The following is a 72,089-nucleotide window of genomic DNA, read 5'->3' as shown; positions in this document are numbered from 1 at the left end:
AATCCTATTTGGATATTCTTGGATCTTGTCAAAACTTAGCAGATCCGTTGATAAAGGGACATCGAGAGAAATATAGTTAAAGTCTATAAAAGCAATCACCATTAATGAAAACTAAACCACATAATAAGGGTCAAACCATGTTGAGTGGTTCAATGGAAAGAACAAGTCATTGATTAATTGAATTGAGCACTTAATATTGTCTCATTCCTAATGTCAAGTACTTGAAACCTGTGTACAGAGGATGAGTTCAAATTAAACTATTAATAAGATCCATAGGCCTTATGGTTGGGGTATTTTAAACAGGTTTATACTCTTGATAGAATTACTTATGTGAGTGTGAAGGTGGGAGTTGCCTTTTATGGGACTTAGACTTTGTCTCTAGAACACTCATGAAACTGGGATACAACACAAGACCCTTAATGTGTAACTTCTATATATTGATAGACACACTATGACTACCTGAAGTGAAAGTATGTGATACATTGTCTGGAAGGTCAATCAAAATTTTTAATTCAAAGCTAACACATCTCTTTATTCTTAGACCTTGGACATTAGACTTTGGGTTTGAGTTTGATCTTAGATCTATCTTTTTAGTACTTGTGATAATTTTAATCCTCAAGTCTAAAACCAATTTTGATCAGCTCATTTATGGACCTTGACTTTGCATTGAATTTTATTTTGATATTTTTGGATCTTGTCAAAACTTAGCGGATCCGTTGACAAAGAGACTTTCTTGAGATATCGCCTTTAAGACATCAAGGAGAATGGGGTTAAAGTCTATAAAAGAAATCACCATTGATGGAAATTCAATTGCCAAGTGGTTCAATGAAAAGAACAAGTCTCTGAGTGATTGGATTAAGCACTTAATAGTTTTTTCATTCCTGATGTCAAGTGCTTGAAACCTGTGTACGATGGTTGAGTTTAAATTGAACTACTAATAAGATCCATAGGCCTTATGGTTAAGGTATTTCAAATAGGTTTACACCCTTAATGGACTTACCTATGTGAGTGTGAAGGTGAGAGTCGCTTTCTATGCAACTTGGTCTTTATCTCTAAATCATTCATGAAACCGGGATACATCACAAGACCCTTAATGTGTGGCTTATATATATTGGTAGACACACTATGACTATCTTAAGTGAAAGTGTGTGTTAAATTGTCTAAAAAATCAATTAAGATTCTCAATTCAAATCTAACGTTATTGAGGTCTCAGCCTGATTAAGACTAAGTAACACTGACATGGAGGTCCAAACTCAAAAGGTACCTTCACTTATGCAGTAAATCTTTGCGAACAACCTTTGTAGTCTTTTTCTATAGTTTTGATCAATGTGGGGGTTGGTTGGATTTTAACTCAAAACTACCTAAGTTTTTCCTCTATTTTTCCTATTTCTTTAAGATTATGGGTTTATTATCTTTCCTAAAAGTTTAGTCTCATATTAAAGGATTTTGATAAACCTCTTGTACTTATATAGAAGATGGTGTCTTAAAAGGCAAGGCCCTCAAGGGCATTAGATCTTGGGCTTGTGCATCTCTTTATTCTTGAATCATAGATCTTGGACCTTGGACCTTGGACCTTGGACCTTGGACCTTGGACCTTGGACCTTGAACCTTAGATCTGGGATCTTGACTCTTGACCCTTGGACCTTGGATTTAGATCTTAGACTATGGACTTGGGTTTGGTCTTGGATAACCAACTTTGACCAGCCCATTTATAAACCTTGACTTTGCATTGAATCCTATTTGGATATTCCTAGATCTTATCCGGATCCATTTGGATCTTGCCACAACATTTTGGCATGGGCATTTATGATCCAAAATGGTCAATAACTGCCCAAACTTATTGACCGTTAACATTTTACTCAATCAAGGTTGATCTTGACCTTGCTAGGGTTATTTTGGACGTATTTGGCATATTTTTTGGGCTAGCCGTTTGGCCAGCCATGGCCTATAATGGCTAGCCATTTTGGGCTTCTTAAAGGCCCTTTATGGTTTTTATTGTGGCTGGGGTGCTGGAGCCTATATAAACCCCAATTCTCTCCCATTTCTCTCATCTCATTATCTCTTCTCTTCTCTCTCTCTCACGAGTGCTCTCTCTCCCTTCTCTTACGAGCTTTTTCTCTCTCCTAGGTTGAACCTAGTCCTTGTCAAGGCTAAGTCTAGGGTCCTACACAAGTTAAGACCCATACCTACTGTGACCTAGATCCTTATTCGGTTTGAACTAAGATCTAGTTAATATCCAGATCTGATTGCGGTTCAGGTCCTTATCTAGTTGTTATTAGTATCAATATTGAGTTGCAGTTTGGATTCATTATTGAGATCCATATCCAATAGCCATTTAGATTCATTCCTTCAGATCTAGATCTGGTTACTATTCTAATCCATACCCACTTACAGTTTGGATCCATACCCATATCTAAACTTAGGATTCATACCTAATTTGAGCATAGATCTTTCTATCCTAGTCAAGAGGTTGTTCAAGGTGGTTCGTGTCGAGGTTATCGGTCTCACCCAGTGCAGAGCGTATACAAATTTTTTGCGAGTAGGCGAAAGCTCAATTGTATTCTGGGAGCATAGTTACACGAGTACCCATTGCACCAAGGACTTTATCCTAAGTGGGGCAACTATAATTTAAAAGATAGTGTGTGTATACGCGTGCCTCTGAGCATACCCGGTTCAAGCTTAGTTGTCTGACCCACTAAGTTAAGCAAAATTTCCAATAATTTTCAAGTGATAGTTCTGTATATGGCGACTGTGAAGGTTGGAAACCAAGAGTTGTCCAAGTTGTCCCAGTTCGATGACTTCAATTTTAAATGATGGCAACACAATGTGTTCATCTTCCTTATGATTGCAAATGTGGTATATGTACTCACGGAGGACTATCCAAAAGAACGAGAGGACGAAGCCATTATTGAAAACCGAAAGAGACAAAAGTAGAAGCAGGATAACTTCGTATGTCACTGACATATATTGAATGCACTATTTGATACCCTACTCAACCTCTACTCAAAAGTCAGCATTGCAAAGAAGTTGTGGGAAAACCTTAAAAGCAAATACAAAATAAAGAATGCAGAAAATCATAAGTTTTTGGTTAATAAGTATATGAATTTAAATTTTTTTTATAATGTCAGTGCTACCTCAATTCCACAAGATGTAGATTTTAGCTAATCAAATCAAGTCTGAGGGCATGAACCTTAATGAGTCATTCTAGGTGGCTGCAATCATTGGTAGATTGCTTCCATCTTGAAAATAATATAGAAATAAATTAAAACATAAAAATGAAGAGTTTACCTTAGAATAACTTCTTCAATATCTTATAATCGATGAGGAAGCTCAATATTGAGATAAGAAAGAAGTAAAAGAATTTTGTATTAAAGTAAACATTGTTGAATGCAAACCAAGGTTCAAACCCAGACTTAGGAACAAGAAAAAGAAATCTAAGTTTATTGTTAAAAAAAAAATTTGTTTTCTTCTAAACTTATGGTAAACTAGGTCACTATGCGAGAGAATGCTAATACAAGAAGAAATTCTAAGGCAATAAAGCTAGTAAACTCGATGACAACCTGGTAGTTGTAGTTAGTAAGATATTCATGATTAATTCAGATAAAGAGTGTTACATGGATTCATGGATTTTGGATCAACGATTCATTCATGCAATGATATAAGTATCTTCAAAACATATAAAATCGTGGGGGAAGACCATAAGATAGATATGAGAGACAAAGATGAAGCTAATGTTCATGAAAAGTGGAATATAAAACTTCATTTCACCTCCGAAAAATGCTTAACCCTGCAAAATGTGTATCACGTACCTACCATCATGAAAAATCTTATATTTGTCTATATGGTTACAACTCATGGTTAAAGTTGTAATTGAATCTGGCAGTATTATACTCTCGAAGAACCATGAGTTTGTAGGCAAAATTTATGGCACCAATGGGTTTTTCGTGCTCATTTTAATGAATAAAGTTGATTCTGTTTCTGTTTATATGTTTGACTCGTATGATTTGTAGCATGCTAGATTAAGACATATAAATTATATGTCTTTGAGAAGCATGGGTAACTTAGGACTTATTTCTAAAATTGAACAGGTTAGAAAATGTGATATTTGTATTCAAGCAAAGTTTACAAAAAAGTCATTTCAAAGTGTTGAAAGAACTTCCAAACTATTAGATTTAATACACATTGTTCTATGTGATTTGAAAAATAATTCAACTCGTGGGAGTAATAATTATTTTATAACATTTATTAATGATTTCTCAAAATATGCTTATGTTTATCTCATGAAAATACAAGATGAATCGTTTAAAAAATTTAAGATTTTCAAACTGAGGTTGAAAACTTTTATAATTATAAAATAAAGTATTTTAGATCTGATAGAGGTGGTAAATATTTGTCAGATGAGTTTATTGAATTTTATGAAAATCATGGAATATATCGACAAAATATTAATTCATATATTCCTCAACATAATGGTGTAGCTAAATGTAAGAATAATACTCTTATAGATATGGTTAATTCAATGCTTATTAGTTCTGGTATAGATTATAATCTATGGGGTGATACATTGCTTAGTTCATGTCATATCTTAAATACAATTTCATATTCTAAGTCAAACACTATATTGTATAAACTTTAGAAAAGTAAAAAACTAAATTTAAATTATTTAAAAGTTTAGGTTGTATTGCTTATGTAAAGTTTATTGAACTAAATTTAACCAAGCTTTGTCCAAAAATCAGAACATGTGTCTTCATTGGATATTCTTCAAAAACTAGACATAGAGATTTATGGATATTGAAACCAAAGTGATTTTAGAATCTATCCAAGCCAAATTTAGAGAATATTTAACTTTAAAATCACTTGAACCTCCAAAAGTCATTGAAAACAATCCAAGAAAAAGAATTTGTGAGCCTGAAAATCTTGAAATTCAAAAAAGTAAAAGATCAAGAAAACCAAAAGATTTTGGTCCAAATTTTCATCTCTATATGATAGATAGAGACCGTGTTTCTTTTTCAGAAGCTATGACCTCTCTTAGCGCCCCTTCTTGAAAATAGGCTATAGAGAGTGAATTTGATTCTATTATCGAAAATAAAACTTGAATTTTAGTTTATTTAACCCCTAGTTTTAAACCCTTGAGATGCAAATAATTTTTTACGAGAAAACTTCAAACTGATGGCTCTATTGAAAAGTTTGAAGTTAGACTTATAGCTAAAGACTTCAAACAAAAATCTGAACTTGATTACTTTGACACCTATGCTCCTGTAAGTACGATTGCATCTGTTAAAACTATGGGCATCTTCAAACAAAAGCCAAAAACCATATTTGTTCACTGAAATCACATTTATCAATGGGTAGCTTCGTCTGGCATGGCTCTCATCTTTTGTATTTTGAAATTAGTTTTATAATTTGCTATTTTGTTAAAAAATATTTAAGTTAATCACTTTATAGAATACTCAAATAAGTCATTTTAAAAATATATATGAAGGCAGGTGGGAGATGGTAATTGATGAGTGGTTGGAACAATTTAATTATTTCAATTCTATTACAAATTACTATCTTGTCAAAAAAAGATAGGATAAGATATCTTAATAAGTTAGCCAAAATTAAAAGAATTTTGCTGGTTAACTTTCAAACAGAAAGGCAGTCGTTAAATTATCATTTAGAATGAATAGCGATGGTGTGATTTGTTGGTAGACTAAATAAAAAATAACCAACAAAGTTTTTGTCACATACCAAGCTCATATGCATCATTTGGCATGCAGGTGAAAGAGGGCACCCAATGTTTGGGGATCGTGGTTTATGCATAGTCTTGAGGGGAACAAACCTTGTCGTGTGCAATGGGTATTGCAAGGTAGCATTGATAGCACAACCTGTTGTGCAGGTGATAGAAAGGCACTCAGCGTTCAGATAGATGACGAAAGTTGGGCAAGAGTTGTGTATGCATGGTCTTGTGTTGTGCGAGTGTTGGACTATGGCATGCATAGTATTGATCACCATTGAGTGGGTAGTGCTCGATGGCACCGTTAGGCTATTGATGGCACGCGGTGGAATCATGCCATATGAAAGACAACGGTCCCATGGTGCAACAATGTGTTAATGGCAAAGGACGCGATAGTGAGCAGTATGTATTGGGCTATCGATGGCATGCAACGGTAGCATGTTATATGATGGGCAACAATATTGGCATCATTGCAACGGTATGTGATAGCTTGGATGTGGTGCGTTGTTTTGCGTTGAGTTGGGCCAAGAAACTAGAGGATGCCTTTGGAGATTTGGTTAAGTATCTCTCGACTCAGATAAGTATCTCATGCATAGTGTTTGGTTCACACAGAGGTGCATGTGGGTTAGGGATAATTCTCTCAGTGATCACATTAGGTGGTCCCAACCGCTTATGATGATTCAAGACTAGGCTAGTGAATTCCTATGCATCAGTGACTAATTTGAGTAGCATTACTATGACGTATAGCTCTCAACTAGCCGCAAGCCTGGGTTCAGAAATGACCTTTCTCCATCTGTTAAGATACTTGCAGGTCTCCTAAGTGACACCTTCAAGAGACTGCATCACGGCCTTAGTGGCATGACATTGTTGTTGGATTTGGGTTGATGGTTTAGAGGAGTGTGAGCATTGCCCCCTCCTCAGAACTCGAATAATGATTATTTTTGTACATTTGTTGAGGAGTAATGTGGTGATGCATATAGGAAAGATGCGTAGAGCCGTGGCTCGAGCTAGGTCATTGCGCATGAGGTGGTGCGTGAGGCCAAACATCCGTTAGACAGTTTTGCATGGGGAGGTGAACAATGCCAATGATCGAATTAACAAACATAAAAATGGTTTGTGCGAGGCCTAGGGTTGTTAGGCTGGCCAGATTGGGTTATCTGGCATTGCACGGGCTCATGAAAAAATTTATCCCATGACAACTAGCATCATAATAGAACGATTCATGGTGATGTTGCTGATGGTTGAGTGGCATACAGTGCACTCTCATGCAAGGAAGACATGTGAAGGCAAATAGTGCTTACGAAGTCTACAACGATGAAGTGAAGGTTGTTTTTGGTTCATATTCGATTTTGGAACTATTGGCTTGATGGGTTGAAACTGATGGATAAGTGAATACATTGGAGGCATGTGCAATGACAAAGAGGTGCTTGCAAAGTTTGTTGTGTGGGAATGTTATGAGTGGTTTCGGATCAGAAGGGAAAGACTCATATCTTCGATCGTGTTGCGAAGGAACATTGATCGACACTTGCTTGATGGAATTGACATTGCACGTTGGACCATGGACATGCCATTGTTGCGGATGTTGTGGTGTCAACATAGAGAGTTGTGAAGTAGTCATCTCTTGTGTAGGGACTCACACGTGTTGGGATGTAGTGGAGTGCCTAGGGCTAAGGGATGCCTTTATTGGAGTTTAGTTGTGGGCGGAGCAAACTTAACACTGCATTGATGTTTGAGCGATCTCAGATTGAAGTGGTCAGTCATGCTTCCTTTAAAGCATTGGTTGAAGTAGTCCTAGAGTTTCCAAGGCAATGGAAGGCCAAGTATCAGAGCTCAGTTAAAAGACAAGTCCTAGATTGGCTTCTTGCCCTCAGTATAGTATGCATAGCAGCGAGAATTTGGAAGGTTAAGTCTTGGGCGAGCAGGGCACCTAAGTAAAAGAAAAGTCAAAGTTGAGTCTAAGGAAAATTCGCAAAAGATCCCTCCTCCACGTGGTTAAGAGTTTAATATGACATGAAAGAGTTAGGTGGGGGAGACCGTTGTGGATCAGCTTTGTAGCATGATCGAGCGTGTGTGCGGTATGGGACATTACAACATTCAGGCAGATGCAGGCACAATATGGGACATGTTTATGCATTTATGTGTTGCAGAGTTAGGGAAGTGACAGTTGGTTAAAGATCTTTAGTTGTTGCCTGTGTGATGGCTCTCGAGGTAAACTAGAGACACACTGATGAGTGACTTGTAGGCATACCCTCCACGGATCACTGCCAAGAAGGGCATATCACGTGCAACATGGTCACTGCTAAGTGAAATTGACAGAACCTGAAGTGTGCTTGCAGGGAAAGTCAAGAATGAAAAGATCCTCTAGATGGTTGCATTTTGTGGCAAGTGTGGGTCGCATGTATTGAGTGCATATAAAGCCAGGGGATGGGGGCTCCCAAGTTGAGAAGTTGTTGGCTATGTGCAAGGGGAGCATACGTACGAAGAGGGCTCTGATGTAAAGTTGGATTTTTTGGAGTGAGAGTTATGAGTTGAAGAGGGATAAGATAAAGGAAACCAAGGATAAGTGCAAAGGAAATTTGGCAATTTAAAGGGAAGACCATGTTCTTACCTACTCCAACTTTGACGAGGACATCAAAGGGTTGGTTGAAGGAGAATGTCACAGACCAAGCTCGCATGCACTGTTTGGCACATGGGTGAAAGAGGGAACCTGATATTTGGGGACCGAGTTGTATGCATAGTCTCGAGGTGAACAGAGCTTGTCGTGTGCAGTGGGCATTGCGAGGTAGTAGTGATAGCATAATCTATCTTGTAGGTGATAGAAAGGCACTCGGTGTTCAGGTAGACGATGAACATTGGGCAAGAGCTGTGTGTGCACTATCTTGTGTTGTGCAAGAGTTGGAATGTGGCAAGTGCGGTGTTGAGTACCATTGTGTGGGGAATACATAGGATGTAGTATCAGGCGATGCTCGTTAGGCTATCAGTGGCACATGGTGGAATCGTGTCATGCGATGGATAACAATCTGAATGTTGGTGCGATAGTGTGTTGATGAAAAAGGATGTGGCAGCGGGTAGTATGCATTGGGCTGTTGGTGACGTGCAATGGTAGCATGTCATATGATGGGCAATGGTATTGGCAACGTTGCAATGGTATGTGATAGCTTTGATGTGATGTGTTCTTCTACGTTGAGTTGGGCCAGCGGACTAGTGGATGCCTTTGGAGATTTTTTTAAGTACCTCTTGACTTGGATAAGTATCCCATGCATAGCGTTTGGTTTGCACGAGGGTGCATGTAAGTTAGGGATAATTCTCTCAGGGATCACATTTGGTGGTGTCAATCGCGTACGGTGATATGGGGCTATGTTATTCAATGCCTAGGCATCAGTGAGTCATTTGGGTAGTGTTGCTTACTATGACATATAGCTATCAATTAGCCGCAAGTTTGGGGTCGAAAACGTCGTTCTCCCATCCAATGAGATACTTGTAGGTCTCCTGACCTTCAGAAGACTGCGTTGCAACCTTAGTAGTGCGACGTTGTTGGATTTGGGTTATTGGTTCGAAGGGACATGAGCGTCGCCCCCTCCTCAATTAAAATTTGAACAATGACTGTTTTCGTATATTCGTTAAGGAGTATTGTAGTACTGCGCATAGCGAAAATGCACAGAGTTGTGGCTTGGGTTAGGTCATTGCACATGAGGTGGTGTGTGAGGCCGAATATCGGTTAGGCAGTTGTGCATGGGGTGGTGCACAGTGCCAATGATCGAATTTGGTTGTCTAACACTGCACAGGCTCGCAAAAAAGTTTAGCCTGTGATAGTTTCATTGCTATATGTATAATACCATAGTATTGAGGAGTAGATCCAGTGATTTGGTTAGAGTATTCTACAAAGTAAGTAATCAGGACACACAAAAACATAGAAAACCATTATATGTGCAACAATTTTTTATGAATCAATTTTTACCATCACAAGCAATGATTTTATATGTTTGTATTTACACATTGAAGATGGTTGCATGTGTAACAATATTTTGTATTTTGTGTAGCTCGAGTACTTTGTAAACATATTAGGATTTGATCACTTAGCCTCGCCTCATAGTATTGTCATATAAAAAGATAGAAGATTTTAGGGTGGCTGATAAAGTCACTAAGCTTAATGAGCTTGTTTCAAACCATATAGAGCCTTATTTAAATGAAGAACCTTTTATGTTGGGATTTCATATCCTGGTGGAGGATTCATGTATACATCTTTCTTCAATTCTCTATTTAAGAAGGTATTTTTGACATTCATCTGATAGATGTGTAAGTTCCTAGTAATAGCTATAGCTATGAGTGTTCTAACTAAAGTCATTTTGGCCACTAGCGTAAAGATTTTGTCGTAGTCTGTCATATATTCCTGTGAATAACCCTTGGCTTTTAACCTAGCCTTATATCATTCTAGGGAGACATCATATTTTGCTTTTACCTTGTACACACATTTTACAACTTATGGTCTTTTTTCCTCTTGTAAGATCTTTTATTTTTCATGTATTGGATTTTTTTAAAGTTTCAAGCCCAATGTTTATGGCATCTATTCATTCATGGTGATATTTAGCTTATTTATATGTAGTGGGTTCAAAATATGAGAATATTTTTGCTAGGCATGCTTTATATTGAAGGAAAATGATTCAAAGGACACAAATCTATCTGGGGTCTAGATTTTCTAGTGAATCTTCTAAGGGTACTAGAATTTTGTGACAAGTCTAGAATATCTTTCTAAGGTACAAGCCTGACTATCATTTCCTCTTCCTACATATTGAATAATTGATGGTTCACTTTCATCTACAACATGGTTCTCATCACTAGGAGTATTAAGTTGAGGTTCTTCATCCATAATATCAATACCCAATGAGTCTTCCTTATTTTTAGGAAGCAACTCGAACAAAAAAGAATATTTACTAGCTTTCTTGGGCATATTTTAATCAAATGATTTTTTTTTCAAAAATATCATATTTTTAGAAATATAGAGTTTATTATTTTTGATATCATAACATCTAAAACCTTTTTGTGTTTTGCCATATCCAAGGAAGACACAAAGTATAACTCTAGAAGACAATTTGTCATTTTTGTTAGAAAAAACAAAATATTTACAACCAAAGGTTCTTAATCTAGAGTAACCAGGAGGAATTTTATAAAGTTTTTCAAGAGGTATAATGTTTTGAAACTTGACAGAAGATATTTTATTTATTAGGTAGACAACGCTAAGTGCAGCTTCAACCCAAAATTCTTTTGGAATATTTTTTGAAATGAGTAGAGTTCTAATAGTTTCTATGATATGCCTATGTTTTCTTTTTGCCAGTCTATTTTGTTGAGGGGTTTGATAAAAAGATCTTTGTTATAAAATTCTATTTAGTTTCAAATATTTTTTGAAATCATTTGATATAAATTCTTCCCTTGAATCAAGGAAAAAATATCTATATTAGTCTCAAATAAAATTTTGACTAAATTATGAAAATATTTAAAAATTTAAAACACTTTATTTTTATGCCTAAGAAAATAAATCCATATGTACCAAGAATAATCATCAATAAAGATCACATAATAAGCATAACCACCCTTAGATACAATTGGTTTTGGTCTTCATATGTCTGAATGTATTAATTTAAGTGGTTTAGTAGAAAAAAAGTTTATCTCTTTAAAGGAAATGACCTTCATTTTACCAAGAATACAATAACTGTAATCAAAATCTTTATTATAAAATTTTCTCAAATTAGGTACATTGAATCATTTAGATATGCCAGGATGACCTAGCCCTTGATGCCACAAAAAGATATTAAAATCTTGTACATTGTAACAAAATATATTTTTAAGAATAATTAATTGATCCATGTATTAAAGGTCTCATTCTCTATGAACTTCCCCAATTTACATCTTGAACTTGAGATCCTGCACCAAACATTGATCTGATGAAAAAACATATTTTATAACCATGATCGGTTAATTAAGAAACAAAAAGAAAATTTAAATTGAGTTTTGTAACAAATCTAATTTTAGGTATAAAAAATGTGAAACATTTTTAAAATCACCAATCCCTTTTATGTAGAAAGAGGAACCATCGACAATAAAAACATTAGATCTATTAGAATTACTTCTATATTCAGAAAGTAAAGAATTATTGGGGGTCATATGAAAAGATGCACCAAAGTCTAAGAGCCAAGAAATCTTTCTTGGAGGATAAGAAGAGGGGGCTATGACACCCAAGATGAAAGAAGATGGTCTCTTGAGAAGCGGTTATAGGGCTTCCTCTAGTTGGAACAATGACATGGTTTCAATAGATTTGGAATCTCCATTGGTTTTACTCTTATCTCCATATGATACATCTATGCTCGTCGATTATCTTTTCTTTTAAATTGAGGGCAATAAGGCTTAATGTGCCCCATTTCTCCACAATTATGACAGAATTTTTTTCCTCCTTTCATCACTATGTTGCCTCTTAAAATTGGATTTCGTGAAATAAGGAAGCTTATAAGTGTTAGTGTTAGTTCCAGGTCTTGAGACGGCCAACACATTGTCTTTGAATTTATTAAGCTCTTACATGGTCTTCAATCTTGTCTCTTTCATACATACTTCGGCCAAAACTTCATGTATGGGTGGAAGCTCATATTTTTTACGATGAGTGATAGTGAGTTGTACCAATGAGGGGCTGCTCTTGTCTACATGGCATAAGGCTACTTAGAAGAATTTTTTCATTACTCCTCCCTAGGATGAGACCATCTATTTATAAGAGTATGGAAACTCTAGTTTTTCATTAAAAAAATGAGTCTCAGTTGATGTCAATCTACAACCACACTTTTTTAATTGACAAGGATATCTCTCATTAGGTAATATTTTTAATTAAAATAACTCTAAAAGTTATAGAGATTTTAGGGATGCCAAAAATAAAATTTGATAAATATAGTAATTACAAACATATCTTCAAAACAAGATTTACAAAAAACTTATGGCAAATCACAACTTTGACTCAATATAGGTATACCTATTAGTATACTGCCACATTAAAAGACATACTAGATATATGGCCTTATTATAATGCGCTCACATTAGTCACCATTATGAGCATAAAAAAATTGTGCTAATCCAGTACATAGGCATACAGTACCAATATATGACACGATGATTGTTTAAAACCAAAGTTCACGTACCCAATCATATCTCAAAGACTTTTAACGAGTATGGTTATTAATCATTGCCTCTCAATATGACTACATGCCCCGTGTATATCAAATTGTCTAACTAGCATAGAGACAATGTCGAGTTTGCTAGGAGCATGTGTGTCGCATGTTCTACGATCTCTATTGGGTCCTTGAGTGATTTCTTCGTACTGGCGTTGCATGTAGGTCTATCTCTTAAATACCTCATCTTCAAAAGACCTCATTTCAAAGAAAGAATAAGATACACTGCATCATCCCAATTCACTTAGGCTTATACCCTTAACTTGAATTGTGAGACATCAAAAGCAGTGTATCCAAAGTTCTGAGGTTGAGGGTTTTCTTGTTTCTAAATTGATGCAACTTATATAAGTTTCTAGATGAGCTCATTTGGAAACCAAAGCTAGTAAAATCATGATAAGATCGTGCATAAGTCATAGTTGCATGCAATACCAAAACAACAGTTTATGAACATAATCATAGTCATATTTGAATATCCATAAATTTTAATTAAAGTTATGCAAGGACATATAAAATATCCAATATAAAACTCACTGAGGTTGAATAACTGCTTAGTTGTATAGCCACCAATAAGGCTTGTCTACTGGAAATGAGGGGGGCATTAATCCCTCAGCTTGATAATAAAAAAAAAAGTGTCAAACCTGGCTGTGCTCCTTAGTCTCCCGTGAAAAAAGATGACACCAAGGACTTTACCAACTAGAGGCCTGTCAACGTGGGGTTGGTGATTCAAACATTTTTCCTTGAACTAGTAAAAAAAATAGCCATAGAAGGCCATTATATCAACGTTTGAATTTTTCAAGGCGTTATTGTCATTTTAAATTATCAGGTCATAGTATCAACCTAGATATAAACTATTCTTTCCAGTCATATTAAACAAAACAATGAAGGAGTTGTACATCATGGAAATTCAAATTTAACAAACTGCTACTTCGAATTTATTGAATTAGAAGCAATGTCTAAGAGAGTTGACTTCATTTTCACTTATCGTTGAGTGTCAGTAACGATTTTTTACCAACTAGGGCATCAAGTAATTTGAATTCATAGGTCTCGGTGAATAGGATGAGACATTATACGCCAGTGAGTAAAAAGGTTAACTTTATGAACAATATAAACTTGTCCCTCTATTAATTCCTTTAATTACATTTATAGATGTACCGAAAATGGTCAAAGTTATAAAAAGTTACGATAATAACATTGAGTCTTAATGATTATAAAAATGAATTATGGATCATCAAACGCTGTATTCATGAACCATGAATAAGTCCTTGCAAGGGACCACCCAATCTTAAACCATAGGGCATATTTGATGGTCTGTCCAGGATTAGACAAAATGAACAAAAAAGATAGAACAGAACATGGTTCCATTCATTCTATAACTGTACCAAGTCCAACATTTATTTGGACCCTACTCAAATGTTGTGTTCCAAATATCGATTGTTTGATGACTGATGTGCAAACAACTTGGACAGTCATGGATAATGCTTCGGATTACTTTGTTTGGGATTGTATGACCTGATTCATCCATCATTTTACATGTTTTAACAAGTTTATTATGAATTTTTTGCCCTGATATGGATTCAATTACTAAAATATGGTCATTATAACTTTTTCTATATAAAATTTTCTTCTTCTTCTTTATTATTTTCTTCATCATATTCAGCTTCTTCCTCTTCATATTGTTCAATCATCTTCATGTTTTTCCAGAGCTCTATCACTCAGTCGCATTATTACATATCAAATTTGTGAAAAAGAAAAGGGAATCAATATCAGCCACAACAACAACAATAAAATTTTCTAAAAAAAAGGGAAAGATAGAGGCAGTCTAAAACATAATCATATTCTAAAAATTTTGAAAAGAGAAAAATGCACAGATCGATCTTCCATCATCATCATCTTCTATCAAACCATTTGTTTCATACACCCTTCTTGAACCCCTTGACCGCCTCGATGGTGATCTTGAACCGAGTGTCCCAATGGAGGTTCCCACCCTTCTTGCTGTGAAGCATCTTGCCTAGGCTCTCGTTGGGCATGTACTCATATATATATATATATATATATATATATATATATATATATATATATATATATATATATATATATATATATATATATATATATATATAAAGGGAAGGGGGAGGTGAATGGAAAATCCATGATTAGAAAAGCCTTTACCGTAAACCCTTCACTGTGAACCCCCCTTCACTGGGAACCCCCACTAGAAAACCTCAGAAAACCATCGTCCATGCCTAGCAATGTTGTCTATGTGAAGTAATTGTAGGTGGAGATCACTCCTCTATCAAACGACTGTGCTTGGCGGCCCTTACTGCCGGAGTAAGGCAATTGCAAGCGAAGATCTCATTTTTGTCGAACGATCATGCTCTGCGCCTGAGAGAAATGGCTGCAGAGACGAGGCCTCCATTGAAAGACCTTGCTCACCAGACGGTTGTGCTCCGCCAGTCGGCTAAGCCTGGTAGAGCTGCAGCCAGAGTCAGCGAGCTACGAGGCACCAGAGGAAGTGCGGCGGTGAAGAAGTCATGCCGCTCCACTAAGGCGATGGATTTGTACGCTCAAGCATGAAAGGCGCTCTGCGAGCGGTAGCCATTCGAGACACCAGAGGAGGCTGCTAGGATCTCTTCGCTACATGTACGACTCTCCGCCTTCTTGTCTAGATTCGTTGGGGAGAACAGCCTGCGGAAGCACCTGAGGTTGCACCACAAGACCAACATCAAAGAGGGACCTCACGTCCCGCCCGAGTCAGAGAAGAGAATTTGGGCAAGGATGGAGGAGTATTTCTGACCAGTTACGTTCGAGGACGTCAAGACACTCACACCTTTGTTCAGGATCAATTTCTTATTCGGAGATGGCCTCGTGGATCCTTGCCTTTTGAACCCTTCGTCTGTCATTGGTAGAAATCCGCCAGAATTTGATCAAGAGGTCAACACAGGCAATTATGTTCAAGGTGTTCTGAGTGGTGCTGGCGAGGAGAAGGAGAAGCTTGTTTCAGCTGCAATCGATTCTAGCAGGAAGGAGGAGAAGTCTGTTCCAGCCACGGGCAGTTCAGTGCTGATTGTTCCAGTTGTTGTTGATGGAGAAGAGAAGCCGAAGACACAAATTCGGAATTCGAACATGCAAGGAACAAGCTGTGAAGCGGAAGTAGACTGTGATAGTGCTCGACACCCCATCGAAGACGATGCCATTGCTGCCGACAAGCAGAAGGGCTCCGACCGGCTGGGATGTTAGAGTTCCTCCGTTGGTCGACGACAACCGGAGAGCGGCGACACTACTGTAGGGTGGAGGAGATCTCCCAAGAGATCGACGATTATCGAATCTTCCGAAAAAGGCGGCAGCGAGGGCGACAGTCGTCACCCCCGTCTCTCCTCTGTGTTTTTTCCCTTTCTTAAAAAGGGGAAAACCGTAAGAGGAGATAAAACGAAAAGGGTTATTAAAAAAAAGGGCAGGTTTCAAAAAATTGAGAATCCCATAAATTTTTTTTTTTGCTTTTCAATTTCAATCCTATTTTTCTACATAATTTTCTTTTGAGCCCTCTTTTCTACATAACAAGGGCTATTATTTATGAAAAATTCAAAAAAGGCCCTCTCTGTGGATATTATTCGAAACATAGTTGCTTTTTGTTGTTATGTTCATAACAGTTATTGGACTTTTTAAAAATTTTCAGAAAACCTCCTGAGTTCTTCTATTTAACTCAAAATTGCTCTAGTTTATTGATTTTACCCAAAAATATTTCTGACTTTTTTTATTTTGCAGAAAAGTGATTCTGGTTAGCAGGAATATCTCAAATGGGTTTGGATCTGGATTGGATCAAGCTATTCAGGTAGCTTCTTATAAACTTGATTGGATCCGATAAAACTTTTTGGACCCAATTATGATTTGCTTTGATATTTTTAGATCCAGAAATATTGTGTCTGCATATGTTTTATTATATGCGTTAATAGTCGGTTCATGTTAATATATGGATCCAGTATGGTTTGATCTATTTTTTTTTAAGATCTATTAAATATAATGTATAGGTCAAGATTGGACCTCATTAGTATTAGATCAGATGTTTGGATCTAGTAAGGTGACATAGACTTAGTTGGATCCAATAAAGCAATATTGGATGGATCTAGATAGTTTAAATGAATTAGGTATAGATCCAATTGAATTAGTTTTGGATCCAGAAAATGTTATTGGATCTTGTTGAACTTGAACAGATCTAGTGTTTGGGTTCAGATGCCCAGATATAGGATATGGATTTAGATTTGATCTAGATTTATGATTTGATTTGGCTAAGTGATATGCTCGGATATGGGATATGGATCGAGTTTGGTCTAGATTTATGATTGGATCCAATTGAGTGTTATGACCGGATATGGGATATGCATCTAGATTTGATTCAGAGACAATTTTAAATAAATATAGATATTGTTAGATATATTTTATGGATCTAGATTGGATACAAGTTTTATGTTGGATCTAATAATGATATATATTTTGTATGGATCCAGGTTTGACACTTTTGGATCCAGATAAGTAGAATATTGGATATTTAATATGGATCCATTTGTATCTGAATATGTGGTTTTGGATATGAATTTAGATTATGGTCAAATCCTGTAAGATCCATGGTTTTATTTAAGCTTGTATGGAGATCCATTTTTAATATGGATCGTATTGAACTTGATGGATAACATCTCAAGTCAGTTTTTGACATGGACTCTTATAAATTCAATAAATTTGGATATATATATATATATATATATATATATATATATATATATATATATATATATATTTGTGTGTGTGTGTATCCGGTAATGGATCTGAACTTAAATGTTCAAACTTGTGGTTTGATTTAAGTCTGCTCATTGGCTTATCATATTTTTGGCATATCCAAATGATAATGAGATAACTGTCATTGAATATGGATCTGGTGCATATCCAAATTGGATTTGAGTATGGGATTTATGACTTACTTCATAATAGAAAAATAACCTAGTTTGCGAATAACCTCATGATAGGGATATATCATGAATAAGAAATTCAACTAGTGTATGTTAAATCACATGATGTCATGGCTTAATGCAAATATTGCTTAAATATAATGCATTGAAAAGTGAGAGCTGAATTATAATTTTACATATGCATGTGAAGATATTTATCTATAATAATGATAAATAATCATAATGCTCTCTATAGTATACTAATATGAATACATGAAGAGATATTTTTCATGTTTTAAAGTTTTTGCATGAAATGCTAAATGGTGTTGCTCAGTCACACTTATGACTATTGGATCCAAATATATTGATCTGAAATGATCAGGTAGTGATCAACATGTGATAATGCACATAGAAAGTGGGAGTATAAGCTATGGTAAAATTTTAAAAAGTGAAAGTATTTATTATGTTTGGCAAATCAAAGATTTATGAATTAATAAATTTCATAGTACTCTATTAGTATGCATGCCTATGGTATGGTCATGGAAGAGCCATAAGAACCCCATGACTATGTGAGATCCACGTTATGATGTATTTATTCTTGATCTTTGGACTACATGATTTAGTATGCAATGAATGGTGAATACTTGAAATATGTGATATGATAAAAAAATAACATAGTTTGTGAATGGCCTCATGATAGAGATATATCATGAAGGAAAAATCTAACTAGCGTATATAAACCTCATAATGTCCTGAGTGCAATACATAATGCACTGGTTATGATAAAATATGAGTGTTCGCCGCATATGACCAAGTGAGAGATGTTGGATCTTGGTATGGATCCAGTATGGCTAAATGGGTCTCACTTGGAATCCAATGACCCACTTCTCAAGTAGGCATTGAGACAAACACCGCCTGTATTATGTTGAACCCTTTACACATTGAATTTCCAGCATAATGGCTACCCAGGAGAGGTTAAATTTCTAGCCCCTGCCTCTGCAAAAGAACACTGAAGAAGTTCGTAGATCCTTTTGATGCAAGTTGTTAATCACTTCACACTCCTCTTCTCCTCAGCACTTCCGGCGCACACCACAATTATAAATCCTTCAATTACAATGATCATGATCCTTCTTAGAGCTGGAAAAGGAAGATTCATGGCTAGGCCCAATTCATCGTGCTAGGTTCATATACTTGGTGAGGTCGAGCTACAATTCTCATTTACCTTAAACGAATTGAGCATAAACAAAGCTAGGGTTGGGTAACCTTGTATAAATCAAATATAAAAGTTTTAAGTGTACTGCTTGATGCTAAAAAGTAATGCGGACGGTATAACCAGTTAGGGTTGATAGCTCTTGAATTGAAGATTTAGGTTTCAAATCTCATTGATTTCACTTTTAAGAATACATAGACAAGGATTTCTTTATTCATGAGCCAACTTGTGTTTGGCTTCTTTTTTCTTGGGGCTGAGTGGCTCGCTTAAAAACGATTTCGAACCCAGACACCTTGTGTTTAGTTGGTTAGGCTCCTCTCTCTCTCTCAAATGAAAAAAAAATCCCATTTACCATCTTTCTCTGATATTCATCTGTTATGCCCAATGTTGTCAGTACCAGTATGGAGCCCTGTATCGTTTGGCCAACAATCGATACGGATACTCAAATGAATCATTTTAAATCGACCAAAAATAATTAAAAAAAAATATTACGTGCCAATCAGAACATGGCACGTGTCAAAGCCATTAAAATAATACTAAAATATAATATTAAGTATTTTTTTACATTGATTAAAAAATAGCTGATTCAGGAATGAAGCTTATCCATTTTCTGCCAATACGATCGATACCTTCATGTCATCACACATCTTATTTTCAAGTTTGTTGTACATCAGAAAAAAAATGTTACTTAAAACAAAAGCATATAAATGCTTGTAATTGTAAGGATTGAGTCCGGCATGATCCTTGACAGACGCAACTCTTAGTTTAATTTTAGCACAAAATTTCAAAGAAAAAAAAAAAACATTGGTATGTATATTAGAAAGAAGGCCTGATTGATTTCTTCTACCCTTTCATTAATGGGAAGCAGGCAAGCATATTGAAGACGGTACTGGTACGTGTGTGAATGATTCAAATTTATGGTGATAAATAAGAAGACCCGATTAAGATTTGAGTCTGGACCCAAAGGTCAGATTAATACATGGTTCCCGATATAGTTTGTGAAAATTTATACCAGACCCAGGCTTGAGCCGAGTTTCGATTAAGACCCATCATTTTTCAATGTAAAAATGATAACAAATATTATTTTACTGGGTATGGTTCATGTAGTTCTTATCGGGTCCAGGTATGGTTTCTCTTATAGTGAACACTATTAGACCTGGGTCTGAACCCGATACCATACTCAAAAATCGGATCCAAGTATGATTCTACTTCGGTCTGAACCAAACCTGACCAGTTCTTGACACCCCTAGATGTGAGTTTAACAAATGCTCAATCTCATATCTACCCTAAAAATTAGGGTTCTCCATGCTCATTTTAGTTAGTATTCACTTTACGTGCACAGCCACCCATCTTGAAATTTATGGAGATGAGTGGGGTGTCCATCTCGAGAAATGTAATCAATTTTTAGGGGAAAAGGGCACGTCTCCTTGTGTTGGGACGTTGCAAGTTCGAATCCCAATGGTATATGGTTGGTTGTATAACTGGTAGGGTCTGCCTAACCCCAGCTTTCTCTGTCTAAGAAAAAAATTTGGGGGAAAGGGGTGGGTGGAATTGAAGCACAGTGACAGATGGTAGTGCTTTTACCAAAAAAAAAAAAAGTACAAAACATTGCAAGAAATTGGCTGGCTGTTATTTTCTGATAAAGATGACAGAAATTAGAATTTTTAAATAGTTTCATTTTTTTAATTTCTTTGTAAAATAATTAAAGTTAGTTTTTAAATTATTTTTAATTTAATTTTTTTGTCAAAAAATGTGAGAAAAATAAAAGTTTCAATTTGTCACCACAATTTAGCTATTGATATTTACCCAAGAAAAGGTTTTGCCACTATGGGTTGAACTATGTCACAGGCGTGGCCCTAGTGACACGTTCGAATGCATAGATACAGACACTAACGCTTACGGCCAATATTTTAACATTATTGGAATATTTTTAATGTGTTTTTTTCGACAGTGAAAGCTGGGGTTAGGCAGACCCCTACCAGTTACATAACTATACCATAGAGGTTCGAAATTGCAACGTCCCAACACAAAGTAACTTGCACTAACAGCTCCAGCCACACAAGCGGAGCCCGTTGGTATATTTTTAATGTTTTTTAGTATGTATTTTTTAATATTAAAATATAAAAAATAGTTTTTATTATTAAAATTTAAAAAAATCAGTGTCCTCTTGTCCTATTAAAAAAAAAAATCAAACTTGTGAGTAGAACCTGCATTACGCATCTTAGTGTCCAGGTGTCTTTGTAACATAGGGGTTAAAGGAGGGTCTACATGTATATCTAAACAACCAATCAAACACCCCAATGGGAGAAAGTATGAAATCACGTACCAAGAGAGAGAGAATTTGGCTGGTAGGAACAATTAGTTCTACTTCAATAAAGGCCAAAAATAGTTGAGCTCTTCACTGCTTAAAGCTGACTTTTTTCAATTGTTTTTATGTGGCTTTTGTGCTTGTGACCTCCATACTTTTTTATTCATCTATGTTTCCTTAGTATATGGTTCATATTGACCGAATTTATGAGCTCAATGCATCTAATAATAATAATAATAATAATAATAATAATAATACAAATACTTGGAAGGTTATTTAATGAGTAAATTGGCTTTGTTTCCCTTTGATGGTCTATAAAAAATAGGTCCGCCCTATTACAGACAATGCTCGTTCTAGACAAGGGCTGGGTCTGATTTTCAACTATTAAGTTATAGCCAGTAGACAATCTTTAGGGAGACAAATGGGCCACACAGTCCTATACTGCTAAACACAACCCTCGCTTAGTTTGCCTTTATCAATAATAGTATATTTCCTTACCTAACATCCATTTCTCATCGTACTTAGTCCATCTTTTCCAAATATTCTTTCAACCTTTACAAAGCAAACTCACGATTACGAATTAGTGTGCTTCTAGTTAGTCTTATCTAACAATAAAAAAATAATATGTTTTGTTGAGAAAAAAAAAGTTTGGAATTTGGATCAACACCTCTTTTTAGGGGTGGCAATCGAGTCGGGTTGGCGGGTCAGCATACCTCAACCCAAACCCGACCCGTTTATTAAACAGGTCGGCTGTGGCAAACACGAACCTGACCTGTTTATTAAACGGGTAACCCGACACGACCCTCCAACCCGCTTAATAAACTGGTTGGGTTGGGTAAACGGGTTGGCAGGTTGGCGGGTTGACCCGCCTGCCTAACCCGTTTATTAAATGGGTCAGCGGGGTTGGCGGGTTGGCATATCCCTAACACGAACCCGACCCGTTTATTAACGGGTTCATTTTTGCCCAACCCAAACCCGCCTGAGTTGGCGGGTCGGGTCAGGTTTTGCCACCCCTACCTCTTTTGGGATTTTAAGTCAGGGACCACACTTGATAAAGGGGCCGTATGACATCATGTCAACTCCAAAAGCCACAGGTATAAGTTGTTGTTTTTTTTAAAGGCAAGCTGGGGTTAGGCAGACCCCACCAGGTATACAACATACCATTGGGTTTTGAACTTGCAACGTCCCAATACATGGTGACATGCACTAGCAGCTCCTACCACTAGCAGCTCCTACCAAACAAGCAGAGACCCTGTTGGTGGGTATAAGTTGATCTTTGCATTCTTATAAAAACATGCTTACATGTTATAATCGGATTATCAAAGAGTCGATTCTTTGTCATCACATATGTTAGGTCATTTTTATATAAAAAAAAAGTGTTTGTACCTCATGTCACAACGACCAAATATATTTCGTATAAGTTAATCTAAAGAATCTTTTGTGAGAGGTGCTCTCTTCCTTTTTACTTTTTTTTATTACAAAATGCATTAAACAAATCTATGCATACGATTCATTAAACCTGTTCTTAATATGTCTGTATATTGCTATGACCAGATGTATAAGAATATAACAAAATATATTGGTTCATCTAATAATAATGCTAATCGTGTTTTTGGCAAGCAACCTTTACATACAAGATGTGGATCTATTAAGTGCTCTTATGTTTATCATCCAAGAATATAAATTGTAAATGTCAAAAAATAGGATATCCAATAACAAACAAAATAACAGTTTGGGTTTCACTAGGGGTGGAGCTAGTTGCATAGGCTTAGCAAGAAGTGAGTTGAGAGCACATTGACAAAATGTTTAAAAGGGAAATCTTGGTGGCCAAAATATCAAGAGAAATTTAAAAAAAAAAATTATATTTCCTATGTTGTTAAAAACATGCATATTGTAATAAAAATGCAGTATTTAAGTAAACCATCGTCATCAAGCCTTATCCCAACTACATGGGGGTCAGCTTACGAGTCATGTTTCTCCATTCCTGTCTATCTAAAGCTAAAACTTTGGTTACTTCACAAATCTTCATTAGTCTTCCTCTTTTCTTAGCTCCTTCTGCTTGTACCATGGTCAACCTTTCTCACAAGTGTAGTGAGAGGTCTTTGTGCAACATGTACTATGTCTTCTTGTCATTTTTTTATATGGTTCAATCTTCAACTTTATATAAGTATTGGTCTTATAACAGTATTGTAGAAACATTTTCTTGAGAAAACAATATTTAAAATTGTAACTCAATTTTCCACCTTTTTTCATGATTTTTTTCCATAAAATTAGCAATATTTATCATACTCTTGAGAGATGATGAATGAGGTTCAAGATAAAAAGGGGAAAGAAAATTTTAAAAATGCACACGCTTTGTTGGAACCTCATAGGTTCCACAATCTGATTTTAGTTGAGCTCACAATTCGTGGGTCATGTACGATAAGAGAGCTTGATGAACCTCCAACCTTGTGTATTCACTTGCTCTATCGATTTTGAGCTATTTCAACCCTTTTTGTTTAGTTTTTCGAAAAATAGATTTTAGAGAAATGTTTATTTTATGAAATATATTTAGTCTCTTATTGGACATTTTTTTTAAAAACACATTGAGTTTAAAATGTGTAGAGTTGTCTTAGAGGGCAATGCCCTCAAGTCGATTGAACTTTGAACTTTGATTTGGATTTGGATTTTGATTTGGATTCAGAATCCAAGTTCAAAGTTTATCCCACTACGACCAACCCCTTGAATTTTGGGGTTTGCAGTCTCCATAAATCTCTAACGTCACTCAGTGGGCCCATTATATTTGTGGGTTCATGGGATTCTTTTTATGAGATCCTGCCTTTAATTTAAGGCAAAGGCAACCCATTGCCGATGCCATTGTTGGAAGAACACCTCCATCAATTCAGTATGGCCTTCTTTTTGTCCTTCGCCATCATCACACTCAACCAACCAGTTCAGTCCCTTTTTTTGCTTTGCGTTTGCAAATCAAAACTCAATCAAGACATTGGGAACAGAGCTGCCATGGCATTAGGCTGTTCCCCCAACCCCACAAAATCACCAAAAAGATTGCCCCCACAATCCACCTCAGATCGGTGGGTCCCACTAACTAAGCACGCGTGCATCGTGATCCCCCCCCCCCCCCAAACCCTAGATTTTGATGTAGGGTTTATGTGGGGCCCGTGTTCATTTGGGTCCCACTAGAAACACTTGTTTTTTATAATGGTAGTACCTACGTGTGACTACAAGGTGGGGTCTAGATTCTTGCTACTAGTTGAGGAACTCAATGAAAATAAATATCCTTCATTATCATGGTACCATCATTTGAACTGCTAGAAATAGACATTACACGCTAGCATGCCCTCACACAACAAAAGCGGGTAAGCATGCAGACTTTGGGTCCGGATTGGATCTTATCATTCCAATAACAAAAACCGGTACAAAACAGCCTCAAACTTAAGTTTCAAAAATGGAAGAAAGGAAAGGAGCCAAATCTTCTATGGATCAGACCCTGCCCACATGAAAAGTGGTAAATGGTCCACCAGTATCCAACACGTTAGACCTGAGCTTGACCCGACCCGAGAATCTATAAAAAAAACCTATCATTTGGTCCATAATTACGAGATATGGTGGGTCCTCAACTCTCTCAAGATTGTGATCGTGATCTAGATTACCATGGCCACTAAAAATGTCGAAAAAACAAAAGAAAGTCCGAATCCCAAGTGAGTTGATATTGGGTACATTATAACGGGTAATATAAATACAGAACTAGAATAAACAGGTTACAAATATTTAACTCTAGCAGTGAAGTAGTATCCCATAGGACCCATACTTAACAAAAGACTTAATCTGACGAACGATAACACTGAAAATAACGTTATCTTGAAAATAACGCCTATTGGAAACGGGGCATCTCCTCTCCTATGCTGAGGAACGCACATTATTGATTAAATGAATTACGTCAATAAGTACTTTCACCTGTGGAGCTTCAATCATGCAAATCTGACGGTCCAGATTTATCAGGAGATGGGCCCCGCATATATTTTGCTTTGTCCGTTTTCGGTCACTTCCCGTCAATCCTCCAACTGGCATCGACCAAAATTCTTTCCCATTATGCAAACTCTTACACCGCCCAACCCTTTGTATTATACGCAGAGGAGTCAGCAGATGCGGCCTCTCCTCACGTATGTTGGATGAGTGGTTCAATAATCACGTAAATAAACGCCAAGAACAACCCTTAGCAGCCGATGAATGGTTTACGGTTACAAGTCTTAGTTAGAGATGAACGTCTCTGAAGGCCAACGCCGTCCATCGTTCAGATTTTACCAGCATAGATACCCTTGATGGACGGCTGTCAATATGATGTTTGTTCTGTTATATCAGTGCGTCCGTATACAGGACTTCGTCTTGAGGGGCGGGAAGCAGTAAAAAGGAGAAATTTTCAAAAATAACACGACGGAGGATGGCAACTTGTTAGACACGTGTGGGCTCATTAATGGGCCCGATGAAAGACGACAAATTCAAAATTTTTCGAATTTTTCTATCCCCGTACTGACCTCGCGTGCGCCGATTATACGGAAAACCTGAGCCCCCAAAAGATTTGAAATTACTTGAATAACCTCCATCGAACGGGTCGGACTCTGGGCGTCTCTCTAGCTCCCACGCATATCCAGTTACAGTCCGTGGACTGTGATCTGAAGTTTGTAACCCTACTCAAGAGCTATTCTCAGCAGTTTCTTATGCCAATAAAACGCAAATGGGCCTTATATTGGGTCGGGTTTGAATATAACCAATCTAAGATGAAACGAGGAGATCTCGCTCAGGCGCATTGAATCCAGAACCAAACCCGAAACACGAAAGAACATGTACCTTCAGGGATAGTTTGGTCATTTGAGCAAGAAAGAAAAAAGCCGACGAGGACGCCGAGGGGAAATCGCTGGCGGACGATGCCGGGTCAACTCCTTCCTCCCCGACATGCCATCGCTGATGGTCCCACGTGGCTTTCCCTTCAAAACAAAAGTAAGAAAAAAAAGTTTTACTGTAAACCGCCTACTTTGTCCTATATTTACAGTTTACAGTCTGAGTTTTTATTTAATACATTCCTCCTTTTTTAAGTTTTTTTTAATGATGAAGCAACCTCACCGATAACCGGTTCACTTAATGAGCCCTTGTCCCTGCCAAGTAAAACTCTAGTTTTGAGGACATGAAACGGGAAATGGGTTAAAATCAAAACCCATGCAGTGATGAAGGCATGGATGAACCTACTCTTGCTTTTGCCTAGCCTTGCCTCATCTTTAATCTCTTTTAAAAAGACAAATTACTATTATACTTTTATACATATTATAAAATTTTATATACATTTTTAACCCTAATATAAAACTTTTTTTCTTTAGATCATTCATCTCTCCTTCTTCTTTCTTCTTCTTTTAATGAGCCGCACGAGCTTCTATTTCTCTAGTCTTCAAGCGACAATGGCGAAAAGACTGAAAAAACAGGACCCCACCCTGCCTAGCGCCGTTTGAACCTAAGATGGAAGACATGAAACGGAAAACGGACCAAAGATGGAGGTTAAAATCAAAACTCATGCGGGGATGAAAGCAAAAGTAGAACGCAAAATTTGAGATAGAATGATTGTGGAGACCTTGTCCCCCCGCACCCGCCCCGGTCTACTGCCATCCATATACTCAACTTACTTGCACAATCAATCCTAAGCGTTCTACTTGACACAAGCAAGACCCCACGACCACATGAGTAACCAATTCTGCGCCCCCTTTTTCATAAGTATTAGAGACATTCTTTGCAACCTCTCAAGACAGTAACCATATTTTCCTCTTTATTGTTTTCAATTAAATAAAAAAGCAGCAGAGAAAAGTGCTTGCATCAGAAAAAGAAAATGAGAAATATGGCGATTTTAGATGCATTTTGAAGAAAATAATAGGCAGTTCAATGTGATAAGAGAAAAATCCGCCTGCTTTCTCTAAATATCTGATAAGCTAGCCTGCGGTTTGCAAATTACCAACTATTCAAACAAACAAACAAGCGCCCAAACTCCGGAGAGGAAGCGTCGATAAATGCGTCTGCAGCTGTGCGAGAGTGTCGTTGGCCTTCCCTCCTCTGCGTGGAGATCTCTGCCCATCCTCACAACCAGAAGTATCCTTCTTCCTTCCTTCCTTCCTCTCTTTGAGAGAGAGAGAGAGAGAGCTCAAGACGTGACTGGGACGTTACAGTTCCAGGTAAGCATTGCAGAAGGAATGGGTTAAAATATTGTGCCGCTAGAACCTTCTCCCCTCCTTCCTTCCCTTCCCTTCCCTTCCCTTTTTCACCCCTCTTTTGTTTTCTAGTGCTTCACGGATTTTTTTTTTACCTTTTTACCGCCGATTTGTCGAGTCTTGGACTTGGATCCTCTGGTTTTTGCGCCATCTTCGCCAATTTACCCGCGAGTTCTCGGCCTATAAATGCCAGGCCTCAGGTGATTTCATCTCCACATGCCTCTCTCTCTCCAGAAGCCATTTGATTCCCCTACTCCGTCGTGGAATTTAGGTCGGTTTTCTTCGCCTCGCCGGATAATCGCTCTCTTTTCGACGTCTGACGCTTATATTCCAGCCGATGATGCTTCGTTTCAGGTGATTTACGTCAAGATTTGGTAGCTTTGAGTTTTCTAGCGAGGTTTTATCTCGCATTTTGGATTGCTTTTGCGATTTGGGTAGTTCTTCAGGCTTTTCTTCTTTTCTTGTTTTACTCACCAATTCAGGATTTAAACATGCGTGTTTCCCGTTATTTAGCTTAAAAAGTCGGTTTCTTATATGGCTTTTAGCCAATGCTTGGACGATTGCTCTCTGATTTTCAGCTACATTCTTAGGACACTGTCTTGTTTGTCTTATAAAAGGAGGTCGTTTGCCTCTTAAATTATCGGTTTCTTGCTGGAAAAGTTCTTTTAGAAGCAAGTTTCAGGCTGCAGAGCAAACGCTTTTGAAGGCCTTGGCAGTTGCTGATTTCCTGTTGTTTAGATCAGACTTCTGGTTTTTCTTTGCTTTTGGAAAGAATGTGATGTTTCTCTTTTGAATCTATTTTCAAATTTTTTTTTTGAGTGAACCTGTACTCTCAATTTCATTTTTTAGGCTAAACTCTATATAGTGTACGAAAACCTGAGATTATCAGGCGTTTGGCTTCTTTGGAGTATGTTCTGCTTCAGAGGTTCTTTCCTTTCCTACTTGGTTTCTTTATTTGGCTTCACCTTTGCTTTGAAAAATTTTGAAACTTGTATTCTTAGTGCTCTGCATTTTTCTTTCTTTGCTTTGGTTCTTATTTGTACTTTTCTTCTTGTTTTTTATCTCATTTGGTGAATGGTGTGCATGGTTTCTGACTTTAAGGCAGCTTTTTTCATATGCTGAATTGTGGTTCAGTGTTTGCAGGAGCATTGCAAGAAGAGATCTGCCGGAGACGGGTTTATTTCAGCGTGCAGCTCCGGCTTTGCCTTTATGAGAGTTTCTTTTTTAATGCCGATTTGAGACCTCACTGAACAAGTACCCCCCTGGTCTCTCCCCGTTTCTTATGTTTCTGTCTCTGTAACACCACCCCTACCCCCACCCCGTCCTCTCTCCCTCTCTCGTTGACTTCCTTTCTTTGTAGACGCTTAATTCTAGGGAAGGAAATCGTCAATCTTTCTGGTGGGCCTTATGCTTCGATCTCGTGAGTTTTCTTGGCCTTCTCTAATCATTGGACCACCCTCCACTCTGTTAAATCTAGTAGGTAAAAGGCCTCTCTTTTTTCCCCTCTTATAATAGAGCCGATTGTGTTCCTTCCCTCTTTGTCCTCTTTTTTTTCTTTTGTTTCTTTAGTCAAATAAAGGCTGTAGTTGGTGTAAGGTCATATCCATTATTCATTGATCAATTGGCGAGTCCCACCTTCCCTTTTCTTTTTCTTTTTCTGGTTCATACTTCCAATTCTCATTAACCTTTTGCCATTCTGGAATGTTTCAACATCATCATTAATTCTATGGTTGCCATCCTTGGTTAATCCCAGCGCCGGTACCAACTTCCCTCTGAGTCCCATCAAAAGCATCCTTTGGCCATCTGCCAATTGGTGCATTAGCGAGTGCAGTTTTCACCCCTTCTGAAAGAGTTGTTTGTCCAAAACCCTCATTCTTTTAGCATGAAAAGTGTGACTTCGGGCAAGCTACAAGGGAGGGAATCCGGTGGAGGAAGTATGGAGGGGAAACAGAGGCCCCTGATGCTCAAAGATTTCTTGAGGGACACTAGCTCCACACCCGTCTCAAAGAAGAGAAGACACCACCGTCGGTACTCTAACGAATCCCCTACAACCGTGAGGTACCTTCTGGAAATGGATTCCAAAAGCAAGAAAGCCCATAGAGGAAGCGGCATCATTCCGTGCAAGCCTGCTTCCACCACCCTTTCCGCACTGCACAAGGCTTCCGAAGTCATTGCCAAGCTCCTGCCCTTCTCCATCCGGACTCCATCTCAACAAAAACAGGGCACCACCGTCAGGGATAACGTCAACAAACTAGGCTCAATTCTTAAAAGGGTAGGTTCCATGAGGGAATCTCATGCCCCCAAAGGAAGCCTTTCTCGAAGATTCTCGGCTGCCATGAGAAGCCTCTCTCGGCGGGACCACTGCAACAGAAGAGCGGCCGAGATCCAAGTTCGTGTTCGAGATATCGTGACGTGGGGATCGTTCGGGGAAGAAGAATTCGCGTATGGCCAGCAGTACCGTAACTCTGAAACCCCACCTCGAGGGGCATCGAACGCCCTTGACGGAACCTCGGATTCTTGCTCGTCTTCACGGACGAGTAGCTGTACGTGGTCTGAGAGCGAATCTTTATCTAATTTGCAGTCCTCTAGCTGTAGTTCGGTGTTCTCTGGTGAGGCTGGCGGTTTGGAGGACAAAACTCTTGTACTGTATTACCACCGTAAGGAAGAAGACGAAGTAGGGATCCTGGAGGACTCCTGCACGCAACCACCAACCGACACCCCAATTCACCCGATTGGGATTCACCGTGCGGGAGCGTTGGAAGGAAGGTCGAATTCACTCGATGCAACTGCTACGTGCTGCACTAACGTCCAGGAGGTGAGTTAATTTACTTGTGTTTTTTATTATCTGCCAGCTGTCCATATTGCGTGTTTTAGGATCTCTGCACCAACAATGTTTTACCCCTTTGATTAGCAGCTCCGTTTGGACCCTTTTCTCTTACCGAATTTCCCCCCGTCTTTTCCTGCTTGTCCGTTGCGTGATCGCCTCCCTGTTTTTATGACTACTTTATTGTTTTTTAAGTTTTCCTTTCCTTGCCGCTGTTGTTTTTTTTGTTATATTATTATAATTGTTCTTACCTGGCGTGTACTTGTTTGTCTGCTACATAGATTTGGAATGCTATGCATGAGAGTAGCGACAAATTCAGCATAACCCGATTTGTCAATCCACTTATTATTTTTAATAGTTTGCTGCGCTAAAGAAGACTAGTCTGCCGACACTCTTCGTGGGGGAGTGGTAAACTTTAGATGATTACGACACTTTGGGGTACGTTCTGTTAGTTCCCACGGGGGAACACGAGAAAGCGATTCTAAAAGCCTGAAATATCATGCTCTTTTGACCATGAGATTTCAGGCAGCCTGTTATTTTGATTCTAAATCATCGCACGGGTTGCCCTGGGAATGGAATCAAAATCGTTTTGATTCTAAATCCCATGCGAGTTGAGGCCCCCGAACGTACCCTTAGTGTAGACTTTGGAGGTAAGCAAGTAGTCAATGAGTTGAGTTTGGTTGCGTATTGTTTGTTAAGGTTGTCTGTTTCCCCCCCAAGGATGCTGAGTATTATATTTTGGATGCATGCTAGACTGGGCTGATGCAAGCTAGAACTCAAGAAACTAGTAACCGAAGGTGGTCGAGGCCCTCCATTTTCCTTTGAGTGGATAGTCATTGTCAGCTTGGCCCATTTTTTGGCATCTATTGGCTGCTCAGATAGTATGCCCCAAATTCGTTATGTTCCCATAAGAAAAGACAGACCAGTCTTGGGATGGTGACCTGCCACTGGGCCTCGAATCTTGGTTGAGTCGCTGATAGTTGATAGCAGCAACACATCGAGTTCAATCTTTGATTTGTTGATTTTAGTGTAGCCCATACACAAGGTAAAACCCAAAAGATAGCGCCCAAGAGATAGAAAACCACACTCAAATTTTGGGGCACATGCTTATTTATCATGATAATTACTGTGCCTTGCAAGAGCTGGTAGTGGTTATAAACGAATTAAATTCATTGGTTGTTGGGTTTTGGTTTTCAAAAATTGCATTTGTTTTTCTTCCTTTTAATCGAGTTGACGCCCAACCCACTGAGCTTCAATTACTTGAAAATAATTGCTTCTTTCTTTTTCATCAAGGAACCCCCTGAAGCACTGATTTGGTGATCCCCTCATTATTGGGCTCTTGCCATCAGCTGCTTGGTACTTTTTGGCCGATGGGTCCTCTTTTAATTACTGATGAAGAGTTAATATAATGCAGAAAATGGAGAACCTTTTTTGTAATTTTGATGACTTGTCGATATGCTATAAGACAGAATCCCCCAGGACTTACTCCTCACTAACTTAGCCAGATCATGGATCTGTTTAACTTGGGAGTGATGTACTTGTATCTGTTTAACTTGGGAGAGATGTACTTGTTGAGCTATCTTACGTGCAGTGATTCATAGTTCACGTGCCAGTCAGCCATGGGGAAATTCGTCCCAAATTACTATTCTTTGGAAACCAGTTGTTACATTTGTTAAATGAACATCTTGTGGCCGTAAAAAATTGGATGGTCTAACGCGTCAAGGAACAAATTCAAGGCTTGATGTACCTAGTCCTGTCTATTTCATGATTCAATGGCTCATCTGGCATGGCCACTGAACATTGAATGCAACAAGTGGAATTAATTGATCTGGAAGTCTCAAATGCAGCTTGAAATAGCCATCCTTGTAGTATCAGTTTATCAATTTAGTTTTTATCTCTCTCATTGAATTGATTTGTTTCCACTGCACAATATGTTTACTCAATGCAATCGTTTGAACCCACAGGCAAACATCCAACAGCTGGAACGTGTAGATGATGGGTGCACTGTGTGCTGTGACATTGAAGGATATGAAGAGAAGGAACAGTTCAGCCCTGTTTCTGTTCTTGACTTCCCATTTGAAGATGAAGATAAAGTTGCGACATCTTTCGAGGAGAGCCTTGCTAACATAGAGAGTATGTCCTAAATTTTAACATGATCCTTTCTCTTTTATATTTTCCATAATTTATGAGAGATGGCAATGAGTGCAATCTTCTGTTCTCAAATTCTTGGCCTGGAAAAATAACAAAAAAGAATGAAAAAGATCCTTTTTATGCCAGACACATGCATTCATATCAAACTAGTGGCTTCCATATGCGTATGATCCAGCATCCATGACTATCATCCTAATGTTTTAATGTCTTCTAGTTAAAGCATCATGAAACATGACGATAGAAACACCAATGTTCTTATATTTACGTATCGGTTACAGCATCATGATATTTCAGCACAGTTAAAACCAATGATGTTATCAGTGGCACATCTGTCATCTTGATCTCGATTTTGAATTTATTAAGCCTCTAATACATTACATACATGCATCCTAAAGTTCATGTTTTTTTTTACATGCTTCTCGACATTCACCCAATGGATTTGTGTTAGATATTGCATACATCTATTTTAGATCAACCATTGCCATATGTCTTTAGATGCTGCAACTATGTGTGACCATTAAAGCTATCTCCACTTTTAACTAATACATTTGGTTGATTTTTATGACATTTGTGTGGACAAGTGCTGATGGACAATAATAATCCTTGATCAGGGACTAAGCAGCAGCTACTAAAGAAGATCGGCCGATATGAAAGCCTTGCCAAACTTGATCCTCTTGACCTTGAGAAACGGTTTGCATCAGCAGAATTTGAATTTTCAGATGAAGATGCCAAGAGTTTCACCGAGTACCATGATGGTAATGGTGGAGACTGCTTAAATGATGAATCAGAGGACTTGGACGAGTACATAAGGGAGATAATGAATGAGTATATGGATGCATCAACAAAGAGAAACTGGGGATCCTTTGAATCACTGGTTATTGATGTCTTCAGAGAAGAATTGAGCTTTTGTACTGAAGTAGAGAAAGATGAGTTCATGAGGGTTGCTGTCGGTCGAATAAAGGAATGGCTGGTAAAAGGAAACGAAGTGGATGAGAGCCGGGAGTTCTGTGTGAAGGAAATGGAAAGAAATCAAGATTGGAGGAAATTTAGGATGGATGAAGAAGAGATGGCAGCAGAAATGGAGGACACTATTTTATGGTCCTTGGTGGATGATTTGTTGATCGATCTCATGGATTGAGCTCAGGTAACATCAGGAGTCAGCCTGCACAGCCTTGTCTGCTCAGGGCTGCTGCTCAACATGATGGTTGCCTGATTGTGGCTGCGAGTCTTCCAGCTTGGGCATCTCTTGCTGAGTCCATCATGTACTGTCCTGGTTATGAGTCTTCTGGAGTGCCGATAAAAGCATGGTGGTGCCTCAATCATCAAAAGGGTGTACATAGTTGGGGGAGATTCATCTTGTAAGGTACAATTTTGTTTCCTTGTATCATGAATAAACTCTGTACTTGGTTTCGAGAGGTATCCAAAGCCAAAATCATGTTTACTTGAATGTGCCCCCAAAAGGCCATCTGTTGAGAAAAAGGAACGGAAGAGACAATTTTGATTGTTGATCCTTTTTAGTTCTAGCGAATATATCAAAGAGAACATAAATCGTTAATAAAAAAAAGTTTTAACCTTTCAAAAAGACGGTCCTCCTCCTGATGGGTTTCAGTACCATATTCATGTCATCATACAAAAAAAAAATCCCCTCGCCTACCCCCAACTACACGTGTACTTGCAACTTTTTGTGCTGTGTGTAGGCATAATTTCCTAATTAAAAAAGGTATGGTTTCGTCGTTTTCTCAAGTTTTCCACCCCTCTGTGATGTTATTTTCAAGATTTTCTCCTCTTTCATCTGTTGATGACTGACTGATACGTGGTTATCAAAGTCCATAACTTTGGTCGATGAAGCTTGTTGAATTGATGGACAAGTGACCACAAAAACGGACAAAGTGAAATATCTGCGGGCCCCATTGTCTGATAAATCAGATTTGCATGATTGTTGTTCCACAAGTGTGAGTACTCTTGACATAATTCATCTACAATAATGTGAATTCCACGTTCCCGCTGGCGTTATTTTCTAAATAACGTTATATTCGCTGTTTTTGTGAAGATAGCGTGATTAGATAACTTGGGGTTTCTCGATGCCAATAGGATACTTACTTCAGAGGAAGAGTTTTGAGTATTAGTAACCCGCTTCTTCTAGTTCAACGTTTTGTTGCCGTTATATTAGCCAATCTGAGCTCGCTTGGGAATATGCTCGTGTATATATTGGACATCGTCATGACAATTTTATTTTTTTTCATTTGGGAACATTTAATTAGAAAGTGGTCTTTGGTATTCTAGGTCATGTGTGGGATGGCGATAAAGAGTCCCAAACTTGAGCAGTGAGATCACAATCTTAATCGTGTGGGCATGGTTTGTCAGATTCAAATGATGAACTAATCTTTTGTTTGATAGGGGTAGGGCCCATGAGTACCTCTTTGTGTCAGGTATAGGAGTTATTATTATTATAACCATAAAAATGATTGTAGTGCGACCCAATGAACAATGGGCCTACTACATCTTGATCTAGGTTTTTTTGGGGGTATACTGCCCTGAGGTTTACGATACACTTGTGTTTAGTGGGTCCCACCGATGTGAAGTGGATGGGACCGTGCGACAGCCTCATGTGGGGGCTGTCACGGGTATGAACATGGAATGTGCCAGCCCGAGCAATAATCAGGCCAGGTTTGGGTCATGATCTTTCCCAGCCGATCCGACCCGATTTGGGTCATGATCTTTCCCAGCCTATCCGACCCAAGTAATATATATTTTTAATAAAAATAAAATTTTAAAATTATGCAGGTTCAGGTTTCAGATTCTATTCTTGTGACATGACTAAACCCGAACACCAACCTGGTTATGGATGGGTCTGGGTCCTGACCTGCCTCTGACCCGACCGGTTGACAGCCCCAGCCTCATGCCATGGAAGCTCTAACCCCAAAAATCTTAATGAGTGCTGTCTGATTTGCAATGTAATTATGTAAAACATAAAGGAAGTTGCAAATGGCTGGTTCAATCTGGTGTGAGCGGCAAGAGGCCGCAAGGGACTCGCAAATCCCTTGATAGGAAAAGAATGTCCTCCCTCTCCCTCGTGAAATATCAGGGTGGCACTTGCTATGATATTTCAAAAGCTTTTGCTGTTATGACACTGATCAACATGAAAGATTCAGCTTGGTACCCAGATACAAGGCTTTACACCTCAAGATCAAGGTACGTCCAATAAAAATGAGTATCATGGTACTAATGGCGTCATGGTTGGAAGTGGTATGTAGCGCTGCCTATTACCGTAATCTTTCTTTGCATCATGAAAATAAGAGTTTTAAATTAAGAGATGTGCTTCACATTCCCACTATTTAGAAAAATCTTTTATCAGTATCTAGATTTGCAAGAGATAATCAATATTTATTTTAGTTTGATGCTAATAAGTTTTGTATAAAGGAACCGAGGAGCAAGACTACTCTCCTAAGAGGACCTGTTAAGGAATGGCTATATTCATGGTCATCTGAACAACATGAACAAAAGACTTATTCTCTTGCAGTTTGTTTTGCTAGAATCTTGAAAAAAATGAATCTATTTTATTTATGAACAATAATAATGATGAGTTATGCTCTTCATGTTTAATCATTAAGAATCATAAATTGCCGTTTGACAAAGCTGAATATTTTGTTCAAGCTCTATTAGAGCTCATTTATGTTGATCTGTGGGAACCTGCGTCTACCCATCTCAGGAAACATTCAAATATTACTTATTGCTTGTTGATGAGTTCTCAATTTTTTTTTAGTTATTTCCTTTGATCCGAAAATCAGTTGCCTTTCCTTTCTTTATAAATTTCAAGAACATTGTTCAAAAACAACTTGGAAAAGAAATTAAAATATTTCAAAGTGATGGTGGGGGGAAATTTGTTAGTGATGGTTTTACCAAATTTCTAAATAGTTGTGGCATTAAAAGATGGCTCTCTTGTCCTCAAACTCCTGAATAGAATGAAGTTGTTGAGAGGAAGCATAGACATGTTGTAGAGTCAGGTCTGGCATTATTATTTCATTTTGGTCTTGGTCAAAAAATTTGGGTTGATGCCTTAAGAACCGTCATCCACCTTATTAATCAATTACTCTCTCTAAATCTGGGTCAGAAATTGCTCTATAAGCTCATGATAAACCGTACTCTTGGCTATGAACACCTCAAAATTTTTAGATGCACCTGTTACCCATACCTTGTCCCATATGTCAAATCTAAACTTGAACCCAAATCCAAACCCTATGCCTTCTTGGGTTATGGATCTAACTATAAAGGCTATGTGTGTTATGATCGTGTGACTCAAAAAATATTTATATCTAGACATGTGATTTTTGATGAGAGAAATTTTATTTATGCTGAGAGCAAAGAACCCCTAACGTCAAAAGATGTTGCCAATTGAATCCAAAACAATCAATTAAGTTAGATAAAAACATTAACCATAAGGGGCCAATTAATTTGATCCAATTACCTAACCCAATGGAATATGTTCAACTATTCAACCCTCCAGATGAACCATCCATTATCAAAATTACTGAGATATCCTCATCAGAACCTAATCCAGAACTAGGAAGCTTATCACCTATTGAGTCCTCCAATGAAGAGAGATCCAGTGAAAACATTTTGTCATCCTCATCCTCTGGATTGAATCACATAGTAGATTTCTCTAACCACAGTGTCAGACCATGGAGATAAAGTCAGAGCTCTACACCAAAATCAGACCTGGACTCTTGTCTCACCCGATAATGTTACCAATTTAATTGGGTGTAAGTAGATTTACAAAATAAAAAAGCATGTTGATGAAACTATTGCTAGATTCAAAGCTCAACTAGTTGCTAAGGGGTATAGTCAACTAGTAGGTATTGACTACTTTGAAACTTTTAGTCTAGTCATTAAACCTACATTTGTGAGAATGGTCCTATCTATTATTGTTAGTTCAGTATGGCTAAACCATCAATTAGATATTAATAATGCATTTCTTCATGGCATTCTAAAAGAAGTCTATATGACTCAACCATAGGGGTTTGAGGAAAAAAGTAGTCCTTACTATGTTTGCAAACTTGATTGAGCCCTCTATAGCTAAAGCAAGCTCCCAAAACTTTGTTTGAAAGACTTTAAGTTTATTTAGAAAGACTAGGTTTTACTGAGTCCAAAATTGCATCCTTCCCTATTTATTTGTCATACAAATCGGTTACACATGTTTATTTTGGTATATGTTAATGACATTATGATAATAGGAAACTCACACGATGAGGTCAATCGTATAATACAAGATTTGGGGTTTGAATTCTCTATTAGAGATCTAGGTCAGTTGCTATTTGGATTCATACCCATTGGTATTTAGAATGCTTACCAATATCCAAGATCCATATCCAATTTGAACCTAGATTTTTCTATCCTAGTAAAGAGGTTGTTTAAGGTGGTTTGTGTCAAGGTTATCGGTCTCACCTAGTGCACGACATGAACCAACTTTTCGTGAATAGGCAAAAGATCGGTTGTATCCTGGAAACATATTTGCACGAGTGCCCATAATATTGAGGAATTGATCATAAGTAGGGCAACTATCGCTTGAAAGACAACGTGTTTACGCATGTCTCTGAGCTCACTGGTTCAATCTCAATTGCATGACCCACTAAGTTAAAAAATTTCAACAAAATACAAAAAATCACTCCAGCAAAAATTTTTGCATGGATTCTCACCACCTAGGTCTAAGAAACAACAAGAAGCTCAGCTTGTAAAGAGCTTGTTCAAACTCATAAGTAGGCTCGCAGGCTAAACTAAACGGGAACAATAGGTGTTCTGCTCAGCTCATTAAGTTGTAAAAGGTAACTTTTTAATATGCTTGTTTACATCGTATTGTGAAGATGAGAGTCTCCACGTGAATGAGTGGTTACTGATTGTATTATTAACATTTGATAAAAATACATCTTTATATGTTTACATGATTTGTAAATCCCATGACTTTTGGGATATAGAAAACTAACAAAAATTAGTTATATTCCATGACACTTGTAGAGCCTTCTAAAATTGATCCATCCTTACCTTATCCAGCAGATTTGTGCCAGAAATCAGTTGGCACAAAATAAAAAAGATTAATCCCATAACTAGCTATCTTCAAATGTTATCAGCTCACCAACGTAGCTATCTTCAAATGTATATCACGACTTGCTCTCTTCAATATTGCCAACTCCAAAAGTAGCGTGCCAGCTATGTCAACGATAAGATGAAATATATTCCATTTTTATCGTTAACATTCTCCCTCAAGTTGGAGCATGTGGATCTATCATGCCCAACTTGCTGAATAAAATTTTGAATTGCTCTTTTCTAAAGACTTTGGTTAAGATATCAGCCCTTTGATGTTTGCTCGGAACAAAGTACATAGAGTGCCATTTTATATTTTTTCTCGAATAAAATAGCAATCAAGTTCAATATGTATAGTTCACTTATAAAATATTGGATTGGCTGCTAAGTAAAAGGCTGACTGGTCTATCATAATATAAGCAGGCTGGCTATGGATGAGGAAAACCAAGGTCTCTCAGCAAATATTTTAACCATGTGATCCCACTTATTGCAGCTGCCATTGATTGATATTCTGCTTCTATGAAAGAATGTGATATAGTGAACTTGTGAATGGACAACTTCTCAATCATAGTCTGAGTAGCATGAAAGTTGAAGGGTACTTTTTGAGCTTAAGAAGATTATCTGCTCGGGTGTGCTCTTGAGATAACGAAGGAGCCCTATGGCTGTCTCCCAATGAGGTTGGCGAGGTTCATGAATAAATTGGCACAAAATATTCACCAAATAAGTAATATCAGACCAAATAAGTAATATTAGGATGAGTGGTGGTGAGATAAATGGGTCATCTATAGGGAGTTGGATCTTTGAGAATTGCTCTACTATGATCCAGTTTCAATCTATGTTCCATAAGAACTAATAAACCTGCATCCTTCAAAACTTTTAAAGTGTATTTTTTTTTATTCAAGAAAATTCCTTCTTTAGATCTGGCCAATTAGATCCCGAAAAAATATTTTAATTTTTCCAGATCTTTGATAAAAAAAAGTTGGTGGAGGAAACGTTTGAGCTTTTCAATTGTCACGTTGTCATTGTCAGTGACAATAATGTCATCAACGTACACATGGACGAATGTCTGCTTGTCTCCATTTATCAGAGAAAATAATGAGTAATTTGCAAAGAGACTGAGGAAAACCTACATGTAGGCTTGTTTAAGCCTCTAGAGAGATTTATTAAGGCAGCATACCCATTCTTCCCTCTTAGTGAAACATCCAGAAAGAACTTTCATATAAATTTTCTCATCCAAATTGCCATCCAGCCAACCATTCCTCTTACTGGATTTCATCGTACATTCAATCCTATCCTAAACATCCAGCCAACCATCTAATTGTTGATTGGATGGCTAGGATTGAATGTATGATGAAACCCATCCTATTTCAAATGATGGGATCAGTGTTTGTGGAGATGGACATTTTTCAACTACATCATCACAATTATGTAGTTGACAACTCTACTCTCATAACCCATTTTCTTCTCAACTCCATCTCCTCTTCAATGCAGGCTTCCAAACCGAGCCTAAATGAACTGGGTCTTGGTAGGAACAAGGAAACATCATAGTGGACTGTGGAGCCCAGCCGGGCCTGGCCCTCACTAGTCCAGCATAAAGGGCCCCAGCTGACCCAACTGGATCTAAGCCCAATAAGACGAAGGTCCAAACCAAACCTGACGAGTTGATTTGGGCTTTTTGCTGGTATGATTCTGAGTTGGGCTGGGCTCAGCAGGCCTGATGTTCACCCATAGGCTTGAGGACCACCCATAACCATCATATAATTAATGGGGCATACGCATGACCCTACCCAATTAAGTATCTTGGATAGGTATGTAACTAGGATATATTCATGAGTTGGATATGTGTAATAACTTATGACTAAATCTCACCTGATTGGACTAGCAATACAGGATCCAAATTTAAGTTAGGGATGGATCTGGTAAATTTACCTACATTGTAGGGTCCAAAATTCATGTAAGCTAGCGTAATTGGATTCAGATATTTAGCAGATTATGGTGCATTCAGTTTTTTTTCCCATAAAACTCGGATTTGGAACCCCCATGTCAAACCTGAAATAGTTTTTATCTGATGGAATCTGAGATAGGTCTGTGATTACCACAACCAATCAGTAACAAATTGGATCAGCAAAAGAAGTCCAACCCAAACATATGCCATTAACATGCAAGGGGAGCATTATCTCTTGAGTAGGAACTAACAAACGAGCAACTAAACTTGGACCTAATTAAATATGCACCTTAAGAAGGTTTAATCATATTTAGTCACATTATGATCTTTATTGGATTTGGGTGTGGAAGTCTCTTACTATATCGGCTGATTGAGCATTTGGATCTGATGTTGGCCCACTCGATGATGGTACTTGCCACAAAATGAGCTGGTCTGGTCTTTCACAATAATAAAACTGCTTAGCTGGTTCTTAAGCACTTCTTTTAAAGTTAAACTTCTATTGGATTTTGGGGTAAAATTATGTTTTTCTTTTTCAGTTGATCTGTCTTGATTCCAGATCCAGATCCTACTCAGAACACATGGTAGGACTCCATATCTGGATATGAATTGACCCTTTCTGACAGTGGATCCACAGGAACCGGGTCAAGTATATTGGGCTTCCTGTGAAGTACTATGGCCACAATTCAAAGAATGAAGAAGAAGAACTTAATTAATTTGTGAAAAGGAAAATAAGATATATAAAGATGGGCATTTTCTCCTTTACTCGTCCTGAGTACTGGAGACGTGGGTAGGAGAAAATTGCTAAGCGAATAGCAATTTTTTTTTTCCAAAAAGCAAGCTGGGGTTATAACTATACCATTGGGTTTTGAACCTACAACGTCCCACTTCTACAGGAAACAAATCCCATCAATTGAAATAGGATGGGTTTCATCATACATTCAATCCTAGCCATCCAGCAGAACCATCTAGCTATTGATTGGATGGCTAGGATTGAATGTATGATGAAACCCATCATATTTCAAATGATGGGATTCCTGTTCATTTTTACACCACAAACACAGAAAATCGTAATGCGGACAACAATTTTCTCGGTAAAATATGAAACATAGAAAATTGATACAAGCGCAGCGATTTTCTGTGGCCGGAATACTTTGTAAAGTATTTGTGCCCGATCACTGGATCTGCTCTGAAGTACTAGATCCTCTCTTCGAGCTTACATATGATAAATAATAAGAATGCATATTAGGGTGATTCGCCAAATCACCGTTAACCGGTAATTTGGTATCATTACCATCCACAATGTTCATCATCTCCGTTCAATATGCAAAACGGTAGAGCCCACCAATGCATAATGGTGATGTCCTGATGACTGATGAATGGTGATTTGACATATCACCTGATCTGTTTTCCACACCAACCAGCTAAAATTTGAGAGAGAGCATTTTCTCAAAGTTGGTTATTGTTTGGGTGGAAAAAAAAATGCAAAATTATAACATCAAAATAGAAAATTTGGTTACAGAAGAAATCTTTTCATATTTGTTGACATTTTTCAGAATGCCTATGGGCACATTTGGAAGCCAGAAAGATGTAGGAAAAGTGATGCAAAATGAAAAATTTTGACCATTCCAAACGAGAGAGACTTTTTTGTTGAAAGAGTTTTTCTAAAAAGTACACTTTTGATAGGAAACATTCCTCCACCGGGGTGGGGGAATGTTTACTACCAAGAGAAAAATTCTATTTACACTCACCACCACCATCACCTACCATCTCACAATCACCACCATCCATCTCACCACCACCCACCACCCTCCTCTCTCTCATTTTTTCACATTTTCTCACTGTTTTTCTTATGCTACACAAACAAGCTAAAAACTTTCTTTTGAAAGACTTCTTTTATAAAAACTCTCATAGGCAAAACTTTTTTTTCCTATGAGAGTTTTTCTTTCTTCCAAACGTGCTTATGAGAGAAACTCTCGTAGGAAAAGAAAGTTTTGCCTATGAGAGTTTTTGATATGAGAAGTTCTACAAAAGAAAGTATTTCGCTTGTTTGTGTAGCATGAGAAAAACAAAGTGAAAAAATGTAAAAAAATGAGAGAGGGAGAGGGTGGTGGGTGGTGGCGAGATGGTAGGTGGTGGAGAGTGTAAAAAATAAATTTTCTCTTGGTAAAAACATTCTTCTATCTTTCATGGAAGAATTTTTCCTATCAAGAAGTGTACTTTTTAGAAAAACTCTAAAGTTTCTCTCATTTGGAAGGATCAGAAAATCAGTACGAATTTTTTTATTTTGCATCACTTTTTTTACATCTTTCTCGCTTCCAAACATGCCCTATGAGCGCTTCTTTTTCCTAGCTAGAAGTGACCATGGTTTGTCACCTGACATAAAACCAATAAAAACCCATGGAAAAGGTCTTTGGCACCAAGGTCAAAAGACTCCCATGTGTAACAGGGACCTCAAGGGTTTAAACAACCAAAAAGCTTGCTAATGTGTGCACAGTGACAGAGGGTTTTCTTTTGTCCTTGTAAAAAAAAAAAGAAAAAGAAAAAGAAAAAAAGATAGCACTATCATTTAAATATATATAGATATATAGATATATATATATATGATGACCGCTATATAGGGTCTAGGTTCAAATCTCATCTACATCACCCTTTAGGCAAGCCGAAGCATGGCGACTTCTTAGGGGCAATTTTTACATGTAAATATCAAAAAAATGAATTCTCTGCTATGGATATCCAACCAAAGGTAAATATGGTTGTCAAAATCCATAACCCCATTCAAGATCTAATCACATATAGTAGTCAGATCTCGTATACGGTTTTCAAACCACAATCTTGAATTTTAAAAAAAAATCCAGTTAGACCAAATCAGCTTTAAACGAAAACTTATATTCCATAGGTTTAAAAATCTAACCACATTTCGGATCCATAAAGGGATTATGGGCATCTCATTGTTGTAAGCTGTTTTGATCAAATCTGATGGGGGTCAGATTTGATCAAAACAACCTGCAAGAATGAGATCCCATGGGTGGTTCAACGACAGAGATGATTTTGGGGATGACTAGATACCGTTTTGTAAAGCAGTTCCCCCAATCTCCAACAAAGTGGTTTTGGCACGTTTTTCTGGGAGAGGTCATGATGTAAAGGGTAATTTGGTTTTTGAATTTTGATTATTTGATCACCTTGTTTACATAATAACAAAAGTTTAAAGCTGCAATAAAGCAGCTCTTTTTTAGTGAGAAATTCAAATTTTTTTATTTCTCGTATTTTTATAAGTCAATTATTCACAAAAATAAATGCACTTGAAATTCATAAGTAAAGAATTAAATTTTAAAATTATGTAAACATATATATAATAGTAGTTACACCCGCCTGGGTTGCCTGAGTGGCAGCAGACCTGGGGAGAAGGTGCTGACTCGTCCCAGGTTAGACTCTCCCTAACTGTACAGGTGCCGTGAACAGATGGGCTCCATAGGGGCTGCTTGTGTGTCTATGACCCACCCAGAGATTACCTGCTTCGGCGGGAAACTTTGTCATAAAAAAAATAATAGTTTTCTCTTCAAGATTTTGCCAATAAAAAAGTAAAAAAAAAAATTTTTTAGGGAAGGGGGATTGGTCTTCAGGAACCATTAGTTTTTATTTTCTAATTTACTGAAATAAATTACGGAAGAGAACTTGTCATCAGTTGGTAGACAGAAAGCATTCCAAATAAATGTGAAAATAATAATTTGGTATGATCAACATATGGTTAGGCTAACGTAACCATAGTTAACAGGATTAATCAGTATGTTAGCATTAGACACTCCCAGAGAGGGGTGTAATTGAGTCTGGTATACCTGACCCAACCAGACGTCCCAAACTGATTATACCAGACCAACCCGATTTTAATAGACCCATGGATAGAGATCAGGTGCAAAATATAGACAACAACAACTACGCCTTCATCCCAAAACAATTGGGGTCGGCGATATGAACCAAAAAAGGGTCGGCGATATGAACCAAAAAAGAAAATCATTCTGGGTCTTCCACATGAATCATTCTCCTCAAATCATTTTTATCCAATGCCATGTCCTCAATAAGGTTCAAAGCATTCATATCATTTCTTATCATCTCCATCCATGTCTTACTAGGCCTACCCCGACCTCTTTTAACTAATATATTTCTCATTTCTCCATCCTTCTAACTGGAGCATCATTAGGCCTTCACCGAATATGTCCAAACCACCATAAACGATTCTCTCTCATCTTATTTTCAATAGATGCAACGCCTACCTTCTTACATATCTCCTCGTTCCGAATCTTATCTTTTATTGTATTTTCACACATCCATCTAAGCATACGCATCTCAGCTACACTTATTTTTTGAATATGATGTCTCTTAGCAGCCCAATATTTCGTATCATATAGTAAAGTGGGCCTAATAGTCGTCCTATAAAACTTTTCCTTCAACCGCAATGGCATTCTACGATCGCACAACACTCCAGTTGCACATTTCCATTTCATCCACCCAACCTTTATCCTATGATTTACATCTCCATCAATTTCTTCATACTTTTGAACGATAAATCCCAAATATTTGAAACAATCATCCACTGGTATTTCTTGCTCACCAAGCTTCACTACACTTCCATCATTACTTCGTTGCTTACTAAACCGACATTTCATATATTCTGTCTTACTCAACTTAAAACCTCTTGCTTTCAATGTCTGTCTCCATAATTCTAACCTAGCATTAACCTCAGCTTTAGACTCGTCAATCAAAACAATATCATCAGCAAACAACATACACCACGACACATTTTCTTGAATTGATCTCAGGTATTATAAATGAAGACCCAAACCCATTTAGACTTGACCCGCTTTTAATACTTCACCCAAATGGTTCTACCTGCTAGTTTTACGATCAATGCCCTCAGGATCAGAGACCTAGCTGTGTTGGCTCTACCAGATGTTTGTCCTGGCAACATAAACGAATGACTAGAATAATTGGCAAATATTATGTTATATAATCAATTAAATATCTAAAGATGTTGATAAAACTTAGAAATAATATGAATTTCATTTTAGTAACTAAAACTTTAATTCATTTTTTTCGTAGAAACTTCTTATTGCCCTTCAATAGTGAAAATTGTCGGGTTGAAGTGAAGGCCAATTCTAAAGAATAATACTCAAGAACTTATTAAATTTGATATATTTTGAATATCATATATGATTAATGTCTTTTTATTTCAATTTGAAACAATTGGTAGGTATGATTTTTTTATATTTAAATTTTGGCATTATTTAGAATAGTTTAATAAAATTTCCATTTGTTAGCATATAATCTTCTTAATAAATAGTTTATTCTATTAATTTATATATATTTTTATTGATGGGTAATTAAGTCTAGAATACCAATCATATCAAGACCCAAGTAAAAACCTGAACAAATTAAGACCTGAACGATTATACTCGAACCCGTTAACCCATATGGGTCTACTTTTTCAGGCATACCCAGACTCAAACCTGACTTGAGACAAAATGGATCTACTAAAGACCCGATCCAGTACATACCCAAACCTGTTAACCCATATGGGTCCACAATTTCCAGCTGTACCCAAACTCGAATTAGATTGGTTTGGGTTTAGTTCCTACTTTTACACCCAATTCAAAATCGGGTCTGATAAGACCTGAACCAAACCTGACCTGGTTACACCCCTACTCCAGCTTGCCAATAAGAAAAACACATTACTATTTGACATTTTCTGAAAAAACATAGGAAGGAAAAAGTTCTTCAAAAGTCGGGCCGTTTTCTGAAAAACACATAAAATATTGGTAGTAAAATGGAAACTTCTCACAACCCTGTCAAGAAACCAAAAAAATGCACATTTCTCACAAACCGTGTCAAGGAAACACCACAAGAATCCTAACAAGCTTATAAAACAAGTTAAAATTAAAATGTGCATGCAAATTAATTATTCAGGAAAGTTGAGTATACTTTTGTTAAACATAACCAACCCGACCACCCCAACAGAAAAGTACATATCCACCAACCAAATGTCAAATCCATTTGAATTAATCAAGTCCTTTTATATTATAAGTGGTGGGCTACTGAGCTGATGGCAAGCACATATCAATGAAATTAGCCATTTTATAATAAAAAAAATACAAAAATAAAACTATGGATACTAATAAAAATAACAAATAATCTTCCAAGCTAGGGCCCCCAACACCATCAGCACCCCCAACATCAAAGACATGAGAACATCTCCACTGAGCTTCAGTTCACAACTGTAGCAAGCAACCTTCTAACAGTCAATCATGGTACAAATAGTATTCCCTCACAGACCAGGAGAGGCGAGTATGGAGCATCAGTAACAATGACCAAACACAAGGATCAACTTTACATTGGTATCTAGAAGTTCCACAAATAAAAATAGCAAGCCCAATAGCCAAACAAGAACTTAACCTGTAAAAGAATGTAAATCAACAACAGCAGCCAAACCCAAGAGAAGTACAACTCTTTATAAGATATTCTTGATAATTCTTTTCCGCATTACAAAAGAGTTGACAAGTTCTGCATTGAAATGCTAGATTTCCCTCATATGCGCATGAACAGTTAACAAACCAGGGAAGAGTGGAAAGGTGTAGCACTTGAAAGATGCGTACAAGAGACCCAACGTATGACTGATTCTGTCACCATTAAGTCCAGTTGCTCCAACTCACCCAAGCCAATGGTATGGTTTCTCCTACTATGGATACCTGATGGTCGCGTAGCTGAAATCACTCCCCTACGGGGATCAATTTCATGGATCTCAGCTTTTCTTGCAGCAAGACAGTCCCCATGAGAGGCCGGGGATGACGTAAGCAGCTTCCTGAAACTCAGGTCTGTATGACAACCAATTTTAGAACACACAATGCACAAAAGGAATCTAAAACCGATTTTCCACACAGTAGAACATAGTCCAAATTCTCAAACACAAAAATGAACCAAAGGGTACGAAATGATCACCTCTGTCAATGGCAGCTGAGTTATCCACACTATCTCGCACGATGGTGGTGCATGGACTGAAGAATGCAAAGCTAGGCACTGAAGCTATTGGTGAAGAAAACTCCTGCTTAGTAGATTCACAGCTCCGCAATGAAAAGCCAACAGATGGGGAAGAAGTTGCAGCATCAATCAAAAATGAAGAGAATGACGACTTGCAAGTAAACATAGGGGAGTAGTCCTGCTGAACATCACCAAAAACTGCATTTCCAGAGCTCAGGCTAGAATCACGATTTACAGAAATGATTTTCTTAGGCAAGGAGTCCCCAATTGAGGGAAACTGGCCTTCATTCCCCTGGAGTTTCTCTCCATTTTTAATCCAGCAATGATCTGCAAATAGAAAAGGATCACAAGATTTAGGATTACTCCAAAGAAAGGTCTAAAAAAAATTAATGATGCAATTCTAGAAATTGATGTGCTAAATAAAAAAGAATCAACCATAGGTAGAGATGAAAAAGTCCCTTATTCCTGTTAGAATATATGTATCTCCTATATATATATATATATATATATATATATATATATATATATATATATATATATATATATATATATATATATATATATATATATATATATATATATATATATATATATATTCATCTTTGTAATAGGCATACCTTCTAGGGGTATTTCTGTAATTTCTCCTTGTAATAGGAATCTGTCTACTAGGGACAGATTTACCTTTTTTATATTTATTTATGTTTTGTTTTTATGCTTTAGGGTTTTTAGGTTTTGGCCAAGGGCATTTGTGTCCTTGGCTATGTAGCTATTGGGAGCTCTCCAACTGCTACAAGTCCTCTGACTCTCTTATGTACTCTATAAAAAGAGGGTTTTTGCCTCTTGTTCTTTTATTCATTTTGTGTGCATTTAATCTTAAATAAAGATTATATTTTTTATCTTTTTGTGGCTTTGTGTATTTTGCCCATAAGTGGCTTTTGTGATTGTGCACCTTGTAGCCCTTTAGTGGCATTGTATTTGTGCACACCTTATTTCATTACATGGTATCAAAGCCATGAGTATTGATGATTGTGTAAAGCTTGTTTGCGTGGACGTGACTTCTATTACTTATTTCTCCCTTTTTCTTTTTATCTCCCTCTCTTTTTCTCTCTCTTCTTCTATTGTATCAATGGAGGATGACACTAACTAACTATGTGATGTGGGCATCCATAGTAAAAGATAAAATTTGGGGTTTGGTAGATGACTAAGAGAAAGAACCAAAACTTGTTCTCTCAAAGAATGAAAATGGCAAATAGGGGGCGCTTCAAGGAGAAGAAATGAATAAGGTTGTTGCCGATTATGAAAGAAGATGGAAAGAGTGAAAAATGGGTCATTCCAAAATCATAAGATGACTCATTAATAGTGTTGACATCAAGAAATGTTTTAGTTTGGTAAAATTCGATTTTGCTAGTGATGCTTGGAAGTATCTCCAAGATATGTATTGTCTTAAAGATATAGCCCACGTATGTAACCTCCAAAATAAAGTAAGGACCATGATCCAAGGAGACACGAGTATAAGAGAATACTATAATGTTCATTATCTTCTTTGCAATGAATTGGCACTTTTAGACCTCAAGTGGCATTGTCCCCATGACATAAAAGCTCTAGCTCTGTGGAAAGCAAATCAAAACGGAACATTTTTATCGATTTGTTAATGGGCTTAGACTCGAGTTTGAAGGGACTAAATCGGCTATCCTCCAAAGAGGGGGTATTTCTACCATGGTTGAAACTCTAGAAAAATTGACTATAGAAGATAATAAGTTAAAGAAATTCATCTCCTCCAAAGATGAAGAATCGGTTCTTGTTATGTCAAGACCCAGAAATCACACAAAAACTTACAAGCCTCCTTTGGAAAAAGTTTAAATGACTATAAATACATGAATACAAGAAGAGTAGAAAGATAATGTCATTTTTGTAATGAGCAGGGTCACATCAAGCCATTTTGCCCAAAGAGGAGAAGAGAAGATCGAAAAAATGAAAAAAAAGTAACCTCTGTAGGGTCATCTTTTGAAAGAAATGTTGTAGATGAAATCTCAAAAAACGTTGTCTCAATGTCACTAGCACAACTCATGGAGGCACTACAACCAATGTTCAAAAATCAAACATCTTCCCTCTTCGATGCGGTCGTATCCATATATACTGATCTCAATAAGACTTCTTGATTCCGGTGCTTTCTTCCATATGACTCCAAATGAGTTCATACTATTCGAATGTCATACTAACCCAAATAATTCTTATGTTTCAACCATCGATTAATTTTTTTTTTAAATCAAAAGTTTTGTAACTTTGTAAAAACATCAAACTCTTTACGTACCAAATGTTAGAAGGGTGCCGAAATTGAATTTAAACCTCTTATTTGTTTCCCAAATTGTGAACCATGATGCAAAATTTCTTTTTCATCTAATGGTTATTTGATACATGATCTCCAGTCTGAGAAGTCAATTGCGCAAGGCCATAAAAAATAGAGATCTTTATTTTATGGACAATCTTGAATTATCAAAACATTTTTTTTTTAATTTTGTGAAAAAAAAAATATAGAAAATTGGCATAAAAGATTAGGACATCCTAGTATGTCAAAAATACATTTGTTTTCATTTCTTGCAAATTGTAATGAAAAGGGTTTAGTTTGTGAAGATTATATACTTGGAAAAATGAAATCTTTATCGTTTGGATTTAGTCATTTTATATCTAAAAAACCATTTGAATTAGTGCATTCGGATGTAAGGGGACCGGCTCCGGTTGTGTCCAAAAGAGTACCGTACTATGTTATTTTTGTGGATGATTATAGTAGACATACAATGATATATATCCTTAAATTCAAATCCGAAGTATTTGATTGTTTTTTCCAAAATTCCATCACTATGCTAAAACTCAATTTAAAAACAACATTGAAATTTTTAGATTTGATTCTTGAGGAGAATTTTTGTCAAATTATTTCAAAATTTATTTTGATCTACATAGGATTATTCATCAAAAATCATGTCCTTATACTCCTTAACAAAATGGCTTAGTCGAAAGGAAACATAGGCACATTATTGAGACCACTAAAACCCTTATATCAAAAAATGTTCCTAAAAGTTTTTGAGGCCAAAGTCGCTCTTACGACAGCTTATTTGATTTATAAAATCCTTCAATTATTATTGAAAAATTGTTCTCCTATTGAAAAATTATTTAAAACTCCTGATTATAAAAGGTTAAGAGTTTTTTGTTGTAAATTTTGTGTTCTTTCTAACAAAAATTATAGGCTTTATGCAAAAGTCATTCCTTGTGTTTTTTTAGGTTACGTCGAAAACCAAAAAGGATTTAGGCGTTATGATATTGAAAAGGACAAGTTTTATGTTTCAAGAAATATAACTTTCTTAAAAAAGAAAATGGTTTTGGAAAGATTAAGCCTAAGAAACCTTGCGAGTACTCTTTTTTGTTTGATTTAGATAAAGAGCATAAGGATATTTATGATAATGTGAATGAAAGTAATGATATTCATGATATGCATGAGTGACAATGATAACACTCATGACATGAGAGTGATATTCCTATTGTTGAACCTCACAATGAAATACAAGTTTATTCTCGCCGTACTCAAGACCATTTTTCGTTTGCATTAAAGAGGTATTCCCAAAGTCGAGACATAGATCAATCTAGTGCTAGAAGATCTATGAGAATGTCTAAAGCACCTAGTAGGTTCGTATCCTATGAATCATTTGAACCCAAATATAGAGTTTGCCTTATGGTTATTTACTCTTATGTAGAACCATCCTCTTATAATGAGGCCAAAAATCATCATAAGAGTTAGAACCTTCGTCACTATAGCATCTATTAGAAAATTACCTATCTTTCAAATGGATCTTAAAAATGTATTTCTTAATGAAACCCTTAATGGAGAAGTCTATATGGAACCTCCGCCCAGGTTAGGGTTGGAACATGAAAAAGTTCTTCATTTGCAAAATGCATATACATTTTACTCCTCTATGTGGAAGATATCATTACCACAGAACGTGATAAATAGGGAATTGTCCTATCAAAAATGTTATAAAAAACAACTATGATATGACAGATCTTGGTTTCCTTTGATATTTTCTTAGAATTGAAGTAGCTTATTCACCCAGTGGATATTTTTTGTCTTAGACTAAGTATGAAACCGAGATAATAGAAAGATCAGGTCTTACTAATAAAAAGAGAGTTGATACGTCAAAGGTCATCAATGCAAAAATGAAGAAAGATGATGGAGAACCTCTGAAAGATCCAACTCCATGTCGTCAAATGATTGGAGCCTTAACTTATCTTTTTATTATTCATCCCTATCCTGTACAAAAGCCGAATATCATGCCATGACTACTATAACTTCTGAATTAGTGTAGTTGAGACAGGTACTAGAAGACTTGGTAGTCTAGATAACTAAACCCTCAAGATTATGTTGTGACAACAAGAGCACAATTTATATTGTAAGCAATCATACATTTCATGAGCGTGCAAAGCATATTGAAATGGATTGCCATTATATCCAAGAAGAATTGCTGATGAAGACCATCACTCTTCTATATGTATCATTTGAGTATCAAATGGAGGATTTCTTCACTAAGGCACTTCCATCTCCCGGAAACCACTTTCTTCTAAGGAAAGCTCTCGGTTGACAACCCGTGAGTTTGAGGAGGGTGTTAGAATATATGTATCTCCTACACCTACACACACACACACACACACACACACATATATATATATATATATAGTCACTAGAATATGAAAACTAATGTGTGAACAACAATTTTTATGAATTTTTTATTCTTTTCTCTTGAATCTAATCGTGCGGATGTGATCTACAAGATTGGTTTTATAAGAAAACACCCTTGAATCATCCGATTTTGATGCATAAATGAGATTTTTTTAAGGCTTTAAAATCAATGGCTCATATTCTTCGTAAATATTTAACCATTCAAAAATCATATTTTTCATCGAAAATATAGGATCCAATGGTTGATTCTTAGATAATTCATCATGCCAAGCACATCCACATGGTTTGATTTGCAAAAACATTGTTGGAAATGTTCATATTTCCAGTTCTCATATTCTAGTGATCATATATATATATATATATATATATAATAGGCATACCCCCTAGGGGTATTTCTGTAATTTTCCCTTGTAATAGGAATATGTTCACTAAGGATATATTTACCTTTTTTATATTTATTTATTTATTGTTATTATGCTTTAGGGTTTTTAGGTTTTGGCCAAGGGCATTTTTGTCCTTGGCCATGTAGCCGTTGGGAGCTCCACAACGGCTATAAGTCCTCTCTCTATCTCTATCTCTTATGTACCCTATAAAAAGGGGGGTTTTGCCTCTTGGTCTTTTATGCATTTTGTGTACATTTAATCTTAATGCCTTTGTGTATTTTGCCCATAATTGGTTTTTTGTGATTGTGCACCTTGTAGCAATTTAGTGGGCATTGTATTTGTGCACACCTTGTTTTATTACAATTCCCCCACAAGGGCGCCACACACCTAGCTAGGTGGGTCAAGTTTTAAGCATCCCTTGCCCCAAGTTCGAAGCTGATGGTTTCACTATCACAGATACCCGTGGAGTTTTGTGCCATGGAGACCAGAGCAGGACCGTGGACAAAGTGGCACCTCTCGGCCCATAACGGGATGTTCAAACCAATGTTGTAAGTACCATACTGTATTGTACGATACGTATCGTTACTATGGGGTTTTCCGATACGATACACACCTATGTCTCGATAGGTGTGTATCGTACGATACACCATTGTATCTTACTATATGTCCTTGTATCTTACGATACACTTCGATACGGGACGTATCTTACGATACGCTATAAATGCATTTCAAATCCACTTATTTAAAAAAAAATAAACATATAAGGCCCCTTGGGGCTAGTTCATATTCATCCCTAAAGAGATTAAGAGTGATTTAGAGAGATTTTTTTCCAAAACAAAAAGAATATGATGTTGATGATACTCATTCAATGATTGATGTTATCTAATTCATTTTTGTTTGAAATTTAAAAAAAAAATAATTACATAAAATGTTTATGCATTAAAAAAACCCTATGATTTTTTTTGTTTGTTTATGTAAACACACATTATTATGAATCTCGTGACTTATTAGCTTAGATTTGTTATTTAATATGCATATTATTTCATAGTTTGCATTTTTTTGTGAGATTGCCATTTATAGCATATTATCTTGATTATTTAATGTTTGATGTCTTGTGCAAGCCATCCATAGCACATAATTGTTTTGATACATAATATTATAGTTTTATCTTATGCAATTCATTATTGTTTAATGATGTCTTATCCAGCTCATAAAAACATAAATGATTCTTTCATGTGTTATGATTTTTTAGAATTTTTTCAAGTTTTTTATGATTTTTCTTGATTTTTTAGAATTTTTGGAAATTTTTTATTAAAACTTTACGATTTTTTACAATACGTATCTAACTTTGCGCCCGACCAATATGGGTTATGATATAATACTTACAACCTTGGTTCAAACCAAAATGGAGGTTTCTCCCCATTATCCAAAAGTAAAAGAAAATTTTCCTTTTTTTCCTTTTTCTATTTAATCTTATTTTTGTTCGCATAGACCTTAGACATCAACAAAAAGCAATAAGATCAACTTAATAGAAAGCAAATGAAATCCTCATGTTTGCCCGATCAGTTTGAAAATGCCATGAAAACTAAAATGCCTAAGAAGCGTTGACAGAAAGAACCACGGAATATCAAGAAAGGGCTATGTCACACGGACTCGGCTAGGGGGTCGACACGCACCGACACGGGTGCAAACACGGGGCGGACTCGGTCAACATGTGTTGGACTCGGTCAATGCCCCTGGGCCGAGTCTGACCACTTTATAAACTCGGTCAACGCACTTGGGAGAGGGGAGGCAGGAGGTCGGCGACCGCCTGCCTCTCCGACGAGCCGAGAGATGAGGAAGGGGGGGGGGGGGGTTCGAGATTTAGTAGAGGGGAGCGAGACCGCCGGCGAACAAAAGAGGACGAGGGAAGGAGAAGAAGAAGATGACAGAGGAAGAAGAAGAAGAAGAAGACATGGAGAGGTCACCTGAGAAGGTTGCGGCGACGTGGCTCCGACGACTGTTGTCGGCGAGGAGAATCCGTGGAAGAGGAAGGAGGAGATACTGGTCGGGGTTGCCTGAGGGTCGTCGGGTGTGTCTGCCGAACACAGGGAGGAAGAGGGTGGCAGAGGGGGTACGAGCAAGGGAGGTGGCCAGCGAGGGCTCCGGCGAAGCTGTCGGAGCGGGGGCGGTGGTGGTCGGACAAGAGAGGAAAGAGGGCAGGCGGCAGAGGTGGGGAGGGTTTCCTCGAATGAGAAAACCCTAACCGCCTTTTGTTGCTTTATAAAAGGGGGGGGGGGGGGGGGGGGACGGTAACCCGGGTCCAATATATAGCCGAGTCCCCGTGTCCAAATTTTTTGAAATTGCGCCGCACCCGTACCCACACCCATGTGACTTAGAGAAAGGGTTGTTTAGAATTCTAAATCACAACTAAAATGCTTCAGCAAAGCAACGTGGTTCAACACAACCAAAAGAACCCCTCTAAGTCAGCTATGCACTTCAAGTTTTCCCTGTCCGCATGTATAAAAGTCATAAATGACAATGAACTGACATACCTAAAACCTGTGCTGCCGTAAGTCTCTGGCTTGGATCTCTGCAAAGCATTCCCATGATCAAATCTTTGGCAGAAGCAGATATTTGATCCCAAGGATCTGATGGAAACCACACCTCAGCAGACCTGACTGCATCAAAAATTTTCGACTTCGTTTTCCCCCAGAATGGTGGAACCCCACTGAGAAGAATGTAAAGAATCACACCAGTACTCCATACATCGGCTGCTTGATTATAGCCCCCAACAAGAACTTCTGGAGCAATGTAAAAGGGACTACCAACTACTCCATACAGACTCTGCCCTGTTGGAGGGGTTTTTTTGGCATTTAGTGACAAAACCTAGTATGAACAAAAACATAGAAAACTATGATGTAAACAATACCTGGTCTAATATAGGTTGCAAGACCAAAATCTGCTAATTTTATGGGTGCTGACATTGATGTTGTTGCCAATAGAATGTTCTCTGGTTTCAAATCTCTATGAACAACACCCTTCTCATGGCAATACATCACAACTTCCATCAGCAGCTTGAATAGAACTAATGCCTCTTTTTCTGAAAAACGACCATGTTTCTCCAATCTATGGAAAAGTTCACCACCTGCGCAAAGCTCCATGACCAGATGCACATAATCCTCCTCCTCAAAAACTGCTTTGAGGTCCACAATATTTGGGTGACCTGATAATCGAGCCATTATTTCTATCTCTAGTTTGACACTACGCACATCCTCCAGAGTTACCAACCTATCCTTTGCAATGGACTTGCACGCCAATATTTCCCCCGTTAGCCTATCTGAACAGGATCTAATCACCCCGAATTGGCCCCATCCCAACTGTTCTCCAAGCAAGTATCTATCCTCCAGATTACAAATTTGTGTTGCATCTAGAATGGCCTCAGTAAGATAACGAACTTTGCAACAAATTGGTAAACATGCTGAAGAATTATTGCCCTTCGCAACAGCCATCACCAGTCCTATAGCTCCAACAACACAGAGGAGCTGCTTTAGATTGACCCAGAATGGAAAAACCAATAGATCTCTTATATTCCCCAGTGATAAACCAATTTGATCAACTTCGTCTGTATTTTGTGAACCAATAGATGTCTCATCTGTTGCTCCAACAAAGTATTTGAACCTGGTATATAGGGACAACAATCAGATCCAAGATTCATAAAAGAAACACTAAGATTCTTCCCACTTACCGATTTGTTACAAGCATGAAACAATTCTTGCATCTCTCGTCTCAAGGTCAGGGTACCACAAGCAACACTTGCAGATATAAATCACGAACCCTTAGAAAATCAATTTGAGTGATATCTGAACCTTGGTGGTTTGACAGTGCCAAGAAGAGTCACATCAGATGGGTTCTCAATCCTGGACATAAATTTAAACCACAACATTTTGAGGGTGAACTCTATTACAATCTTTGTATAAAGAAAACAACAAAAGCAACATAGTACTTTCTTTTTCTTTTTTCTTTTTCCTTTTTTTTGTTTGATAGTGAAGCTGAGAGTCAATCCCCAGCCCCATGGCTATGAATGTGCAACTTTTTCCAATCCAGCTATCCCATGCTACCGAAAGCGACATACACCCTTATCAAGAAATCTTATTGATGCAAAAATACCAAAAGGCCACATTTAAGTATCGCAACACAGAGACACAAAGCTACACTCTCCACAATAAGATAGGGAAAAGGAAACAAGAAAAGATGAATTTATATCCTTTTGTTTCTGTTGTTTTAAATGCTTTCAAAAATGAAGATTAAAGAACATTTATCAACATGTTGCAATGAAAATTGCAAAAAAATAGAAATTATCAACTTGATTTCAAAATTCAGCATTCAAATACAAGGACACTAAAGTAATTCAACAACACTATCTACTACAGACATTATATATAGTCTAAATGAAATCATAAAATACCTCAGTAATTTGCTCCATGTATGTGAGAAACCACAAAAAAAATATAGGAAAAAGGAAAAAAGGCAGACAGCAACATCCCCCAACAAAACAAATTGATATTACTGCTGTTACGGTTGCAAACGGTTTGGATTCAGAATGGGGATTTTGCAAGAGTTGGCTGTTCTGGATCACATCTGCTCAGACTCCCCAATGTATTTTCTGATCCGAAATCCGAACCATTTGCATCCCTAACCACTGTTATATCAAATGATATTATCAATGGAAAGTTATCAAAAACTACATGAAGTGCCTCAACATTATGAAAAAAAAACATTTTAGTAGTTGCCTAAAAAAAATAAAGAATTGCACAATATAAACCGATAGAGAAAAGGAAATTCAAAATAGTATTAAGGCTATTGTTCCATATTTTATGAAAAAATAAAAATCCATACAACAGTTGTATTTTCAACCAGAAATGTACAAGAATATACCACCAACAAACAAATTAACCGGAGTTTGGAATTATTTCTAGGAACACAATGGTACAACAAATATTCCGTGGAGATCTTGATTATAATAAAGTTCTCAAGCAATCATTACGCCAGACAAAGGAAACATCATCACATTAAAAGGGAAATGGAAATCGAGGAACCCAATTTTCCCAAACATCCCAATCTTTATCAAGCGCGAAAAATCTTCAGACTGTTTCTAATGTACAAAGCAGGGATCTTCACCATAATAGAACTCCCGGGAAATCAGTCCACCAAACAAAGGAAAACACTACCACATTAAAAAGAAAATGGAAATATGAGGCACCCAATTTCTCAAACGACCCCAACATTTCTCATGTGTGTGCATTCTTCATCATATTACTAAGGTCCAAAAAAACCCAGAGAAGTTAAGAATTCCTGATCAATTCTTGAAACCCTAAAGAAAATGACACGACCAAAAGTGGTCTTCAAATTACAAACAATCGCAGACCCTTTACATTAAACCGTTTTGCTTAAGACTGGCAGGATCAGACAGAGCTGGCAAATCTAAGAAAAAAGGGGAAAAGACCTTCCAAACCACAGAACCCCTGTTAGGATTCGGCCCAACTGCTAGAAAGCAAAACCAGATAACCAAAACTACAAAATCAAAAGAAAAAAAACCGAGATTCTCAGACGAAGATCGTCAAAAACACGAAAACCAACCAAATTCCCCCAAATAACCAGATCTCTCTAAAACAACCCCAAAAACACTCCGACATTTCGACGTCTCTTCCTCCTCCTTCAAGATGCCACAAAAACCAGACATAATCCAACCCCAAAAAGAGGGAATTTTTCTTCAGACCAACCAAAGAAAAAGGGCCAAAAGTCTAAGAAAACGAAAACGAAGAAAAATAGAAAAGATCAATGTGAAAAGAGAGAACCCCACAAAGAGAGAAGGGAGGATAGAAACGTACCTCTGGAAAAGAGGATGGGAAAGAAGAGAACCCTCTGAAGCCCCTCTGTTCGTCTGCTCCTTTGGAAAGGGAAGGGAAGCTTGACAAAGTACATGGGCGAGACTCTTAAACCTAGAATTTATTTTTTTTAAATTATTTTTAATTTGAAAGTAGCGCGATTTATTTAATCATATTATAATGATTCTTAGTTAGAAATGGTACGTATATCATTAGTACAAAATTACAAAGCGATCATCCTTTTGAATTTTTTTTTTCCGGCAGCCATTATAACGCAAATATAAAGTCAAGGAAAATAACGGGACTAAATAATATATCATGCCCAAAAATTCAAGAAAACCACCTTTTTTTTTCTTTTTTGGCTTGTTTTGGATTATACTATTTTGAGAGATAGGAGATGACTTGTGCTTTTTCAATAATTGTGTTCTTTCTAGTACAAGGCAATTGTTTGGGTCAGAACTAGGGGTGTCAATGGGTCGGGTATGGTTCGGACCTAGGTAGAACTAGACTTAGACTCGATTTTAGGGTATGGCATCGGGTTTGGATTCAGGTCTACTATAAAAAAAAAAACATATCCAGACTCAATAAGAACGACAAGAACTAGACCTGGACCATACCCGATAAAACCATATCTTTTATCATTTTTACATGGGACTTAATCGAAACTGAGGTCGGGTTCGGGTCTAGTATAAAATTTCACAAACTATACCTGAGTCGATGTATTAATCGGACCTTTGTGTTCGGACCTGGGTCTTAATCGGGTGTTATTATTTATCACCATTCCCAAACCTTATAGTGTTTGGTTTGGGTCGAGTCCAGGTAAACCCGACCCATTGACACCCCTAGTCAAAACCAATGTTGTCAAGATTGGTCTGAATCGGCTCAAAGACAATTCAAAAGAGGCTCATTCAAGCAATGTTACCAGTATTGCCGATACCCATCGTATCGGCAGAATTTTTGATAGGTTGCATGCTTGAATCGGTTATTTTTAATAAATATAAAAATACCAAAAAATATTTTTTAAATATTATTTTAATGGTTTTAACAAGAGTCATGTTATGATTGATACATAATAATTTTTTTATTATTTTTGGGCCTATACAAAACGATTTAGTTGGGTATCGGTATCGTCCCATACAACTGAATCGGTGGCGCAACGATTCGGAGCCGATACCGATACTGACAACATTGGATTCAAGGTTTATTCAATTTATTTTTTAAGTGTCATCTTATGATAAAAAAAAATGGCCGATTCAAAATCAATTCGTTTTTTCATTTTTTTTTTAAAAAACCAATTCCCCTAGTAAACGGATTTTAACAATGAATGGGTCATTTTCAAGTTATTACTAAAAAAAAAAAGAGGAGAAAACCGGAAAATGATTCCAGTTTTGGTATGTTCATCAATATGACAAATTGAAGGTCTTAAAACTCTTATGTTTCCTTGACCTTGAGTGACATCTAAGGAGTAATGCAGGCTTTGACTTTGGATAGTTACTGGACAACCACTCAATTCCAACGAAACAGAAAACGACAGAGGGGTGGAGCTGACCTGGTTGCTTTGGGAGTTCTCTAAGGTGACGCCAGCAGCTGCACCCTCCCTCCTTTATTCCAGCGTTCGTGCCTCTTTTGTGGTGTGTGCTGGCATCTGCTGGTTGCAGCGATGTGACCGCTCAATCACGTCATGGACATGGTCCAGGTTGTTCTCGCCCAATGTTTGAGAACGCATCCCCTCGCGGTTCACCGTGTCTTCATCCACTAGGACTGCTTTAGTTTGATCTTTCAGGATTAAGTCTGTTTGCTAGTTGGTGGCTTTCACCACTCACCTTAGGGATGAGAACCACACTTAAGAAGTCCTTAATTACTGCAGACACGTACATTTAGTCCCATAATACTCCAAATTTTTTGAAAAAAACTATTACTAGGGAACCCATTAGGGTCAGGAGCCTTCTTTCCATTAGACTGAAAAACAACAAATTTAATCTCTTCACTTGAGACTGGAATAGGTAGGAGATCATTCTCCTCTTCAGAAACTAAATTAAGACCCCCTTGCATGGGCATAGAATCATCCCTAGACCCATCTTTAGTAAGAAGATCTTGAAAGAACTTGCAACCCTCATCTTCAAATTGTTGTTCATCAGAAACAACATTGTCATTAACTAGGAACTTAGAATTACCACTAGTTTACCTCCTACCCTTCATAAAAACCTTCATATTTCTTTTACCCTTCTTCAGTGACAACATTCTGGGTTTCTCCCTCCAATACATCTCCTCTTGAGTGAGGGTCTTTTCCAAATTGTTGCTTAAGAGAGATTTCACTGTCAATATCTTTAGGTGAGGGAGAAGAAGAGTCCAACCAATCTTACAAAGCATAAAACTCATTCTGAATACGTATAACTTTATCTCCAATATTTTATAAAGTGAGATTTCTTCCAATAGATAAGCTTGGCTCTGACATCATCCAACTTATTAAGAACATGAATCATCCAGCAGCCAGCCTGCTCCGAGGTCCAACAAACAGAGAATATTAAAACACTCCTCCATCAACCACAAAGAATAGAATTTAAAAGGAAATCTCTTCTTGTATTGAACATAACACTCAGTGTCAAATAAAAGGAGGCTATGATCCACAATAGTCCTGGGTAAAATCTTGAGAGAACTTCCCATGCGAATGTCGTCAAACAACTGATAGTTCATAAAAGATCTATCAAGTTTACACTGGACATTATATGTACCCTTCTGGTTATTAGTCTAGGTAAACCTATGATTAGCATCATCAATTTCAAAAAGATTATGAAAGTGAGAACAATTAATACTGGGGAAGAGCGATGCAAACCAGTCTTCTTTAAAGCATTTAATACATAATTAAAATTACCAATAATCATCCAAGGTGCTTTAAATACATTCAAAGTGCCAAGGATTTAATTGAACTGCTGAAGGCAGAACCCATAATGGGTGTTATTGTACACACCAACCACCATGAATGACTTATTAATCGTCAGGTCAATAGCAGAGAACCAAATATACCCATCATTCACATTAATATTCACATTAAAGTTAGTGGGCCTTCTACCAAAGGAGCACTGTAAAAGAACACTCAGAGACATGGAATTTAGCTCTATCAACTTTCATGTACATACTTATATTTTCCTTTAGTATATATGTACTTTTTTAGCCCACATAATATCCAAGCATTTTTTAGTCATTCCCCCCGAGCATGTACTGGCTATCAGAAATCATCAGATGTCACTATCAGCAGTAACTGTAACAAATAATCATGTCAACAATGAATTTTCTACAAAATATGTAACACCTAAACAATACTCATTTTGATTTCAAAAGACAGGATAATAAACTACAAAACACTGACAAAATAACAATTTAGAACTAGAAAGATTTCTTCTTTTTTCTCTCTGATCTCTCAAAAGAGAGAGAGAGAGACCATCTAAAAAATAATCAACACCTCTCTCTCTCTCTTGCTCTCTCTCTCTCTCTCTCTCTCTCTCTAGTGGAGGATGGCCACCATATGGCGAGTGAGTCCCCTCTTTCCGTCTTTAGACTCTTAATCCCCTCTTTCCTTGAGATGGCTGAACCCTTCTGATGTAGCCGTTGCCGACTAGTCCTGGCGGTGGAATCATCTCCCTGTGCACGGCCGCCCTGAGCAGCAGCCACCAGCCGACAACCCCAACTCCGCTCCATTTTCTGTTTGCTGCTAACACCAGCTCGGCCACTCGCGACATCCACCATGCCTGAGCTGCCTCCCTCGGCTCACGATGTCTTGTTCTTCCCCTGATTTTTTCCACTGACGATGCACCACCGCTGCCTCCATTCGGCGACCCCACTGTTTTCCTCTTCTTCTCAAACCCAAGTTGATCCTCTCGGTGGGACCTCGTGTTTGCTTGAGCCGTGTAGCCACACATCCAGCGGCTTCAGCCTTCCTCCAATTTTGGGTTTGGCGAGCAGCGCGGTGCTTATTGCTGCATAACCCGTGGGAGCCACGGTTTCGTTTTTCTCTCTTCTCTCCGGTGCCGAAGGGAAGGCCGATGCTGCCATTCTGAGCCCAGGAACCGTCGACGTTTGCCTCCGGTGGTTTTCCAGTTTCGTCGAACGCTGCAGACTCGAACGGAGGTTGCCCTATCTTGTGCTGCGTTGGTTGGTCGTGCCGATCCCCACCGGAGCCCCCGACCCTCGCAGGTGTGCCTCTATCTTGTTTATTTCCTTTTTCAGAGTTTCGTAGGCTCCTTCATCGGTGCCTTTCGTCTTTCGGTTATGCGCCCCTCGTCTAGCCATTTTTGGGGACTTGCTCCCGATCTCCCATTGAGGGTCAACCAGCGAGCCCTACTTTTCATCAAGGAAGCAGTGAACGATTGGGGTGCAGCTTTTGTGCTTCGCCGATGGGGATTGGATGTCGTCTTGCCTTTCAGACTCAATCGTTGGTTCTTCTCTAAGCTTTCGGAGTCCCTCCGATCATGCCTAGATGTGGGCTCTCTTCGTATTTCAGACATTAGGTTTTTCCTGCGAGCTATTAGACGGGAGCCTCTCGAAGCGTGCTCTGTTAAGGCTTTGCTTGTTTCTCCTTTCTTCATTCGTGAGCTTCCAGAATGGGTTGCTGATCGAGGATGGAAGCAGGTCTCATCTACTTGGCAAAGCTCCTTCCATGCTATTCGTTATAGATCTCAGTTGAGTCGTGCCAGGCCGGGGGATTGGTGGTGTGCTAATTGTTTTTCTTTGAATTTTCATAAACGTTGTGATTGTCATAAGTGCGGCTTATCTTTTCTCTCTCGTCGGCACCCAGTCTGGAAGCGAAGACGATCTAACCCCTCTCATTCTCATTCATCGGGGATGAATCTAGTCTCTAAAGATTTTTCTGGGGTGGTGCGTCATCCGGCAAATCGGAATCCTGAACGGCCTTCCCAAAAATTATGCTTCTCGCCATGGGTGCAGATTGGCAATCTCCACAACCCGGCGATTTCATTTAATGCTGTCAAGATTGGGTCTATCTGGGTCCCAGTCGAGCCGCAACACTTTGGGCTATCTTTTCCGTCTATTGCTCCATCTATGTTAGACTCTTCGCCAGCTTTTGATGGCATCTCCCAACCTTTGCAAGTTCTGCCAGGGGTGGGCCCCAACACATTTGGGTCTGCCATCAATGCTTCATCTCTTGGAGATTTGCCGCTCACTATTTATAATGCTCAGAGCTCGACGTCTGATTCTTTTAGCGCTAATTCTCGTGGCGGACTGATGGCGCGGTTGGGTAGGTATGCTCGTGGGAAGCAGAGAAATTTTTTGCCATCCTCGTCATCACGAGCTTTGTCTAGGGTGAGCCCACAAATATTTGACCATGATAGCAATGCTTTCTCTAATGGAGTTCAGTCGTCAGCTTTTTCTCAAGCTCGAGGCCTGGTATCTGCTTCTCTTTGTACCAATTGCCATTTCAGCTTGGAGGCGCGGTTGGGCAGGCTTGCGCGTGATGGGCAAAGGACGAATTTGCTATCGTCCCTTATTATTTTCCCCTCCAGACGCTATGACTATCTGGTTATCAATCTTATTGCGTTTAATGTTAGAACCAACATGACAATCAGATGCATGGTGCTTGGCTCCTCGGTTCCTCGTCCTTTCCCTGTATTGCATTATGTCTCTGAGGTTTTTTCTTCTACCAAATCTTTTGGTATTCCGCCGGACGCGGTCTCCTTCATTAGTCCAGCACAGGGTCAGCAGCATCCTAGTCCACAACCCCTGGGTGTCACAGTTGTCGATGCAGCTAAGTTGCTGGATATCTCTCTCTCATCTTCACAGCTGCAAGCGATAGCTGTTGATATGGATTCTATGATTTCAGATATTTTTGCGATTATTGGGGACTCTCTCTGCAACTCTGGTGGAGCAGATTGCGAGCAGTTGGGCATTTTTGATGGTCACTTGAGGTCGTCTGTCAGTGCTGGTGGTCAGCGAAGAAGGAGGCCTTCATTAATTGTTTCGGCTACCGATGCTAGGTCCCCAAGAAGGTCATCTCGGTGCCACCAAACACGGGTTTTTCCAGATTTTGTTCCATGAAGACTGTTTGTTGGAATGTTAGGGGCTTAAATTGTCCCACTAAACGCCTGTTTCTGGCTAATTGGGTTAGGGAGCAAAAGCCCGACCTTCTTGCTTTATGTGAAACTAAAATGGAGGTCATCTCGCTCGTGGTCGTTTCTAGCATCTGGCAGGGAGCTGACTATTTCTATAAGCCAGCGGTAAATCATGCAGGCGGTATCCTTATCTTGGAAAAGCAATCTTTAAATTTATCACAGCTGGATGTGGGTCTTTTCTCTTTGTCTGTTGCTTTCAATTTGCAGGCAGTTGATAGAAGAGTAGTGGTTTCTGTTGTTTATGGTCCTAATCTCGCCGCCATGAGGCCCGCTTTTTGGGATGATTTGGATAGGGTTGTCGTTTCCAGCGTGGATTGTCACCTTCTTATGGGGGATTTCAATTGTTTGTTATCTATCCATGACTCTAATAACCTCGTAATTCCCAATCCCTCTATGCGAGGTTTCCAAGACTTTGTTCACCGTCATTTTCTCTACCCTATTCCTTTAACCGGGGAGCGCTTCTCTTGGTCGAATATGCGGCCCCGTCCGTGCTGTAGGGTCCTTGATAGGGTCTTTGTCACACCTAATTTTTTGGACCTCATTCCCGACGTTAAGTGTGTGTTGTTTGCTCCCTCTATCTCGGATCATGGGCAGATCATCACTCATTGGGGAGATGGCTTTCAACCCACTAGGAGCTTTGCGTTTGAAGAATGGTGGCTTCAGGAGCCAGATGTTCTCACAGTTGTTGCTAATTCTTGGAACAAAGCTGTTGATGAGCATTGGGCCGCGCTACGTGTTCAAAATAAGCTTTCTCGTCTAGCTAAGGATATCAAAGCTTGGCTTCATAGTCGTAAGGTGCAGAAATTTCAGCAAATAGCCGCATGGGATCAAGAGATTTCTCAGTTGTATCAGTCTATGTCTTCTCCTGACTCTCTTTCTGATTTGCAACTTCTCAATCTTCAGGCCAGGTCCTTAGAATTAACCATGCTCTTGAAAAACTGGAGGATCAAAGAGGAAATTCGTTGGAAGCAAAGGTCTAGGGTGAAATGGCTTGCGGCTGGTGATGGCAACACTAAATTTTTTCACTCATATGCTTCCCATCGTCATAGGAGGAAGGTTGTTCCTTCTATCTCCATTGAGGGTGTTTCTTATCTCAATCAGCACGTTAATCCGGCAGTCTCGCTATACTTTAAGGACTTATATTCTGCTTCGTTAACTGCGGAGGGTGTCTTTGGTAATTTCCTAGTTGGCTCAATTCAGCTTGAGCAAGCCAGATATATGCAAAGAAGGTTCTCTGAAGATGAGATTTTTTCGGCCATTAAGGATCTGTCGGGTTGGAAAGCGCCTGGCATTGACGGGTTTCATGTCGACTTTTTTAGAATCTTTTGGGACTGTGTTAAATCAGACGTGGTGAGTATGTTCGATGAGTTTCATCGTAACTCCAGACTGCCTTATCATTTGCATGTTGCTATTATTTCGCTCATTCCGAAAGATGATGAGGCCAATGATATTTCTCGATTCCGACCTATCTCAGTTATGAGTGCTCTCTATCGGATGTTTGCCAAAGTTTTGGCGAATAGGTTGAAATCGGTGGCTAACCAGATTTTTTCAGACTCTCAGTTCCCCTTTATCCGTAATAAGAGGATCCAGCACTCGTTCATCATGGCGTCCGAGGTGGTCCATTCCTTGCAGCATAGCGGTCAACCTTACTTTGTCCTTAAATTAGACTTTCATAAAGCTTTTGACTCTGTGCATTGGCCATTCTTATTTCAAATGTTAGCAAATTTCGGTATTGGTCGTCGTTTTTCTGGTTGGGTGAGAGAGTTGGTCTCAAATGCCCAGGCCATGTTAAATATCAATGGTATTAGAGGAGACCGGTTCAAGCTAGGGCGGGGTTTGCGGCAAGGGTGCCCCCTATCACCTTTGTTGTTCAATGCAGTTGCTGAGGGTCTTGTGGTCTTGCTTAAGCGGGCTGTTGTATCGGGTTTCATTGATCCTTTGCAGGTTTCCGACTTCCCGGGTCATATTCTTGCTTATGCTGATGATATGATCATTTTTGGTCGTGCAAATGTTCAACAGATGCTCAGGTTCAAGCTTATCATTCAGTTCTTTCTCTCCATGTCTGGGCTTTCTCTAAATGAGACCAAATGCTCTATTACCATGTTCAATGTTAATGCCAATATGCTTGCAGCTGGAAAGAGAATTTTTAATTGCACTACTTCTAACTTGCCTATTATGTACCTTGGCTTGCCGTTACAAGTGAAGCCTCTATCTTCAGCGGCTTGGGCTCCGACGCTTCAAAAAGTGAAGCGCAAATTGCTTTCGTGGCAGTCGTCTTATCTCTCTAGCGCTGGACGTCTAACCTTAGTCAGACATGTTCTTTCAACTATTCCAGAATTTTTCATGTCTCTGTTTGTGATGCCTGTGGGAGTAGAGAAGCAGCTGACGCGCTTGCTGGCAGACTTTCTTTGGTCTGGGTGTAAACTCACAGGTAAGCGTCACTTGATTGGTTGGCGTTCGGTGGTTCTACCTCGGCGTATGGGTGGTTTAGGCATCCCGGTGCCCAGACTGTGATGCATTGTTCTTGTCGCCAAGCAATGTTGGTTGGCCCACCAACCGGATAACCCTTGTACTAGTTTTCTTCTTGCTAAATATGGGGATCCAACTCTTATTCCGGTTCGTCTGGGAACCCGAGGTTTGGCGCTCTCGCACTTGCGTAAATCGTGGTTGAGGGCTTTAGCCTGCTTTAGAGACCATTTTGAGGTCTCCGGAAATTTTGGTCAGTGGTTGCAGTGGGCGTTGGCACCGAGCGGAGAGTTTCTCACCAAAAAAGTCTATAGATCGTTGCTACCGCCAGGGGCTGATTGGTTGCCCGAGGATGTGCTTTGGGCGAAGGGTCCTTCCCCCCGTTCGCGAGTCCTGGCTTGGTTAATTTTGCACGATAGGATCCAGACCCACAGTAATTTAAAGAAGTGGGGCATTCAACTACCGAGTTGGTGCGTGCTTTGTCAAGCTGCAGAAGAATCTACGTTTCACTTGTTCTGGTCTTGCCCAATATTTATGGAAATCTTTAGTAGAACCTGGAGGCATCCGGAAGTATTTGTTAAGGAGGAGTCATTTGCACTAGATCTGATATTGGGGCCGGTTTGTATTAGGCGCAGCAAGAGGTGGAGGTTCATCTGGCGGACGTGGTTGCTTACCTCTTGGTGGTTTGTTTGGATGGCGCGTAACGATGCTCATTTTCGTCATATTCGAATTAACATTCAAAACCTGGTGCATAAAATTTTGGTAGATGTTTATGCGATCTTGCGTATGCATCTTAGTGATCTTCCACTCCCTCCTGCTGATGCTACCTATCCTTTGTCACAATCTGGGCACGCGGCTATGGCGTGAGCCCATTTTATCTGTCTAATGTTCTTTTCTCTTGTGCTTTCTTTATTTGTTTTGGCTTTTGTTCTTGTTCAGTTCATGGGTTCAACATTTTGTTGATCTTCATGAGTGGTAATGTTGAATTACTTTCGGCTCTCTCTCTCTCTCTCTCTCTCTCTCTCTCTCTCTCTTCTAAATCCCAAGGTGGCTGAAAAGATCAAATTGCAAAAATCTCTTTAGACCATCTAAACAGTAATCATGAAATGAATATTTCCATTGATAGACTATGGCCATATATAAGCTGAAGTAGAGACATGGATAGTGACAAAATACCTATACCATGGACTTCTTGCCTAAATTCAATAGTACCCCAACTATTTTGTCACATACATTCTTCTTAATATGCATTACATCCAAATTGTGGCACAATAAATTATCTTTCCAATATAGCATCTTGAAAAAAAGAGCTGAAAAAATGCTTTTTTTCCTTCATTGATATAGTAAGTCCATGTCTTCACATCCTAACTCGTTTTTCACAATAGGCATGTTCTCCAATTGATGTAACATATTAATGCCAGCCATTCTGGTAGGAGCACTTCTCATTTCAATAATGTCATCAAAAGACTATTAGTTCCTTTGAAATATGTGGTTATTAGGCAAAAATCTACAATGTCCCGTATAACAATTTTTTTTACAATGTTTTAGCCTACAAAAATGTGTGTCTTTATGACATACAGGACCAAAGTTGCCAGTCGAGGAAGCGGGAGCAGGAAGCTATTTGGGAAGCGAAAGTGAGAACGAGAAGCAAGGCACTTTCAAAATTTTAGAAAGCGAAAAGTGTGGGACGACTTAGAAGCGAACCAGGAATCGTCTCAAAAGCGACCTAGGAAAAGAACCAGAAGCGACTTAAGAAGCAAGGGGGAAGTGAAAAAAGAGAAAAAAAAAACAAAAAGAAAGAGAGAAGTAAGTTTCTCCTAAATGGGAAGCACGCTTCTCAATTGTTTTTGCGCTTCCCAGCACATTTCAAAAGCATGATGTTTTGCACTTCTCCATTCCCTATGGCGCTTCTGGTAACTCTGCACAGAACATGCTAATTTTCCTTTGGGTATGCAGGAAAATCATTTATAGTCCATAATAAAGATGCCTGTAGTTGAAAATGCTCTTTCATTTATGCATCATAGGTTTCCACACCATCATTGCATAATGTCTTCAATTCTTCAATAAGTGGCGGAAGATAAACATTTATTTTAACCCTAAGAGAGTGTGGTCCAAAGTGAAAGCATGGTATATGGCTGCTTCATGCACATCCACGATGACAAATTATATACAACTATAACAACTTGGTACTCAAAGTTTGAAATGAATCAAAACCATCACTAGCTAACCCAAGTCTCACATTGCGACTATCTGTAGCAAAAGATGGATGCAATCTATCAAAAAAAAATTCAAGCTAATGAATCTGAAGGATGTCTTAGGACACCCTCTTTGGTACGACCTTCACGGTAACAACCTCTTCAATCTTGGTACCAAGGGAAAGTAACACAAAGTCTTCACAACGTTTTTTTTAGGTTTTTTAAAAGACAAAGATGACGTACTATTTGATTAACCTTTAACTTCTTTTCATCTTAAGTCTTACAAACATCACATACCTACCATATTTTTCAATTGTTGTCTTCGTATCATGATATAACTTTGGCAATTGCACACCTTCAAAGAATACCACTTTCAATAAGTCCAATAACATATCAAACTATTTATTACTCCAGCCATTAAGACATTTTATATGAAACAGATGAACAATAAATGAAAACTTTGTAAATCTAGCACATTCAGGGTATAATCCTTGATCAACATCACTCAACAATTTAAAATATGCATTAACTTATGAGCTATGACTTTCAATAGTATCATCTATTTCATCACCAACATAATCATGTACTTGAAATGCATCATCCATATCATATATGTTCTCTTCACATGCATTAACATGCTCTCTTGTAGCTAGGATCACCGATTGATTCACCACGATACTGCCATGGTGTGTAGCTTTGAACAATACCATGTGATGACTGATTGCAACAAGCAATTGTAGCATCTTAAGCAGGACACCGTCTTTCCCTCATTAATTGCATTGTTCGTAACAAAATTATGAACACCATTCAAATAGTTAGCTTAGCCCCTACAATGTATCAACTTTTTAACCCTCAAAAACCATATATATTTTTATGTCAAAAAATACTAAAGATCGATTCCTGCTTGTTCATATTTGGTCAACATGACCTGTCCATGCGAGTTCCAACGAGGGTGTTTGGAGCTCATGTGTAGCCAATATATGGGTCCACGAGCTTTATCTTATAGCAATCATAACCACTTTAAAAAAACATAAATGGTTCGGGTTGGGCTTAAGCCAACCCGTTTAATAAACGGGTCAACTCGCCTAACCCATTTATTAAACGGGTCGGGTTCGGGTTGGGGGTATGCCAACCCGGCTGACCCGTTTAATAAACGGGTTAGGCGGGCGGGTCAACCCGCCAACCCGACCCGTCAACCCGACCCACGAACCCGCGAACCTGAGAACCCGTTTACCCGACCCAACCCATTTATTAAATGGGTTGGCGGGTCGTGTCGGGTTACCTGTTTATTAAACGGGCCGGGTTCGTGTTTGCCACAACCGACCCGTTTAATAAACGGGTCGGGTTCGGGTTGAGGTATGCTGACCCACCAACCCGTCGGGTCAACCCGACACGATTGCCACCACTATCTATAAGTGTGTTTATCATTATTTATTTACTAAAATCAGCATTTTAATAAAAAAAATCATTTTTTCTATCATCAAGTTTTAACGCAATATGCAACTGATTTTTTATCAACATAAAAACACATCTTAATCTAAAAGATATCCCATCTAAGACATGTTTTCTACTAAAATAGACATGTATTTTGTAAGTTCAGATGATGCAAGCACCTACAACTATGTTTTTCATTTCAAAAACGCTTAAGATGAGACTGGTATATATATATATATATATATATATATATATATATATATATATATATATATATATATATATATATATATATATATAAGAGAGAGAGAGAGAGTAGCTACTTAATGCATAGCCGCATAAGCGCAGCTTAATCGCACTGACCGTCCATCACGTGCATTGATGGATGGTCAGCGTGCAAAAAAAAATTGCATAAAAAACTGCTCAAAAAGTGCCAGCTTTAGCAGCACAATTAGAGTGCGCTAAAAACCCAGTTTGTGTGTTTGGGTGCTTTTTCAAGCATTTTTTTTTGCATGCTGACCATAAAAAATGCTCAAAAAGCGCCCAAATGCACAAACAGGGCTTTAGCAGCGCTCTAAGTATGCGCTAAAGCTGCATTTGGTGCTTTTGAGCCATTTTTTACAAGACTTCATTTTTTTTGCACGTAGACCGTCCATCAACGCCTTAAGTAGCCCATTAAGCAACTACACTCTACTCTCATAGTTGCTTGAACACCTACTTAATCAAGCAGACCCTCCATCACGCGCTTGATGGACGACTCACACACACACACAAAAAAAACTCATCAAAACTCTAAAAGATGACTTTTTGCAACAAAAAATGCTTTAGCAGCGCTAAAAAAATATAGCTAAATGTCCAAAAGGATATGTGCATCATTACAATTTTGTAATGACAAACACATCTCTACGTCTTTAGGGCCGCTAAAGGGTATTTTAGCATAAAAACTCATTTTTGACTTTTTTTTTTAGTGTGACCGTCCATTAAGCATGCAATGGTTGGTCTGCTTGATTAATTAGGTGCTCAAGCAGCTACTCTCTACTATATATATATATATATATATATATATATATATATATATATATAGAGAGAGAGAGAGAGAGAGAGAGAGAGTCACTAAAATATGAGAATTAGAAATATGGGCTTTTCTAATACTTTTTTTGCAAATCCAACCACGTGGATGTGTTTAGCATGATGAATTTGCTAAGAATCAATCATTGGATTGTGTATTTTCAATGAAAAAATGTGATTTTTGAA

The 72,089-nt window shown here is 38.1% G+C and overlaps 2 protein-coding genes across 2 annotated transcripts; one reads left to right on the top strand and one right to left on the bottom strand.

Annotated features, from left to right (window-relative positions):
- The first annotated feature begins 27,458 nt into the window (after positions 1–27,458).
- Positions 27,459–34,104, top strand: LOC149833002 (uncharacterized). The gene is made up of 4 exons (XM_090012675.1): positions 27,459–27,975; positions 28,765–30,436; positions 32,410–32,578; positions 33,208–34,104. The coding sequence occupies exons 2-4, from the start codon at positions 29,504–29,506 to the stop codon at positions 33,732–33,734; spliced, it is 1,629 nt and encodes a 542-aa protein (XP_089868801.1). The 5' UTR covers positions 27,459–27,975; positions 28,765–29,503; the 3' UTR covers positions 33,735–34,104.
- A 12,865-nt stretch (positions 34,105–46,969) lies between these two features.
- On the bottom strand, positions 46,970–58,719 carry LOC149833001 (calcium-dependent protein kinase 2-like). The gene is made up of 6 exons (XM_090012674.1): positions 58,622–58,719; positions 56,479–56,650; positions 55,663–56,411; positions 55,286–55,582; positions 47,604–47,969; positions 46,970–47,479 (listed from the first exon to the last, which is right to left on the bottom strand). The coding sequence occupies exons 2-6, from the start codon at positions 56,493–56,495 to the stop codon at positions 47,211–47,213; spliced, it is 1,698 nt and encodes a 565-aa protein (XP_089868800.1). The 5' UTR covers positions 56,496–56,650; positions 58,622–58,719; the 3' UTR covers positions 46,970–47,210.
- Positions 58,720–72,089: the final 13,370 nt, after the last annotated feature.

Source organism: Nuphar pumila, chromosome 7 (assembly GCF_984573655.1).
Source record: "Nuphar pumila chromosome 7, dmNupPumi1.hap1.1, whole genome shotgun sequence".
In the NCBI taxonomy this organism is placed as follows: Eukaryota; Viridiplantae; Streptophyta; class Magnoliopsida; order Nymphaeales; family Nymphaeaceae; genus Nuphar; species Nuphar pumila.
Note: the sequence above shows the minus strand (reverse complement) of the source record. Positions and strands in the feature narration are given on the sequence as shown.

Excerpts from the sequence above, each read along its gene's own strand:
- LOC149833001 (XM_090012674.1), bottom strand. Across the intron at positions 55,583-55,662 it reads TGCAACCTATATTAGACCAG|GGCAGAGTCTGTATGGAGTA; the intron begins GTATTGTTTACA and ends CCCCTCCAACAG. Across the intron at positions 47,480-47,603 it reads CTCAGCTGCCATTGACAGAG|ACCTGAGTTTCAGGAAGCTG; the intron begins GTGATCATTTCG and ends GTTGTCATACAG.
- LOC149833002 (XM_090012675.1), top strand. The coding sequence starts at position 29,504 with ATGAAAAGTGTGACTTCGGGCAAGCTACAAGGGAGGGAATCCGGTGGA. Across the intron at positions 30,437-32,409 it reads GCTGCACTAACGTCCAGGAG|GCAAACATCCAACAGCTGGA; the intron begins GTGAGTTAATTT and ends TTGAACCCACAG. Across the intron at positions 32,579-33,207 it reads GAGCCTTGCTAACATAGAGA|GGACTAAGCAGCAGCTACTA; the intron begins GTATGTCCTAAA and ends ATCCTTGATCAG.